The sequence below is a fragment of the Antechinus flavipes genome, chromosome 2 (genome assembly GCF_016432865.1).
Source record: "Antechinus flavipes isolate AdamAnt ecotype Samford, QLD, Australia chromosome 2, AdamAnt_v2, whole genome shotgun sequence".
Lineage (NCBI taxonomy): Eukaryota > Metazoa > Chordata > Mammalia > Dasyuromorphia > Dasyuridae > Antechinus > Antechinus flavipes.
Genome location: NC_067399.1, coordinates 238,735,881 through 238,807,969, shown reverse-complemented (window position 1 = coordinate 238,807,969; position 72,089 = coordinate 238,735,881).

The following is a 72,089-nucleotide window of genomic DNA, read 5'->3' as shown; positions in this document are numbered from 1 at the left end:
TAACCATAAAGTACTTTATACATATACGCTATTGTTATTATTTTGACATGTTGAATTTTATCTTTTACTCCCCAAACCCTAAGAAATTCCCATGATATTAACTCCTTATCATACTCAGAGATGTATTTTGAGATGAGCTTGAGAAATCTCACACAATAAAAAAGATTAGATTCTTTAAAAGTCAGAAAAGGATGACTACATATGGATTAAAATAGAACTCAAAGTCCTCCCCAAACAACTCTACCACCTTTGAACTGCTGTTTTCTCCCTGTCAGTCCTTGAAATGACCTTGGTTTAATTACCTGCATCTCAATGAGTGAATCTACATAGAAAGTGAAGGTTAATTAATGAAGGATCGTTTCTTTCTCTAAACCCATCAGACAGTAGTTGACAGCAAGTCTAGTCCATGCAGTATTATCCTATATCTCATTAGAAATGGTCAGATTGATGTGTTAGCTTTGGACCAAGGGGAAAAAAATAGTTTATTAATGACAAGCCTTTGTAGTTCCATGGCCACACTATTTCTCCCAAAGGGCAATAGTAACTTCAAATGTAACTACTGTAATGTCTAAGAATTATGGAGTGTCTGTACTACAAGGGACCTCAGAAATCATATATCCAACAGTCCCTCCCTTTTTTTATTAATATGTTAAATGACTTACCCAGGATCACACAGAGAGACAGAAGCAGATGCAGAACTCATTTCTTGACTCACTGTCCAGGAATCTTCCTATTAGTTCCTCTTTTACCAAATATTCTGTAGATTCTTGAGAGGTAATGTAGTCTGAACTGAAATTTTTCACCCCACTTTTAATTCTAAATCATTTAATCTTGTTCCCTAAAATTACATGAGGAATTAGAGTAGATAATTTGTTTTTCTAGGACTTTTGCCAGTGAATGAGAAGTGTTCTATAAGATAAATATAGGAAAGTATGACTGAATCACATGAGGGTTTTTTTTTTCCAGTTTGTTTTTGTTGTAGCTGCTGCTGCTTTTGGTGTTGCTGTTTTTTACAGATGGCTTTATTGCACCAGGGACCCATTTGGTAATTTGGTAGTAGATAAGTCCATTTTTCTACATTTCAGACCTGCAAACTGGCAAGAAATTGGGCAGCCTTTGATATTGATTCATTTATCCCCTATATCAGGTCTATTTAAAAATAAATCTAATTAAAGTTTGGACTATTGTGTACTAATGGTATTAGTTATTCCTACCAGAGATTCTTAAAATCATAGTTGCTTCACATTCTCAGTCTGCAACCTTCATTATAGTCTCAAGGATCTAGCCAGAGGGGTAGGAGCTTCCTTATGCTTATCGAGAATTAAATTATTGTGGAGAGTATAGTATGTGTCTATTAAAAAAAAAAAAGTGGTCTTCTTCTCTGTTCTCTTAATTGACATCCAAATAAAGAGAGGACAGAAACACTGATTGGGACCTGGCTAGACTAGTAATTCCTAAACTGTGGTCTATGCTCTGCACATGTGGAAGTTAAGTAAGAAACCATCAGAATTAATGATACCTCCCTCCCCTATATTATTCAGTAAGAAGCAGTATAACATAGTGCCAAAAGGTCCCATCTTTGAGTCAAAGAGATCTGGGTTCAAATTCTCTCTCTAATGAATGGTAGCTCTATAACCAATTACAAACCAGTTAACTAAGTGCACCAGGCAACTCTCTAAGAAGATAAATTAGAAATGAATTTCTGAATGGCATCATTGGAGGAAATTTCCACACTGAGAATTTTCTACAACAATGAAATCATGAGTCTGAATCTCCTCTCCTCCCAAATATGTATGCATATGTATGTATGCATATACATATGTTTATATACATATTTGCCTGTGTCTATGTGTGGAGATATATAAATATATGTATACATATATATATATATATACACACACATACATATGAATAGGTAGATAGATAGGTGCCTATGTTTCTTGTGTGTATATATATATATATATATGTTTAAATATTTATTAAAAGCAATATTTTTGGTATTAAATTAAAATAAATTAAATTAAATTAAATAGGTTAGATATCTCTCTCTCTCTCTCTCTCTCTCTCTCTCTCTCTCTCGTTCTCTTTTGTGTCCTCCCCAGCCCTCCTTTATCCCAGGAACCCCAGGAGTATAGATTTAAAGTTGGAAAGGACCTTAGAGATCATTAAGCTTAAAATTCTCATTTCACAGATAAGGAAACTGAAACTTCAATATATTAAGCAAAACATATTGCTTGCTTCCTCCAAATAGATTCCACAACTAATTTGAGGCAGAACTAAAGGTTCATCTGACTTTAAGTCAATCAATTTAACCACTATATCACATGTCTCTCTGTCCAGAATCCACTGAGCCTATTATTTCTGGTCTCTATTAAGTCAAGTCAGCAAGTATTTAAGGGGTATATATTTCAATGACTTATACATAATTATATGTGCTAATAATACATAGTTATATATGTATATAAAGTACATATAATATATTCCAAGCCCCCAACACATATCATTGGTAAATTTATCTGTGAAATGCTGGTCAGCAGGATTCTAAGTTTTGGTTTAAGGTTTTATACAATTTACTGGCATAGACTTATGATAGGATGTAGGATATGAAGGTCAATGATCTCTGGATAAAGACTGCAAGCTGACTACTCAGAGTATAGTGTTGATAAGTCCGTAGTCATGAGATTGATATAGGCCACTTCACTTAATCCATTCTATAATTGCAAATTGTATCCTTAATACAGCTATTTTGGGGGAAATAAGGCTGTTGGATATTGAAGCAGGGTGAGAAATGGCATGTGAGAAAAAAATTGGGGCAAGAGAGAAAAAAGAGGTAAGGAAAAAGTTCAGTTAATCAGTAAGTAATTACTTAATATTCCCTACATGTTAGAATTAGAAGAGGATCATGGATACCATGTATTCAAAGGACTTTCAAAGAAAATGTATCAAAAGCAATAGTCAAATAGTAGAACTGATGAATTGAAAGTCACATTTTTTGGTAGGAGAATTTAATCTCCAGGACAAAACTGAATCTGGACTTATGCAATGTGAATAAAGGAAAACTAGATGAAGAAGGAAGGGACCACAATATAAATGAATAAGGGATTGGGGGGAGGAGAACCATGAGGTGAGAAAAGACTAGAGAAAGAAGTTGGAAGATATCATAAAAAAGAAAATTTCTTACCACTAGAGAGTGGCATGTTTTTAAATGGAAAAATACACTTTTAAAATATTTACAAGAAGAAAGAAGCTAAGGTTGTTCATTTATTTTTTAATGTAATTCCTCAGTATGCTTGATTGGGAACTTTAATAAATTTGAAATTATATAACTCTGAACTTAAATTGCATTCAAATAGCTCAGAATGGTTTTATAACATAAAAAGTTAGTAACCTAAGGAAAAATATTATTTTTCACTAATTAAGGATAAAAATACCCCTAATAGATCAAGAGAAAGGATTTAAGAGCAAGCAATTTGTGGAATAAGTGAGGAGATCCTGAAAAAAAATTATGATAAGATGCTCATCTCAAACAACCTGGGAAAGTTTCATCAACATTACTTTCAAGCCATGTGGCAGATTTTTAACACTATAAGAAAAGCTATATATAGGTCAGCAGCTTTCCCAATGACTCAGAAAATCTACTGTGGGCTGACAATACGAGCTACCTACAGTAAAGGTGCCATGCTCACTCATGGGTATCTATGTGCCATTTAGAAAACCAGAGGGAATATAGTTGCAAAAAGGTCAAGACTAAGAGAAAGGAGATAAAATAATGTCTGCAGTGAAAGCAGAGTCATGCCTCTGTCCAACAGCTTTTAATATAGTGGCCATGCTTCTGTAAGCATCCCTCAGCTCCACCATGGGTGTTTGGATCCTCAAGTCACTGAGTCCAACACTGATTTTCATCTACATGAATGGATGAGACAAGAACACCAGCACGGGGGCATGCCATATTTCAAGTTATCTTACTTTTCCTCTTCTCAAGTACTGAGAAAAATAATGAGAGATATCAAGTTTTCTGTAACCATGAAACAGAACTCATTTACTTTTGTAATTTTCTATTAATCTGCTACTGGAATTCATTTTGCATTTAATTCCAGTCTCTAACCATTTAAGACTGTCTCTTTGGTCTTTACACATTTGTGGTCTCAGTCATGTCAAGCTTTTTCATCTCCTTTATGTTCATTTATTTTAACTTTTAGTGATCTTCTAGCCAATCCTTTATCCTTTTTATAACAGGAGCAAGAAATTTTCTAATCCCCCAGAGCTTTGTTAGTCAGCTGCTACAAGGTTCTTAACCTTAGCTAATTTATTCCTTCATTTTTGACTTTCAGATACAAAGCATGCTTTCATATTTTGTTTTTGAATATGAAAGCTACTTTTATTAAGTCGTTTTATTGCATTAATAGATTTTTATTTCACTTTTTACAGTTATATTTAAGATTCTGGCTAGTTACACTGTATATTGCTTTACCTAACAATTTATAATGCCATGTAATATAATTTATATTTTAAGATAATAAAAATGTACATAATGTAATAAAAAGAACAGTAATTTTATAGGACTTTACCTTGGATAATTTTAAATGAGTATCTCCATTTTGGATTTCAGGAGAGAAAATTTTATTGATGCTTCTTAGAACAGCTACTCCCTGAAATAAAAATAACATGTCTTTTTCAAAAAAAAAAATATATAAAGCCTCTTTAAAAATTGGATACATTTTGATTATTAACTTGTTTCTCTATTTTTCTTAGCTTTTGTTTCATGAAGACAAAAAAGAAATTACATTTTCTTCCTTGTGCTATTTTGTAAATGATCAATACCAAACAGGGAAATAAATTTTCATTCATAAGTAGATTGCAAGGATAATCATACTGGTATTCATTGAGATGTGTTATAATCAAAAAATGCTAATAATTTAATGCATTTAATTCATTCCATCTCAATCCCAGTGTTGACATACAGAAAGAGTAGAAAGCTGTCATATGGATAAGACTTGTTCTGAATAGCCCCAAAGGGCAGATAGGAGAAAAATGGATTTAGATTGTAAAAACAAACATAGATATAGAATAAGAAAAATCTTTCTAACACTTAGAGCTACTCTCAGCATTTTTTGTGGTAGCAATGAATTGGAAAATGAGGAGTTGCCCATCAGTTGGGGAATGGCTCAAAAAGTTGCAATACATGAAGATAATGGAGTATTATTGTTCTATAAAAAATGATGAACAAACTCTTTTAGAAAGGCCTGGAAAGATTACATGAACTGATGCTGAGGGAAACAAGCAGAACTAGGAATATGTTGTATACAATAACAGCAAGAATGTGTGATGATCAGCTATGAAAGATTTGGTTCTTCTCAATGGTTCAGTGATCCAAAACAATACCAATAGACTTTGGACAGAAAATGCAATCTGCATCCAGGAGAATTAGGACACTAAATGTAAATCAACACATCTATGTTCACTTATTTTTTTCTTGTGGTTTTAACCTTTTGTTCTGATTTTTCTCTCCCAATATGATTCATAAAGAAATGTGTATTTTTAAAATTAATGAAATTAATGTACACATATAATCAGAAAAAAAAACAAAAGAAAAAGGGAGAGAGACAGACAGAGAGAGGGAGAGAGAGGCAAAGAGATAGGGAGAGAGACAGGGAAAGATAGACACACACACATATAGGAACAGAGACAGAGAGAGATACAGAGGAGAGAGAGAGAGAGAGAGGGAAAGAGAGAGAGAGATTATGTGTTTTCAAGTTTCAGTTGGATTGGATGGCCACTTAAATCCCTTCCAACTTTGAAACTCATTGATTCCACAATTTCAAGATCAAATACAAAACCAAAAATTAATGTCTACCAACATTCTCAAGTAAAACCTATTGGTATTTAAAGCAGGACCAGTCCAATACTTGACTGGTAAATAGATCAAATTTGTCTAAAACACCCAGCACTTCTTCAGATAAATTTTCTTTTTCCTCTTCCATTCTTGTCTTCTGCATAAGGAAGACAGCTAAGTGGCAGAGTGGATAGACCAGATAGAATACCACACTTTAAGTCAGGAACACTTCTCTTTCTGAGTTCAAATCTGGCTTCAGACAATTCTTAGCTATGTGACTTTGGACAAGTCACTTCATCCTGTTTGTCTCAGTTTCCTCATCTGCAAAATGAGAGGGAGAAGGAGCTAGAAAACTACTCCAGTATCTTTGCCAAGAAAACCTCAAATTGGGTCGTGAAGAATTGGACGACAATTGAAAAATGACTGAACAACAACAATGAACTAGGAGCAAATTAAATACCTCTTACCTTCAGGAAACATACAACATGTACACAGAGAAGCAAATTCAAGATCTATATAAAGCTATAAAGTAATTTTAGAGAGAAAGAGAGAGGCAGAAGGAACATACTGAGACAGAAAGAGGCAAACAAATATGAAAGGAGAGGAAAATGAGACGGAGAAATGGAGACACAGAGAGAGATTCAGAGAAAGAGACAGAGACAGAGAAATAAAGAGAGACTAAAACAGAGAAACGGAAACAAAGACAGAAAGGCAGAGAAACAGACATGAGGATAAAGCAGAGACAAAGATAGATTGAGAGACAGAAATGGAAAGAGACAGAAAGAAATAAAGATAAGGAGAGAGGTAAAAAAAATAGAGAGACAGAGAGAAACTGACAGAGACAGAAAGAGAGATTAATAACTGAGGGGAAAGAAGGCTTCATGTAGGAGAAGGCACCTAAGTTGTGTTCTGAAGGAAGATAGCTATTCTACAAGGCAGAAGGGAGGAAAAAATACATTCCAGACATATGGTACCAACTGTCCAAGGACAAGGAGATGATAAAGGAATGTTAGGTGTGAGAAGCAGCTTGCAGATCCATTTGACTAGAATGGACAGTACATGAAGAAGAGAAATACAAATTAAGATTGGAAAAACAGATGCAACCAGACTGTGAAATGCTTTAAATTTCAGGCTGAACATTTTGTATTTTATGCTACAGGCAACAGGAGTCACTGAAGGTTTGTGAATAGGATATGACATGGTCAGAAGTGTGTTTCAGGAATATCAATTTGGCAGCTGTGGGAAAGATGGATTGAAGAAGGGGAAAACTGGAAGCAAGGAGACCAATTAGGAAGACAGTACAGCAGTCCAGGCAAGAGGTGATAAGTACATGAATAAAGGTAGAGACTGTGTGGGTAAAGAAAAGGGAACAGATACTAAAGAACTGACAGAATTTAGCAACTGATTGGACTGGAGGTAGGGAAGTGAGAGGTGGGAAGAATCAAGGATGTCACCAAGGTTATGATCTGGGTGATTGGCAGGAGGATAGTGCCCTCAAGTGAAATGGGGAAGTTGGGAGGAGGGAGGAGTTTGGAGCAAAATGAAATATGATCAGTTTTGGATATGTTGGATTTGAGGTGCCTATAAGATATTCAGATGAAGATATTAAGGACTAGAGTTTAGGGGAGAGATTAGGACTGAATGTGTAGATATGGAGATCATCAACATGGAAAAGGGATGGGATTATTGTTGTTCTTAATAATTGATATTATTAATGATAATAACATTAATAACAATAGTGTTAATGAATTACAATATAATGAAATATAACATAATTAATATATTATCACATAATATGATATACTATTCTATTAAAATAATTATAATTAATATTATTTTTATTATAATTAATAATAATAGCTAATATTTATATAGCACTTACTATGTGCCAGGCACTGTACAAAGTGTTTTACAATTATTATCTCATTTGATCCTCATTTGACAACAATCCTGCAAAGGGAATCATACATAGTTAATGAGAGTGATGGATGAAACAGAAAAATCCAAAGAGAGCAGTTCACATGAGCCCAATTGAATCTGTGACTCAAATAATCTTCACTGGTAAAGACTGATTAAATAATGTCCCATGCCTAAGTGAAGAGGTAGAATTGGAAAGAGCTTGGAAGAAGAGCTTCTGTCTTCTGGCTTTGAAAAGGAAAACATGGTTTTGACTCTCTGGTTCTTGAAAAAAGAGAAAGACCTTGGAAAGAGTCAACATATAGAGATGATAGCACCAGCACCTTGATCGTATAAGATGCTTGAGAGTTTCTAGGAGGAAGTGATGGCTAACAGTGTCAAAAGTCATAAAGAAGTCAAGTAGAAAAAAATCAAAGGGGAGGCGGGGAAAAGATCATTGTATTTAGCAGTTAAGAGATTGTTGGTAGTTGCTTAGAGGGAACCGCTTCAATGAAGCGGTAGGGTAAGAAGCTAAATTACAAGACAAGGAGGTAATATGGTATAATTAAAAGGATACTGAATTTAAGTCCAGAAAACTTGTGTTCAAATCCCAATTCTTCCACTTTATTACTTGTTTATTCTTAATTTTCTAAAAGGTTAATGATATCAGTCATTACCTTGATTTGGCACATTAATTGGATGTAAGTGAAACAGAATTACACAAAGTCATCAACTTCACTCACTCTCTCCCTTCTAGAGTTAACAAATTCTAGTAGCAAGACAAAAGTCAAGGTGACTGGAGATGGCCCAGTAATTGCTCAAGGTCATAGTAATACAAAGTAGTGCTAATCTTCCTAATCATTCCTACAATTTAATTACTTTTTCTGGGTCTCAGTTTCTCCTTCTACAAAATTTATGCTCCATGATTATGGGACAAAGAAAAGAAGACTCCATGCTATTCCCATGCAAGCTACAGGTGTCAGAATTCCTTTCTGTGCCAAATATGATAGCTCATGCCTTTTAACTGACCAAAGCTATCCTTATGTGATATATACTGGATGTTAGAAGCATTTAAAAAAGAAAATAAAAACACATGGAGCTCCAAATTCAGTAATATAAAACTGATTTTTTAAAGGGTCATTCTCAGCAATAGAACAAACTCAATATTAAAGGACCATCAGATACAGAAATCTCAAAAGCAGAAAACAAGTAGGTCCAGAAAACAAGGCCAAAACTAAAAGGTGAGTATCCCAGAACAAATCACACTTCATGCCTTCTTCCCACACTTTCAACAATAAAATCCAATTGTCTGCACTTTCCATTAACTTCAAAAATAGATCTACCAGTGTCTCCTTTCCAAGTGTCAATTATAGCCCTTCTGCACCTTTGTTAACTATTTATTTGTTAATTTGTTAATTTGTTAATTATTTATTTGTAACTATTAGTCACTAATCTTAATAATTAAATAATCTTTTGGTAATTTTTCTGAGTTATTTGGCAAAAAAGGAAAAAAAAATTATCACTTAGTAGTCAATTGGTGATGAATCTATTCAAATTTAGCTAGCCTACCAATGAATCAACAAGTTGATGCTGGTAACGTAAGCATTAACTAAGTAATATACTAAGTATTAACTAAGCACATACTTTGTGCTACAGTGCTTATTCAAATCAAGATATCCCCCTCCTGATGTCATTGGTCTTCTTTGAGAATAAAGGACCACCACTAACAGTAAGGACAAAGCAATATAAATATAAAGAATAAAACTATTCTCACTCTCAGGGAGCTTCCATTATAACAGGGAGGTACACATAAATAGTGTATTATTAAAGCTTAAAATTGCAGTAAGGCTTTTGGGACATCCTGTCTAAGAATACAGAATAAAAACAATAGAATAAAATTACATAGAATAAAACAAATAAAAATGATATAGAATAAAAACAAATAAATGCAATGCAAGGTAGTCTGGGAAGGAGAGGTAATTGGGGACCTTAGGAAAACTTTTTATAACAATAAAGATTCTTGAGCTGTGTCTGGAAGGAAAAGAAGGGTTCTTTAGGAAGTGAAGATAAGGAGGAAATATATTCTAGGAAAGAAAGACAACCACAGTGAGAAAGGCTCTGGATGAAAGATTTAGTGCCATGTGTGAGTAATAGACAGAAGGCCAATTTGGGTAGAGTATGGGAAGGAAAATAATGAGGCTGGAAGGAAAAGTTGGGGCCAGCTTGCCAACGGCTTTAAAAACTAAACAAAGGTGTTTATATTTTTGTCCGGTTCTAAGCATTTTTTGTCTCATGAGCCCTCTTTATCAGTCTTCTAAAATCTATGGACTTCTCAAAAGAAACGCTTTAAATGCATTAAATTAACAAAATCAATACAACAAAGCTAATAATGAAATAAAATACAACAAATTAATCATCTTATCTTCTTTAAAACATTCTTCTTTAATTCTTCTTTAAAACAAGTTCACAGATTCCAGGTTAAGAATTTTTATGACTTTAGATATAATAAGAGGCTATCAAGAATTAATGAGTAGGTTCTGCTCCTCAGAATGTAGACATAGGTTTATTGTGAGGTTCATACCCCAAATACCTCTGTGAGTAAGGGCTGGCAGAGCCTGGGCTCCAATGGATCAGCTTTGGAGAACCTGTAGTCATCTCCATTCCATACATATCATAACATCCAAGTGATGTGAGGATAAGATAAAGAAAGGATACAAAGGGCAATGAAAGCTACGTTGGGCTTGGAGCAACCAGTCACAGGCTCAAATTCTGGTTTTTCTGATGCCTTACTAGGTAGATGATAGTACCTTGTGACTATTTCTCTATGACTAATTTCTCAGTGATGAAATAATGATGAATAATATGGGAGAAAAAATTTGAACACAATATTTTGCAAAGGCATATGTTGAAAATTATCACTACATATATTTGGAAAAATAAAACACTATTAATTAATTAATTAATGTTAAAAGAATAATAGTTCTTCCTGATCATAAGCTTTATCAAGGTGAATTATCAATATAATCACCATCACCTCTCACCATTATCATCATCAATAGTAGCTCAGAATCAGAAAAGAAATCAAAAACCATATTGGCCTGAGGGGGACATGTGAGAGAAGGAAAAGTGGTTCTACCACTTTTGCCTTGATGATTAGAGAGGGGAAGAGGGGGGAAAAAAAGGAAGTTTTCTTCAACTGATCAGAAATATAATATTCAAGAAGCAGTTATTATCTGCCCATTGTGTACTTAACACAGTCCTGAGGACAAAGGATAAAGTTAAATACAAATAAATCAGTACCTGACCTCTCCAGGTTTAATTTTTATTTCAAATCGCACAGAAATGGGCTGGCATTTGTGATGAGTTTTTTTTCCTCAACAGCTCCCTCAAGATTTTTTTTTCACATAGTAGCACCTTTTTTCTTCTAAACTTGGCTAGAACATGAGATATGACCCACAATAATAATTACTACAGAAAAGAATGTCACAATTTACAGGTGAGCTGAGATTCAAGACAAAATAAAAAGATGTAGTTACCAACACACAAATATATCATATATTAAATCTGTTTCTTATGACTGCAAAATTATCTGGCAGACCCTCAGTCATAGGATCATGGATGGAAAAGCTAGAAAAGACTTCAGAGCTATTTACACATAAGGAAACTGAGATCCAGGGAAGTGAAGAATATGTAGAGAATTACAAAAGGGGGATTATATTGAACTAGTAGGATTTGAACCCAGGTTCTTTGACATCAGAGCCAGTACTCATTTGAATACTAATTAGCTACCTTCTTGCTCCTTTTCCCTTCCATATCCAGAAAAAAAAATGGTAACCAGCAAGAGGACAGACAGGGCAGTAGCAGATTTCAAGGAGTTCACTTGAAAGGTGCTTGGATATCTATCCAGTACTTGCTATGATTTGAGTAGTTTTTAAAAGTTTGTTTTTTATAGTTACCTTAGCAAAATTATATTTTTATTTTGTAGTGCTAAGTGTGTTCATATTTTCAGTTTTACTACATAATATAGATCTTCTTTTCCACTCATCATATTTATTATGTGTGCAAATGACTGAGGAAAAGAGAGAGAAAAACTCAACTCCCCTCAGAATTTTGCTTCTGATCCATAGGGAGCTAACATTTATCATGATTAATTTTTTTAAAAGAAATGAACATTTCTTTGTCAGGTAGAAGCTTTTAGTCATCCTGACATGAGGCTTTCATATAGCAAAAATATTACTAATTCTATTTTGCCTCTAAAGTGCATTTGTTATCAATATGCACTTAAACGGGTGATCAAGAGTTGGTGGGAGAGACACCTGCTCTGCATTCTTATCTGTTTAATACCTTAGGGATACATCACTTAATAATTTAGTGCTAAACCATTTAGCATTTTAGCCCATCATCTCTTATATTACACATAGGATTTCAGTAATGTCTGATAAAATTATGTGTTAGCTGCCTTATGTGTGTGTAAAACTTAATAAGTCTTCTTTCCCCCCTCAAGTTTAATAACTGATTTCTTACATTTATGGATGTGAAATTTTATTGCTCATGGATATAGTTTGAACCTAAATCTTCATATCTTATAAATTGATTTTTAGTTTCCTTTTTGACCTTATGAATTTCAATCAGACATTGACCTCTTGTTACTCATGAATCTGACTGATTTAATGCCTTATAACAATAATACGGTAGAAAAGCATTATCATAAGAGCCCACAGGGTTTGCTGAAACCCATAACTAGATCTTGGAGGCCTTGAGCAATAATAATTCTTGACCCAAGACTATTTTCTAATGCCTTTATCCCTTACCATTCTAGAGTAGCCAATCCTTGTTTGAACACAGCCAAGAAAAGCAATGGGAGCAGAGTCTCTCATGGGGGAAGGGGCTCAAATTTTATATGGATATAATGGCATGTGGGTTAGTAATGCGAAGCACATAAAAGGCTAATTTTAATCTCAATTTCATCGTGTTTAGAAAAGGAAGGGAAATAACACAGAAAGGCTGTCTTTTGTGGGGAAAATAGGTATTTTAAGTATTTTAGCACCATAAAAAATGAAAAATTATTATTAATTGTCTTTACAGACTGTATTGTTACTCCTCAGTCTATTATTGTGACTATTCATTCTATAGTCTAAATGGAAGAGTTGAAGGATTGCTCCTTTGTTTGCTGGCCTGTGCTAATTTAATTTAATTGGTTTACTGAATAACTGGGTGTTGATGTTCATTATTCCTTATTAAGGAAGACTCTTAAAGAGAAAACAAAAGCAGTTCTCTTTTTTTCCCCCTTTTTTATGAATGCAGGGGCGGACTCTGAATTGAAAAGTGATCAACATCTCTCTAAACATAAACAATTTAATTTGGGGGCTGCTCAAGTGTTTCCCCCAGTGATTGAGCCTCCCTTAAAATCAAAAGATCTAATAATAATAATTCACATTTACATTGTACTTAAAGGGATACAAAAGACTCTTTTTGCAATATCCACTCTAACCCAACAATCATTTATTTAGCATCTATTCTGAGCAACACAGGGCAGCTAGGTGGCATAGTGAAAAGATCACTGGATTTAGAATTGGGAAGACTCATCTTCACAGGTTCAAGTATGGCCCCAGACACTGTGTGACCCTGGGTAAGTCACTTAACTCTGCTTGCCTCAGTCACTAATCTACAAAATGGGCTAGAAAAGGAAATGGCAAACTACTCCAATACCTTTGTCAAGAAAATTGCAAATGAAACATTTGTGGCAGCCTTTTTTGTATTAACAAGAAACTGGAAACTAAGTGGATGCCATCAGTTGGGGAATGGCTAAATAAAATGTGGTATATGAATATTATGGAATATTATTGTTCTGTAAGAAATAACCAACAGGATGATTTCAGAGAGGCCTGGAGAGAGTTACATGAACTGATGCTAAGTGAAATGAACAGAACCAGGAGATCATTATACACAGCAACAAGACTATATGATGATCAGTTCTGATGGACATGGCTCTTTTCAATAATGAGGTGATTCAGGTCAGTTTTTGTGATGAAGAGCGCCATCTGCACCTAGAGGGAGGAACGTGGGAATTGAGTGTGGATCACAACATAGTATTTTCACTCTTTTTCTTGTTGCTTGCATTTTATTTTCTTTCTCATTTTTTTCCCTTTTTGATCTGATTTTTCTTGTGTAACATGATATTTGTGAAAATATGTATAGAAGAATTGCAAATGCTTAACATATATTGGACTACTTTCTGTCAAGGAGAGGAGGTAAGAGAAAGGAAGAAAAAAATTTGGAATACAAGATTTTGCAAAGGTGAATGTTGAAAATTATCCATGCATATGTTTTTAAAATAGAAATCTTTAATAAAAAAAGAAAGAAAATTTCAAATAAAGTCACAAAGAGAAAGACAAAAAAAAAGGACAATAAAAAGGAACTATAAAGATAAAACAAATTAGCAAATAAAAACCAGCTCCTGCCCTTAAAGAGTTTACAATCCAACTTCCTTGGAAGGTAGATTGCACAAATATTTTTGCCCTTCCATTTTAAAAATGAGAACACTAAGACTCAGAAGAGTTCCATGACTTCTAAAAGGTGAAACAATTACTATTGGTGTTGAAGCTGGAATTCAAGCCTTAGATTCAAGGTCATCTGATTCCAGGTAAAATTTTCTATTTAGTTCAGATCTTTTCAGAAGGAATGCCTGAAAGCTTTTTATTTGTTTTACCAATGAGATAGTTCATATTTTCTTCTATTTCTTCCATTTTTAAAATTTTGTTTTATCATTTTTATCATTTCTTGTTGTCTCATGGAATACTTAGCTTCTATTTGCCCAATTCTAACTTTTAAGGAATTATTTTTTTCAGTGAGTTTTTACACCTCTTTTTTTCCATTTGGTCAATTCTGATTTTTTAGGTATTGTTCTCTTCAGCATTTTTTATGCCTCTATAATAAAGCTGCTCATTCTCTTTTCATAATTTTCTCATTTCCTTTCCCAGATTTCCTTTTGCTCTCCTAATTTATTTGTTTTTTTTTTAATCCTTTTTAGCTCTTCTAATAAATCCCATTGGACTTGTATCCAAATGACATTTTTTCCTTTGAGTCTTTCATTGTAGCTATTTTTTTCATTTCATCTTCTAAGTTTTTATCTTGATCTTCCTCTTCACTATAGTAGTTTTATAATCAGATTCTTTGTTGTTGCTTGCTTATTTCTCCCAACTATTTCTTGACTTTTAACCTTATGCAGAGGACTGTGCCAAGCTTCTTTGTGCTATAGGACTTCCAAAGGAGGAAAGAATCTATTCTAGCTGTGGACATAAAGAAGATATAAAAGTAGATAAAATATATAAGTTGGGTCTTGAAAGATGGACTTTATCTGAGAGACATTTAGAAGTAGAACATTCTTGGCATAAGGCAACACATAAACAGAGGAACAATGAAAAAAACAGATCATTTAAGGGAGTAGGTATGGACGTGATAGAATGTGTTACAACTATGTACCAGGTACCATGTTAAGCACTTTACAATTATCATCTCACTGATCTTCACAATAATCCTGAAAGGTACTATTATTATAGCACCTAGAAGGTGCTGCTATTATCACATTTTATATATAAGAAAACTGAGGCAAACAAAGATTCAAGGTGACTTTCCCAGGGTCACAGAGCTAGAGTGTTGAAGGCTAGGTTTGAACTCAAGTTTTCCTGACCTTAAGCTTGGTGTGCTATCCATTGCATCACCTAGCAGCTAGAAAGTACTTCATAAATTGTAAAACACTATTCAAATGTTAACAAATTACTATTATTGCCATAATATAAAACAAAAACAAAATTAATATATTATGTAGTGTATTTAATATATAATTATCACAGAGCAAAATTAATATATATAAAACAGAGCAAAATTAATATATATATAAAACTATAATAATATAGTGAAGTTTCACAATTAAAATTCTCCCATAGAACCAGTGTTCTAGAGGAAACCATTTGACAGGTTCTATGATGCAAGCTTAGGCTATAATGCCAATACACAATTGACATAATGCTCTGATTCAGAAGATGAAGTACCTTCTGTGAAAAACAGAGAAAAAGCTGGTAAGAAGGAAAAGTCCCCTCAACTGGATATCTTTAGATAATTAATAAAGAAGTAATGGAAAAGTTTCCTTAAAGGAATGAGTGAGAGAGACAAAGTATAATCACCATAAAAACAAAAGTAATTATTATTTTGTTTAAAAAATTTTGTATTTGAATGGTTTTTAATTGGTTATTTTAGTGTTCATGTTATTGATTTATATGAATGTTACTGTTGGCTGAGATAGCTTATGGTCAATAATAAAACTTTCTTTAAAATATCAATGATAAAACAAGTGGTATCAAGAAATTGGTACCTTTAGTGAGATGGGAATGCACCCATATATCTCTTTTATAGAAAGTCTTAGGCTGCAGAAAAGTCAAGCAGGTCCATTTTGAATGGTCCACTTCCTCTTTAAGTCCTCTTTGTGATGTTTTTGGCAGCCTCCAGGCTCCTTCTCAGAAGGCAGCCAGTGCTCTCAGATCACCCATGTCTTCCTAGAAAAAAGGAAAACTATCTGACTAAATTAAGACATGCTATGGTATTGATGATATTTTAACTCTCCCAGGGGCTCCTTCATTTTTTAAGTACCTGGAGAAGACAATGCTTAACACAAAGGAGTAATAATAATAATAGCTCATATTTATGGAGGCATTGTCTCCAGGAAGCCCCTATTAAAATGTGCATATGCCACCTGAAAATGAAACACATTTACCCCTAACCATCATTAACATAGCAGCATGGATTAGTTTATCTTCACAGTTTACAAAGTGCTTTTCTTACCACCCTGAGTTACAAATATTAATTTCCCCATTTTATAGATTTTATAGGCTAATGGAAGACTATTTTAGGGTGGTGAAAGCAATGAAGGAAATAAGAAAAGAAATTGATAGGTGATGAAGTGAATAGAGCACAAGGCCTGGAAACAAAGATCTGAGTTCAAATGTGGGTCCAGACACTTAGTTGTGTGAACCTGGATAAGTCACTAAACCCCTGAATATTTTAGTTTTCTTCACTACAGAATGAGATTTATAATAATACCTACCTTATAAGGGTGTTGTAAAGACCAAATGAAATATTTGTAAAATGCTTAGTAGAATGTGTAGCACATTGCAATGCTTATTAAATGCTTGCTCCATCCCTCTTCCCTGGTAGAAAAAAAAGACTATTTAGGGAAAAAGCATTTTTTCCTATACCCTTCTAAACATATTTTACTGGTAATTGCCTTCAGACATGATAAACACGGGTAGGGAAACATCCTAAGTAATATTTCTAAACTACAGCCCACACTCCTTCATGTAAACATACTAGTGGGCCAATGACATCACATATGATGTTTGCATATGGCTCCATATAATTTTTCTGTGTAATTTCAAACTCATAAACTAATTAAATTTGCTGTGAATTTACTACTGGTGAATAAAAAAAATTCATCCATTTATGTCTCAATGAGGCATGTTATCAGTTAAAGTTACATTTTTACATACTGTATATAAAAATGGTTTAAAGATATTAAAAATTAAAATTTAGTGAAAACAGAACCTCATAGATGGCAGCAGCTTGGGTGAGTATTAGGGAAGGAATTCCCAGATTATGAGTCAACAGACCCAGAACAACAGAAAAGATTCTGGATCAAATAAAAGACCTGGTTCAACAATGCAGACAAAATTAGAAGGGAAGCAGAAAAGTGAGGGAAAAATTTTACATTCAAGGGTTCTGATAAAGGCCTCATTTCTAAAATATAGAGAGAAATTATTCTAATTTATAAGAATGTAAGCCATTCTTCAATTCATAAATGATCAAAAGATATGAATCGACAATTTTCAGATGAAGAAATTGAAACCATTTCTAGTCATATTGAAAAAAATCCTCTAAATCCCTATTGACCAAAGAAATGCAAATTAAAACAACTCTGAGGTACCATTACACACCTCTCAGATTGGCTAGAATGACAGGAAAAGATAATGATGTATGTTGGAAAAGATGTGGGGAAATTGGGACACTACTATATTGTTGGTGGAATTGTGAATTGATCTAACCATTCTGGAGAGCAATTTAGAACTATGCCCAAAGGGCTATCAAACTGTGCATACTCTTTTATCCAGCAGTATCTCTACTGGGCCTTTATCCCAAATATATCATAAAAAAGAGAAAAGGATCTACATGTACAAAAATGTTTCTAGCAGCTCTTTTTGTAATGGTAAGAAACTAGAAACTGAGCGGCTGACCATCAACTGGGGAATGATTGAATAAGTTATGGTATATGAATGTCATGGAATATTATTGTTCTATAAGAAATGATCAGCAGGATGATTTCAGAGAGGCCTGGAGAGACTTACATGAACTGATGCTGGTGAAGTGAGCAGAACCAGGAGATCATTGTACATAGCAACAACAAGATTATGGGATGATGAACTCTGATGGACATGGCTCTTTTCAACAATGAGGTGATTCAGGACAATTTGAATAGACATGATAGAGCCATCTGTATCCAGAGAAAGGATCGTGGGGACTGAATAGGGATAACAACATGGGGTTTTTACCTTTTTTGTTGCTGTTTACTTACTTTTTGTGCTCTTTCTCATTTTTTTCTTTTGATCTAATTTTTCTTGTGCAGCATGATAAATATGGAAATATGTGTTTAAGAATTGCATATGTTAAATATATATTGGATTATTTGCTCTCTAGCTAGGGGAGGAGTAGGGAGAAGGAAGGGAGAAAAATTTGGAACACAAGTCTTTACAAGGATGAATGTTGAAAACTATCTGCATGTATTTTAAAAATAAAAAGCTATTATTTTAAAAAATTAATAAATAAAAAGGGAAAAATGACCCAGTTTAAGCAGGAAACTAAGAAAACAGAGTTAAAGAATAATAAATGACAAAGACACAACGAGGGAGAACAAACCCAGTTTTAGACCTTCAAGACTCTAAAAGTAATATGTATTATACAGGTCTGAGAGATAAGAGTCAAAGTCATAGCAATGCCAAGTTCCTTTTTGGATGGTCTAAACTATAAGACACCATAGTCCAAAATGATTGTAAAGGTCCTGGGGGAGAAGAAAAATAAAAGTAGTATTGTTCTCCAAGAATCTGAATGATTTTCTTTCTTTCTTTTTTTTTTTTTTTTTTTGGAAGCCCCAGAAAAATACTTCAACTCAAAAATAGAAGACAGAAGAAAGGGAAGTTTGCTTAACTATTTGTGAATGTTCATATGAAATATCTACATTTTCTATTGGCTAAATAAAAATTGTCCAATTTTTGATGTTTTAAAAGCTTCCTAATTCCATCTCTCAGAATCCTTGCCTTTTTTTAAAGCTCAGTTTATGAACTACTAACCTTAAATCAGACAGAGAAGCCTTATTTTTTCAATTGTTTTCTTACTTCTGTTTTTCTTCTACTATACTCATTTGTGTAAATTATCTATCCCTGCCCCTAGAAAACAATAAGCTCTCTGAAATCAGACTGATTTGTTTTTTGTCTTTTCAGATTTAGTAGTTCCTTATTAGGGATCAAAGAATTAAATTTAACCTTCAGAAATGGTAGAATTCTATTAGTATTCTAAATGACAGAATGCATCTATTCTGGATCCTCATCCACCAAAATTAACATTTAAAAGGTATATTATCTATATGTGGTACATTATAAGAGAAAAGACCCTAGATGAGCAATATGAAAATCTAAAAACTCTACTGTTCACTAACCATGATAATATAAGGAAGTCATTTAACTTGAGAGCCACCATGATAACGCATAAACACATTTGGAGTCAACAAATCAAATTTATGTCCTTTCTCTGCCACTTATTAGCTATTTAATATTGGGCAAATTGTTCAACCTTTCTGGACCTCAGTTTCCTCAACTGTAACATGAGAAAGTTGGACTAGATGATCTCTGAGATCATCTCCAATTCTAAATCTATAAAACTTTATTTCTATAACCCTCTATTATTCAATAGACTGTTTCATCATCTGTAAAATGGAAAAAAATAATATATCCTTTCTACCTCTCTACATTGGTCTTAATATAAAGTGAGTTAAAGACATAAATACTTAGATTGTTCAATGGATACATGATCTTATCAATTTGGAAGAGGCAACATCTTCTTGTTCTGTGTTATTCTTTGGTATCTAATTCCATATTTGTTCCTTGAAAGATTAACCCATTATGCAAGAAAAGAATTTTCCCCTACATCTTTTAATATTTCACAGTATCTGAATACTTGGCCTATTTGTTATTTATAGTCTTACTACATAAATAGTATGTCTCCTTTTATCATCATACATTTCTTTGAATATATATTTTAAGGAAAAAGTTCTTAAATACAAGCTACTTCTTAAACATTAAGCAATGTTATCAACATGCTATATATTTACCATGAGTATCTTCATAGCCTTTTGGGTCAACCAAAATCTTGACTTTTTAGAATTCATAGGATTTTGGAATTTCACGATCCACTAAAATTATATTGTTGTCTAAAATATGGGATTTTGTGTCAGGAAACAACTTGGAATAATCATAAGTGATATGCAATTGCCCAAATAACATTTAGCCTGCTCTTGTGCTTCTGTTCAATTCAAGGGCCAGATCACTATCCCTATGTAGTGCCTGCACAAAAGATAAGTATTAATGTATTAATTCAAATGTCTGTTCAATCACTGTTTCATAATTTTTTATCCATTTGTGTTTTTTTCCCTGTGCAGACTGCTAATCCACTCTTTTGAGTGGCTATGAATCTCACTGAATAGTATATTATAGTTTGATAAGTTCAGCAAAATGCAATATACAAACAAAAATGTCTGGAAAATCTGACCATCTATGTGAGTGATAGATTATTAGAATATAAACACCATGAAGGCAAGGTTTGTTTAGTTTTTTAACTCATGAATTTTCCTAACAAAGTTTCTTTGCCCCAAATCCCAGGATAGAATAGATCAAGGTTCCTTCTCCTCCCTCCCTCAATATAGATTTTTTTAGCTTTTCTAAAAGGAGACAAAGCTTTCCCCAGGACCTGAGTAGCCCAGGCTTCCCTGGTCACATAAAGGCAGAAAAAAAATCACAGACACAGACATTTGGTGCCCTTCTGACCTGGAAGATTTCTGAATAAACTTGAAGATTCATAATTCTCTTCAGGAAAAGAAAGGTCCCTGAAGGTAAAGAAATACTCTGGGAAGAAGCCAACTTGTAGAAGAGCTGGTTTTTCAGTAATGATCCCTACCCTCCAAATTACAACTAAAGTCTTTGGCGATGCCCTCAATAGAAAGAAAGGTTTAAAATATGGGTGGATTTGAGGAGAAAATAATGAGTTATGTTTTGAAAATGATCAGTTTGAGGTGCCTATAGTAATGTATATAGTTCAAAATAACAATAAGTAGTTGTTGACCTTTTACTAAAGTATATGAGAAAATTTATGGCTAGATATCTAGATGTAAGTCATCTACATAGAAATGATCATTAAATACATGGGAGCTGATGAGGACACCAAGTGAGAGAGTGGATAGAGAAAACAAAAGAGAGTCCAGGACACAGCTTTAAGGTGAGTTAGGAACCATAGAATAGATGAAATAAGTAGACAGGTAGAAATAGAAGCAAATCAGAAGTGTCACCAGAATCCTTAGAAAAGAGAATATCTAACATAAGGGAATAATCAACAGCATCAAATAGTGCAGAACTCAAGAGGGATACAAACAAGTGTCCTGGAGTCAGCTCTAAAGGGCTCTCTAAATTGTTAAATTTTTAATGTGAACTTTTACACCTTAAAAATCAGTATCTACTAGAAATTAGGGCTTAAGTTATTTTTATTTATAGTTGATTTCTACACTTAAGAAACTGAGGGAGAAAATATTAGTAATGCAGATTAAATGTAAAAGAGTTTTGACTCTTCTGGAAATATTTTACATGATTACACATGTATAACCTATATTGAATTGCTTGCATTCTCAGGATGGGGGGGGGGGAATGGGAAGGGAGAACAGAAAAGAATCTGGAATTCAAAATTTTTTAAATGAATGTTAAATTTTTTGCATGTAGCTGGGGGAGGGAATGAAATATTAAATTAATTTAAAAGAAATTTTTAAGCATATTGGAATAAATATAGATCTTAATAATTAGGAAAATGTTAATTACTCATGGATAAGCCAAGCCAATATAATAAAAATTATAATTCTTTCTAAATTAACTTATTTATTCAGTGGCATAGCAATCAAACCAGCAAAGAATTATTTTATATAGCAAGAAAAAATAATAACCCAATGCATTTGGAAGTAAAGGTCAAGAATATCAAGAGAATCAATGAAAAAAATGTGTAGAAAGGTAAATTAACAGTATCTACACTGCTACATACTATATTACAAAGCAGTAATCATCAGAACAATTTGGCACTGAAAAAAAATAAAGCACTAGATCAGGAAAATAAGCTAAATACCCAATACACAGTAAATAAGTGACCATGGCAATCTATTGTTTGAGAAAACCAAAGATTCAAGTCTTAGGAGCAAAAACCTACCATTTGACAGAAATTCTTGAGAATTGATCCAAAGTACAAACATCCAGAAAATGGGGGTTAAAGAAACAAGTATCTCTTTAAGAAAAAAAGGTAACCTCTTCCCTCAGAGATTGAGGCAAAAGAGCAGGCAATGAGTGAAAATATAAAACAAAAATTCTAAAACTGTGGATTGCAACTGCACGTGGGGAATTGGGAAAATCTTGCAACAATAAAAAGATTTCTGAATGCAATAACCAAAAATTAATTCAAAATCAAACACATAATGAATCCAAGGTATTTCTGGTAGCCCTCATCTGCATTGCATTACATGACTTCCCTGCAGCATTAGTTTTATTTTTTTAATATTTTATTTAATAATAACTTTATATTGACAGAATCCATGCCAGAGTAATTTTTTTTTTACAACATTATCCCTTGCACTCGCTTCTGTTCCGATTTTTCCCCTCCTTCCCTCCACGCCCTCCCCTAGATGGCAATCAGTCCTATATATGTTAGATATGTTGCCGTATATCCTAGATACAATATATGTTTGCAGAACCGAACAGTTCTCTTGTTGCACAGGGAGAATTGGATTCAGAAGGTAAAAATAACCCGGGAAGAAAAACAAAAATGCAAATAGTTCACATTCGTTTCCCAGTGTTCTTTCTTTGGGTGTAGCTGCTTCTGTCCATCCTTGATCCATTGAAACTGAGTTAGGTCTCTTTGTCAAAGAAATCCACTTCCATCAGAATATATCCTCATATAATATCATTGTCGAAGTGTATAATGATCTTCTGGTTCTGCTCATTTCACTTAGCATCAGTTCATGTAAGTCTCTCCAAGCCTCTCTGTATTCATCCGCAGCATTAGTTTTAAACACACAAATGCACACTTTGCATTGAAAATACACTAATGCTATCAGAAGATTCAAGATGGGGTCATGTAAAAATTTCTTGGGCAAAAAGGGGACATGAGTTGAAAAAGTTTAAAAGGCCCTGATATAGAAGAGTTTCAATCTATAAAGGAGGGAGGAAAGATGAAGCTCATGACAAATGCTTTCATTTTTTTTTTTTTTTACCAAAGGAGGGAATGGTTTTTGTTGAGGAGGAGCCAGTGGAGAATGGTGCAAAAGTATTAAGAGAGAAGAGATTTTGATTAGTCAATGTATAGAGTGTGATACAAAGTCAACCAGAGAAAGACAAATGCATTATGATGCAATGTTAAGGACTGGTTGAGACTAAATAACCTTAATTTATAGTAGACTCAGGAGGAAATTTTTGTTTGTTTGTTTTGTTTTTTGTTTTTACTTCACCCAGCAGCATTCAACAACCTGGAAGTAGAAGTGGAGAGAATGATCAATGGTGAATGATTCACAGATGAGATTTGGGAAGGAATTTGCATCATTGTAAATTGCAGGGAAATTACATCATTCAGCTGGTTAGCTATAAAGACAAGACTAAAGATAGGAAAGTTAGGCCAGAGAGGGATAACAAATTGGAATGACATATAGGAATTGAGGATTTGGAAGTTATAATGAAAATAAACCATAGATTTGGAAGGAGCAATTCTAATGGTAAGATGGAAGAATGTGAGAATATATTCAGTTAACCTAATTTCAGAACTTAAAACCAATAATATGCAGTTCTTTGTGGTCTAAGAGGTTATCAATCTTTTGTAGATGAAATACAATAGAGATATATATTATGAGTTCTTGCTTGAATCTAACGTAAGACCTCTGAGCAGTATTCATGCCTTTGTCTTCTTTCATTTCTTAATCTTAATATTTTTCACCATCTTATATTGTGGCCACCTTTGCATTGATATTATGAGACATTAAGATATATCAACTAGGTATAGAATGTAACTTCCTTGAGAACATTAGTTATTTCTGTGCACAATGTCTGGCTCATAGTAGATGCTTAATAACTGCTTTTTGTCTGATAAGTTTTCCATTCTCTTCATGGTGATATTTTTGCTCATACTCATAAGTCATTTAAGATGACATGACCAAGAATGAAAGGTACAAATGTGCTTTAAAAATTAGAAATAGGCCATTAAAAAAAATACAGTATTATTTATCTATCAAAATAAGCCTTTTTATGATAAGCATTTTTAGATTATAGACCATGGAAATATTATCACATTGTACCGGGACTTCAGCAATGCAAATGCCAAAAGCATCTTATAAATGCAGATAAGATGGAGAAATGTGACTTAGAAGACAATAATACAGTTGGATTTATTCTGATTTGGCTAAACTATGGACAAAATATTAACTCAGGATCAATATCAACATGGAAAGATATTTCTATTAACTATGTTAGGACAAAGTAGTGAGCTCTCCATCTATGAAGATTTTCAAGCAGATATCAATTGTTGTTGTATCACCATAATCAGGAAGATAAGATAATTGATCTGCTAAATAGAAGGCAGTAACTAATAACCCTGCCACCAATAACTTTGGTAATGGAAGCTGTCTCTGAATCACTCTGAGTTTGTTGTTCATCCCTCATTTTCAGAGATGACCAATGACATCACAGGGTGATGGCTTGACTTTCAAGTGAATTGGATTCAAGTGAGGGAGACTTGTACAAAGTTGTCAGCCTCACTTTTTCTATCAGGGTCCATAAAGTCTAGGGGCAAGACAAAAAGTCAGGGGTGATTAATGAAGGATGTAGTGGATAACCTTGGCATTTTCAATGTCTGACCAAGCTCTAAATATTCCGCAGCACCTGCTTCAGCCACCTTCATGATTGTTGAAACAAACTGTTCTCATCCACTCATTCCACAAGTCTTCACATGCTTGAGGAAGATATCTCCCTAACTTAATAATGGGTTCCTTCCAGCCAACTTAAGAAAGCAAAACTAGCCCAAGATTATAGAGTAATGACTAAAGTGATCTTTCCATAACAGAGCTGCCTCTTTTGTCAATGGGAAGTGACAATTTTGGTGAATCTAGTTATTGGGGGAGTGAGAGAAGGATCGTGGGGTGGGGGTGGTAGTTCCCTGAAAGCCTATTTGTATTTCCTAATGTTATATATTTCTCTTGATAAGTCTTACACAGAAGGCTCCATTACAATCTTCTGGATTCTTAAGGTACATCATACATACAACAAAGCATTCAGATAAGGATGAAAATATGCCATGTAATTGGCCAGCAATGGTGATGAACTTAATGATATTTTCTGAGCATTTCCCTTTTCTGTCTAACAAATATGATCAGAAAGGATCCTGGTAGTATTCTAGATAAAGGAGTCATGCTTCAAGTAGGATTTGGCTAGGTAGTTGAAAAGAGCTCCTTCAGTTCTGAGATTCTGTAACTTTATGGTTTATATTTGAGGCTTCCCCATGTTTCTCTGAAGAGAATATTTTAAACAGTCCAATAAAAAGTAAACTTGAGGGGAAGAAAATGTTTGAGTCAACTCAAGTATGTTTCCATTTGCATTGCTATGGCCTCTTTAGCTAAAAATGTGTGATTTTTTTTTTCTTATAGCTCAGGCATTTTAAATCCTAAAAGACACATTTGAAAGTGTTCCTCCATAGCACTTTCTCAGTCTGATTTTGACATCAAGAAGCCTGACAGATAGGCTCTAACCTTTTAAAACAGTACTGTAAAAGGTTGTTTTGTTATAATTTTACTTAAAAAAAAAATCTCTTCATTTATCTACAGTAGTCTCACCAAGACCCAAAGTCAAGTTTTTAAAAGTGTAAATCTTCTAGTAGAAAAAGGCAAATTACTGATGTTTCTGAGGCCTTCTCTGGCCAGACAACCAGAATTTTGAATGTTTATCTAAGACTCATGTGAATGCCTCCATTATTCCATCACCCAAGAACAAGAATTCAGTGAAATATGTTTGTTGTATTCCTTTGTCAGATTCAAATCCATACTAAAACCATAAAATTTCAAGGTATATGAGTGCTTTGAGGGAAAAAAAAAACATGAAGTTAATCAAACCCTCTCTCCCTCAACTGTATTTTGGTTTGGTTTACTTTCATTCTATTCCCACTTTATTAGATTAGGTTTACTTGGTGAGCTTCTATAGCATAAGCATCTCAGTGTTGCTATTTTCCACCACTAGAATCAACTGACTATATTTGCTAGAGAAGACTGAAAAGGACCTAGGAATTGGGGGGGGGGGGGTGAAGGATCCCACAGTATCTAGAATCTCTTCTGACTGCTTGTCTTTCTAGTTAAGCTGTATTCTTTAGAATAGCAGAGGAGTAGCTGCCAATATAAATTTAGTCTTTTCTATTTTTCTGTGATATTCTGTCAAAGTAAATAAGGCTTCTTTGCATTCGAACTCAAAAATTTAATTGGAGGAAAATGATGAGTCACTCGAGGTAAGATAAACCAGAGATTGTGTAAGCTAATATACCAAATAAAATGACAATTAGGAAAACTCTAAATATATACTCAAATTCACAAATGTGTATGCATGCACGCGTACACACACACACACACACACACACACACACACACACACATACACAGTCAAAAATACTCATATGCATGTGCTATGGAAAAGTCATCCAGTTCCCCAAAATATGAATATATTTTGCTTAGAAATACCTGCTTTGAAAGATTTTTCATGATAAAGACTATTCTGATAAGCATTGTTTTTCAATTACACATTTAAATGTAATCAAGAAAAAAAGCTTTTGTGTCTGGCTTAGCTTCCTATACCCCCCAACATCTTAAACTTGCATAAATCTTCAAGAATCACTTCTCCCAGACTAAGAAGATCATGGAAAGACATGACTGAGTTACAAGTATTAGAAGAAAACTCAAAAGGGAAAAAAAAAAGTTACTTCCTTAAAAAAAAAAAGTTATTTGATTTTTTAAAAAATTCTTTTTTTCACTTCCTTTTACTTAGTAACATCAAGGCCGTATCACTAGTTGCCCACAATGGAAACATTTGACTTTTTTTAAAATGTGGCTCAGCTTTAAATATGACCATAAAGGTTTAATCCCTACAATGATCAACTGGGATTTCATGTGACTTTGACCCCCATAATAACCACGGGTGACTTAATGTGGTTTAATCACCATAAAGTGATTTAATTATGATAGGGTACAGAGTTTTGGGAAAATATAGCAGTAATACTGAGGTTCCCCTACCTTAGAGTGCTATTTTTCTAACAATCTGTCAATAATTCTAAAGTCTCCTGGGCCTTAGGAATACTATAGTATAGTCCTACAAACATTGCTGACTGTCAGATAATCTGTTGATCAGTGATAATCAAGTTTCTGAGACAACAGTGAAGAGACCACCCCTCAAACTTATCTGTAAATCATAAAATTAGCAAATAAGTAACATAAAGCTCTGGTCTCTCTAATTTTATCTTCTTATTCCTGATTTTTTTTTTTGCTAAGTCCTTTCAGAACTTAGCCCACTTCAGTTGGTATTAAAAGTATGTCTTTCCCCTTCCCTTTCCCTCAAGCTACATGGTATTCTCCCAACTCCACTATGCTTTCCAACCCCACTTCATACACTTACAATTGACTAACTCTTTTCAGGTGTTAAATCCCTTTCAGGATTTAGCCTGCCAATTAAGGGCATGCCCCAACCTCATGGAATACTCTCTTTCTACTGGATAATTGTAATTTCCACTGAGGAACTAGTCTTTCATATGCTTTCCCACTTTATTTCACATTTACCCTTCCTAGTATCTATTATATTTCTCCATTTTGTCTGTAACCTATTCTTCTAAATAAATCCAACTTTTGTCAAAGAGAATGGACATTAGTAAATTCTTCACATGACTGAACCCCAATTTTTTGTGCCTGCCACCATTTGGTGACAAACCCCACATCATAGATCACATCAATTAATTTTAACTTAAAGCACTTTATAAACAGAAAAAAAATCATCCTCATTTCCAAAAATATCTTAAACTGAGGTAAACTGGATTAATGTGGTTGCCTCAAACATCTGAATCATCACTAATCAGCTTTCTAGAAGCTTAAGAACCAAAATTTTATAAACAGATTGGAAAATAGATGAAGAAACCATGTGGCTCTTTCCATGTGGTATTCTTAAATCAGATTTGAAGGGAGGAGATTGTGACTTACTACCAATATCACCTTGACCAAGTCATTTAATCTCTGGGTCTCAGGTTCTTCCTATATAAAATGAGTAAAGTGGACCAGGTAACTAAGGTTCCTTTCAGTTCTGGAGTCAACACATCTGTTTTGGTACCCTTACAATGTTAAGGACCATGCCTAAGGGAAGGGGCAGGTCAATTCTCTGAGAGCCTCCACAGCTATGAATCATAAACTTGAAGGAGTTGCAAAGCAGTCTTCGCAGAGGTTCCTTATGGATAGGGAATGAAATAAATTGGAGGCAAGAGGGAAGAGGAGAGAGGTCAGGGAATAGCAACTGCCTTTCAGTCTCCTTGTATCATCATCATCATCATCCTCTCACATTAAGAGATCCATTCTACAGGTCTGCATTAGATCTCTAGCAGCCACTGGCAGACTCCTGTATCACAACATCACAACTCCCTTTAGATTCATTTTTTTTAGCTTTTTCACACATTTCCTAGTTTATTCCCATATCCTTTACAACTTTTCCTCCTACAAGTCCAGAACTAATGCTAGCCAATCCACTCTTATAGCATGTGCCTTAACTAGACTACTGTCCCAAACTAGCACACTAAGCTCTGAATATCTCCCTTGTCTATTTTCTGTGCCCAATCCTTACATAACCTTTTTCAACAATCATCTAATTCTAATAAGATCAACAAAACCACAATGGCATGTGTGCTGTATTTGAAGGCAGACAACCTGTGTTCAAATGCTGGATCTGTCACTTACTAGCCATACAGTCTTAGTAAGTCACTTAAACTCTCTGGGGCTCTGTTTTCTCATCTGAAAAATGGGAGAAACAATCTTGCATTGATATCTAAGGTCCTCTCCTGCTTTTTATATTTAACTTTATTGTGAATTTATCCTAGTAAAAGTTGTTACTATACTAGGTCTGTATCCCAAAGAGAACAAATAAAAGAAGAAAAGACTTACTTGTATGTAAATATGTATGAGTGTAGATATTTGGATGGATAGTTAGACATAGAAATATATACATATATATATATATATGTGTGTGTGTGTGTGTGTGTGTGTGTGTGCCAAAAAATTATAAATTGAGGGAATAAATATCAGTTTGTGGACAGATGAACAAATCATGGCATATGACTGTGATGGAGTATTATTGTGCCACAAGTATAGGAGACAGATTTCAGAAAAATCTGAAAAGGCTTACATAAACTGATGCTGACTGAAGTGAGCAGGATCAAAAGAACATTGTACACAGTAACAGCAAAATTGTATGATGATCTTACTTAGCTCTTCACAGAAATACAGTGATCCAAGAAAATACCACTAGACCTAAAGTAGAAAATACCATCCACATCCAGAGAAATAACTATGGAAACTGAATGTGGATCAAAGCATGCTATTTTCTTCTTTTTTTGGGGGGGGTTGTTTTTCGTTTCTCATGGTTTTTCCCTTTTGTTCTGATTATTCTTTCACAATATAACTATTATAGAAATATGTTCAAAATTATTATGCATGTATAATTTATATCATATTGCTTGCTATCTTGGGGAGAGGGAAAGAAGGGGAGAAAATGAAAATTTTGAAAATCAAAATTTTACAAAAATGAATATTGAAAACTATCTTTATATGTAATTGGAAAAAATAAAATTCTATTAAATGGGGAGGAACATTTCAGGGAGAGCTAGCTAAATATATTTTAAAATTGAATTATTTTTAAAAGCAATAAAAAGGTATATCTCAATAATTCTAAAAAATGAATGATGAGCAGAAATGTTTCATAAAATCTGAATAAATATATAAACTAATGCAAAGTGAATTGAGCCAAACCAAGAGAAACACATATACAATGTTCTAAGGATAATCAACTGTAAAAAGGCTTAGTTGCTTTGATAAAGATAACGATCCAAGAGAATTCCAAAGAATCCTTGATGAAAAATGTTGTCTAAAGCCAGAGAGTATAGATTGAAACATACTCTCTTTATTTTTCTTGAGTTTTGTCTATATTTTCTTTTGCAGTATGACTAATATGAAATGTGTTTTGCATTACTTCATATGTATACTCAATATCATATTTCTTGCCTTTCCAAGGAGTAGAAGATAGGTGGGAGATGGAGAGACTTTGGCACTAAAAATTTTTTTTAAATGAATGGCAAAAACATTTACATGTAATTGAAAAAATTACATGTAAATAAATAAAAATTTTTTTTAAAAAAGCTGTCAGTATGTTTGAAGTAATGTATATAATACAGTATGGAATATTTATATAACATGTATCCCTCCCCTACAAATTATAGGGATATTTGAACTAAAGAATATTGAAAACGTGATGCCTTTTCCCAAAGTGAATAGTGTAATTTCAGGCACAACAGCAGATGTTAGCTTAGGAAGGAGATAATTTAGTGCACAAGAACTTTTCATTCTTTAATCTTTCAAATTATCCCAGATAAATATTTCTCAGTTTGATCAAATCATGGGTACAGCTTTACTAATATTATTTTTTGTATTGAACTTATGATTTCATTGTTATATGGAATTTCTAGTGATGAAACTGCTTCAACCAGTTTAGGTCTGCATCCTGCATCCCCTGCAGCCATGGGAGAGAGCACAAGGAGACAAGACAGCATGGCTGGGGGTCCTCACTATGGCTTAGGAGTAGAGAACCCAAGATTGAGCCCTGGGACAGACTTCAGAAGATAACAGTAAGAAGGACTTGAAATATCATTCTCTATATCTTAGGAATAGAATTTGATTGTACTAGTAGCTACTAAAAACAAAATAAAAGAAAAAGAGTAAGCAAAGAAAGAACCCAATCATAGATGGCTACTATGGAAATAGAGAAGATCATATTTATAGAACAATTATGAAGCTACAAAAGCCACTCCCTCTTCAATGAAAATTGTCAAGTGGTCCCAAGCACAAAAAGAGGTCTTGAAAGAACTTAAAAGGGATTTGCAAATCAAATTGCTGTGGTGCAGCATCTAGGGAAGATATAGCAATGACCCTAAGACCACTTGACCTTGACATCAATATAGTTGGAAATAATATATTACTTCCTCTATGCGATCCCACCCAGTTTACTTTATATGACCAGGATGCTACGGCCACAAATATTTCTGGCTGTAAGATAACAGCCTGTTGGTCAGTGATAACACAGTTTCTGAAACTGATGAACAACAATAATGAGGTGCTTAATGTTGATGCAGTGCAAAAAAAAAAACAAAACTGGGTGCCAACTACTTGCCCTAGAGACATTTCAGACCTAAAAGCACATCTCCAGAAGGTAAGTGCATTTTTGAAGTGTAAAATGGATAATTTTTATCATTTTTAAATTAAAATTTTCTTTATGAATAAAACCTATGCAGCCAAGAATTGAAAGAATACAGAAAACTGGGAGGGAAAAACTTTCATAGACAATCTCTCAGATAGGATGTAATTTTGCTGGAATATTGCTGTAGTGTAGGAAATGATGAGCTAGCTGATTTAGAAACACATGGAAAGACTTGGACTTATAAAGGAAGATGATATTCTCCTTCAGAAAAACCAAAGACAAGTGAAAATAAGCATAATACAGTCTTATGTGTATGAGTATATAAGTGTATATATATTACATATAACATATATATAATATATATACACTCATAAATATGTATACACATAAGACTGTACTATGCTTATTTCCATTTGTCATTGGCATATGTGTATTTGTATGTATATGTATATATCCATGCTTAATTGTATCCTTCTTTTGAGTGGGGGAATGGGGAGGAAGGGGGAAAAGTTAAAAGTGAACAACAGAGAACAAAAGAAAAATCTACAAAGAAGCAAAGTTAGGCAGCTTTGAAAACAATGTGTAGTATTTATTATATAAATTTCCTTGAAATAAATATTAATTTTTTATATTTAACCCTCTCTTATGTTGTTCTGTATACATGGTAATGTTTTTATTTTTCTTTTCTCATCTTGCATTTAAATTTAAAATAATTTTTAATTTAAAAAAAAAAGAAAATGACAGATGCCACCCAAAAAAACCTTTTAATTTCTTTGTAAAACAGGCCCAGATGAGATGAATAATTATTGATTTTAAAACTTCACAGTTGTACATGATCACGCCTTAGCAGCTGCCTTTTAGATAAGAATCTGATTCCATCTTTCTTAACTGAAGTATCACAATCCTATTACAAATAGATGGGAACGTTAACAACCCTTCCAAACATAATATAATTTTGTGGAAAATTGTTGGCATCCTATACAAAGTATTTACATTTTATGTCACAAAGAAATTCATAAACACTATGAGAAAACAATATACCAGCTGAGAAGCAAAAAAAAAGTTGCATTGAAAAGTTTCTGAGAGTATAAAGAGCAAACCATAATTAATTCAGTAATGTGTGAACAAGATAACTCAAAAGTGTCTTGTAGTTATAATCTATGCTGATTAACACAAAGCTTTCAACTCAATTCCACACTAATGGCTAATTCATGTACTGTAAATATATAAAATAAACCCCCAAATATTGAAAACATTAGAGCCACTAATGTCTACAAAACAAAGCAACCCTTATTTAAAACATATTAATATAATAATTTCAAAGACAATTGATATTTTACATAGTAATTTTCAGGGAGTCAGTCTAAGGCTTTTATAGTTGACTCTAAACCCATTATCACCTTCCTGAATAAAAGTGAGTATGGTTTCCAAGTCAAAGAGTCATAACAAATCACTACATTAATCATTTGTTATGCATGGATAGTGTAAAGTTGTATGTCTCCACCTAAAAATACATTAATGGCTTCTCTATGTAATGGAAACTTTCTCCAGAGATATCAAAATATCATTTGAATTCAATAAATATAAAACTCTCAATATCCAAAAAAAAAATTATCTTGCATCATGAAGCCAGTGTGGGAAAGTGATATCTGTAAATATTTGAGTCTTTCAAATAAGACATCCCAAGCATAAAATTATCAAGAATAATACAACTATGTCAAGAAACTCATTGGCATCCTAAAGTCAAAGCTTAGTTGATCAAACAATAATCATTTATTAAATTCCTTCTCTGTGCCAGACATTAGGCTAAGCTCTGAGAATAGAAAATAAGACAAAAAAATTGTCACTTCCTCAAGAGCTCATATTCTAAATGGAGGAAGAGGCAGGGCAGGAATATAAAATTAATGAGATAAATAAAAGATATTTATAGAGCTAAGGGAAGGTTATCTCACAGTGGAAGGCACTCAGGGGAAGAGCATCTTCAGAACAATTAATCTTTTTCCAATACCAGTATTTGGAGTAGCAAAATAGAAAACAATAGAAATCATTCAAATAAAATTCATACAATATTAATGAACTCAGGTCCATAACTACAAGGCAGCTATAAAAAGATAAGCATAATTTGTCAAAAACAAGAAGATAGGTATACGTTCTTAAACTATATAATAAATGCCTAGGCAGTTGATGGTACAGTATACAGATCTTTGAGTATTGAGTCAGGAAGCTCTGAGTTCAAAGCCAAACTCAAACTTGCAAAGTGTGCAAGTCACTCAACCTCTCTCTGCTTCAGTTTCTCATCTATAAAACTGGGGAAATAATAGCACCCACTTTTTGGGGTTGTTGTGGATAAAATGGAGCAATATTTATAATAAGCAATACAAATCTTAAAGCACTTTGTAAATGTTAAGCTATAATTATTAAGCAAGTTAAGTAGTTATTTTAAACAAGTTTAATATTTAGAGAAATATTTCCTGAACATAAACCATTTCACAGAGCAATAATAGCAAAGACTGATAACAGTTGATCAAAAATAATTTATTAAGCACCCAGTACTGTGCTAAGTGCAGGAAATACAATGGCAGATAAAACTATAGCCCCTTTTCTCATAGAGTTCACAGTCTTATGGGGAAAATAATATGCAAATAACTATATAAACACTAGATATATAGAGAACAAATTGGAGGGGAAGGCACTAGTATTAAGGGGCATCAAGATGAGATTCCTGTAGAAGATGAGATTTTAGCTACATATGGAAAAAACAAAGGAAATCAGGAGATGGAGAGAGGGAGGAGAAAGTTCCAAACAATCAGTGAAAATGTTCAGTCAGAGGCAGACTTGTCTCCTGCAAGGAACGTCAAGGATGCCAGTGTCACTAGATCAGAGTACTACAAGGGTGTGGGGAAGAAATCAGTTATTAGAAGAAGGCCAGAGGAGGAGGGGGTCGGGTTATAAAGGGCTTGAAAAACATTTTATGTGGTCCTGGTGATGATAAGGAACCACTGACTGGGTGTTGGGGGAAAGCATTGTAGGAAGATCTATTTGACAGCTGAGTGGAAGTGGACTGGAGTGGGGAGACACTTGAGGCAGGGACCCGGAGCAACAGATTATTACAATAATCCGGGTATGAGAATGAATGAGAGCCTGAACCCAGTTGGTGGCAAAATCAGAGAGAAAGGAGTACATAGAGATGTTATAAAAATAGCTTGGAAGGACTTGGATATGGGCAGAAAGGAGTTGAAAAGAGAGTGAAAAAATGAGAATAACTTCTAATTAACAGATCTATGTGACTAAGAAGATGGTTAAAGCCTTCCATGGTAATAAATATTTTTATATGGATTCACCTTACGTAAATAATATTGATGCACCCTTAGGAATCAAGGTGCTTTCCTTGAAATACCTTGAGAGCTACCCTGAGAGGTAGATAGTGCGAGAATTATTATGCCCATTTTACAAATGAGAATATAGAAACTTTGAGAGGATGATTTGCCAATGACCACACAGTTAGTGTTCAGATGTATTCCCAGATTTTAAGTCTGATATTCTTTTCAGTAGACCACAAACCTTCGCTTTTTGCTATAAACACAAACAGAATCTGCTCTATAACAGCTGCCAACCTTTATACCACGCCCCATTTTCTATCTCCATTTTGAGACCAAAAATACAAAATCTTTGCCTCTTATTTCTGTTTACTTCCTTCCTTTTTTTCTTCCAATTTCTTTCCACAAGACAAAATAGTGAAAGAGTGAAGTACAAAGCAATATTTCTAGTAAAGAATCTTTCTTTTCATATATTTTTGTATCTTTCCCATCGGACGCACGCAGGAAGTCAGAGTCGGCCTAATATTTTTGTATTAACAAGACTCATAGTAGTAATATCCCTGTGCAGCCCTAACGGCCACATCAAAATAAATCACCATCTTATCAACATGTCCAAACCTTACAGGTTCTATCTCCCTGTACCAAACTCCTCATTGTATTGTATATAGAAAAGTTTCAACTGAAGAAATTTAATGGTTTTAGGAAGAAAGAAATATTTAGTTGACTTCCCAGACATTTACATTAGTTATTCCAGCTTGTATCTCCAGCCTTACCATATGTATTAAACATGTAAGCCTTTAGATGTGTAAATATGAACTATAAAATTGTTCTTTTTTAGCATGGTCAATGAATAAATAGTATGTTCTAGTTAATCAGAAACCCTGATACACAGAGTTACCATACATACCACATATGGATTACTATTTTTAATATTAAATGGATCACAACCCCTCCACACTTGTATAATGTTGCTCATGTTGTTCCATCAGCCCTCCCAGAAATATTTAATCTAGCACACTAGGAATAAGGAAAGCTCAATCAGTGAGATCTGGGACTGTCCATCTTTTATTCCTTGCTCTAACTATATAACTTCCATTTCTATTTATATGGGCCTTCGATGTCATTATGATTGTTAGCTATACCCTGTACAAAAGTTCACAATTTTAGTGGCAATATTTGCCCACAGATGCAAAATGAAGAAACAAATAAGCAAAAATGTATTGAGTGTCTATGTCCCTTAATTATACTTCTTAATTATATTAAAATTCTCATAGCTCCATATCCTACCCCAACTTCTCTGCTGATCTTTAATCTTCCATCTCCATCTGCCTTTCAGACATCTTGAACAGAATGCTCAATAGATGTCTTAAACTCAGTATGTCCAAAAGAGAATTCATCACCTTTCTCCCTAATCCCACACTCCCAGCCCTATTTCTGAGCTTTCAGAACTGTAGAGGGTAACATCATCTTTCCAGTCCCTTACATTCTCAACCCAGAGTCATTCTGGACTCCTCATTATCTCTCCCATAATGAAGCTGTTGCCAAGGCCTTTCTATTTTACTTTAGCAACATCTCTCCATTCCACCTTTTCTCACCACTGATACTGCCATGACAAACTCTCATCACTTCAGTCCTGGATTATTGCAGTAATCAGCTGGTGAGTCCATGTACCTCAAGTCTTTCCCTCCTTCAGCAGCTAAAGTGATTTTCCTAAAACACAAATCCTATCATGTTACCCCCTACTCAATAAATTCCTCTCTACTATCTCCAGGAATCAATGCAAAGCTGTCTACTGGCATTCAAAGTCCCTCATAAGCTAGCCCCTTCCAACCTTTCCAGTCATCGTACACCTTATTCCTTGACATATATTATTTGATCCAATGACACTGGCCTCCTAGCTTCTCCATGAACAAGACACTGCCTGTCTTAGCTCCAGTCATTTTCTCTGGCTATTCCCCATGCTTGGAACATTCTCTTTCCTCAGCTCCACCTACTGACTTATCTGGCTTTATGAAGTCACAACTACAATCCATCTTTTACTAGAAACCTTCATCAACCCCCCTCAATTCTAATGTCATCCCTCTGTTAATTATTTCCCATTTACTCAATATATAACTTGCTTTGTATATATTTGTTTGCATGTTCTCTCCCCTATTTGACTGTTAAGTTCCTTGGAGGAAAAGACTGTCTTTTGCCTCTTTTTGTATCTCCAGGGCTTAACATCATGTCTGGCACATAGTAGGCACTTAATAAATGTTAACAGATCGATTGATTGTAATGTGCCTTCCCTCTGTTCATTCTTTCCTATTTAAGCTACATATAGTTTGTTTGTACAATCATTTTCATGTTGTATCCCCATTAGACTGTTTATTTGGGAACATTTGAATCCTTAGCCCCTAACCCAGTTCTAGGCCCATATTAGTTCTTTTTTAAAAAATTGTTAATTAAATGACTATTAAACATTGTAGCAAATACTGGGGATATAAAGATTGAAACAAAAATCTCTGTCCTCAAGAAGCTTTCATTCAATCAATAAAATGACCTGTAGCTATATCAAATAAAAATAAAATATTTCAAGCCAAGATGAGTAGGGGAGTGATATTAGTAGCAGAAAGCATCAATAAAAATCTCTTGCAGGAGCTGGCAATTAGAACAATTGGTGAAGGAATCTAGCAATTCTGTAAGTTGGAGGTAAAGTTAGAGTGCATCTCGTTTTTAAACAGGCTCAGAAATTAGAGATGGAATGCTGTGTTTGAGAAAGAACAAGTTAGTCATCTGACTGCATTATAGTGTGAATGGAGAGTAATGTATGATATGCCAGAAAGACAGACTGGAAACCAATTGTGAAGGACTTTAAATACTAAAGAAATGAATTTTCATCTGATCCTAGAGGCAATAGGGAGCCATTGCAACTTCTTCAGCAAGAGCTAACATACCTAAACTTTAGCAATATCACCTTGATAGCTCTTTGAAGAATAGACTGGTGGGAAGAGATTTGTAGTATTAGAAAGCTATTGCAACAAACTTATTTAGCTAGTCTATTACATTTACCTGGTCCTAGACCAAAGCATGCTTTCTGTTCTACATCCTAGCTAATCAGGCTATCTTATCATCTAAATCCCTGCCTATCTATAAACCACCACTACCACTATTACTACCCCACATGCCATTCTTTTTTTTTTTTTCTGGCCATTATAATGAAAGCACTTAGTATCATTCTTCTAGAAAGGATGTGTCAATAAATTGCTCAATGTATCAATTAACCATCTCCCCAGATATTATTTTCTTTGGCTGTCATTTCCCTATATATGTTGTGTCTCCCTATTAAATTACAGTGAAACCCCTCAAGGGCAGGTACTGCCTCATTTATTGTATCTCTTACACTTAATACAGTATCTAGTATACAGCAAATATTTAATAAATGGTTTTGCATTCATTCATTCATCATGCAGGCAAGATGATGAGGGCATAAAACAGGGAATTCATTGTATGAGGGGGAAAAGTGACACATACAAGTGATGTGATAGAGAGAGAATGAATAAGACTTGGAAATTGACTGGAATTGTGGGAAGAGAATGAATAGTGGAGAACTGGGAATTTCTCATAGGTTGCAACCCTGGATGACCAAGCTAGCGCTGTGCTTAACAGAAAAAGGGAAGTTAGTAAGAGAGATGGGTCTGGGGAGTGGTTTGAGACTTGCTGAATTTGAGGTACCCACCAGATATCAACCTGAAAATGACCAGTAGGTAGTTGATGATGTACAGCTTAAGTTCACAAAAGAGACTGGGGCTTGATGTGTTGACATGGAAGTCATCTACATAGTGATGATACCTGGACTCTTTAGAACTGATGTGATGACTAAGAGAGAGGAAAGGAAGAGAAAGGAAGTGTGTCTAGGACAGAAAACCTTTAAGTACACTCATAATTAGGGGAAAGTATATAGGTGATGAGTTAGCAAAGGAAACCTAGAAAGAGAAGCCAGATAGAAAGAGAACAGAGGGAGAGCAGTGTCAGGAAAATAAAGAGAAGGTAGATAATCTAGAAGGCTGGAGTGTCAAGACTGTCAAGTATAACAGAAAAACCAATAATCACATTAAAGCTTTCTGAAAAATTTAAAATCCACAAGCTTACTAATTTTTATTATTAGTTATATACAAGTTAATTGTTATAAGTGTTTTAATAACTATAAGTTACTTAATTAGTAATACTAAAGTGAATACAATGCCTAAAGATTTACAAAAAATAGTATATACATAGCTTCATTAAATCCTCACAACAAATGTGTGAGGTGGGTACTATTATTATATCCATTTTACAGATAAGAAGGTCAAGAGTAAAAGAGGTTAATTGGCTTTTCCAGGATTACATAGTAATCTGAAGAGCAATTTGGAACTATGCCTAAAGGACTAACAAATTGTGCATGCTTTTTGACCCAGCAGTGTCCCTACTGGACTTGGATCTCAAAGAGATCATAAAAGAGGGAAAAGAACCTATATGTGCAAAAATGTTTGTGGCAGCCCTTTTTGTAGTGGAAAGAAACTGGAAACTGAGTGGGTGCCCATCAGTTGGGGAAAGACTGAATAAGTTATGTTATATGAATATTATGGAATATTATTTTTCTATAAGAAACGATCAGCAGGATGATTTCAAAGAAGCCTGGGAAGATTTACATGAACTGATGCTAAGTGAAATGAGTAGAACCAAGAGAACATTGTACACAGCAACAGCAGAATGATCGATTCCGATGGACATGGCACTTTTCAACAGTGAGTGATTCAGGCCAGTCCCAATGGTCTTGTGATAAAGAGAGCCATCTGCACCCAGAGAGAGGACTATGGGAATTGAGTGTGAATCACAACATAATATTTTCATTTTTTTGTTGTTTGCATTTTTTTTATTTTTTTCCTTTTGATCTGATTTTTGGGGGCAACGTGATAATTGTGGAAATATTTATAGAAGAATTGCACATGTGTAACATATATTAGATTACCTGTCATCTAAGGGAGAAGGTACAGGGAAAAGGGGAAATTTTTGGAATACAAGATTTTGCAAGGGTAAATATGGAAAATTATCTATGCATATGTTTTAAAAATAAAAAGCTTTTATAAAAAAACAGAATTACACAGCTAGTAGGTGGCTGAAGAATTCAAACACAAGTATTCCTGACTGTGATTTTAACACTCTATTTATAAAACCAACTATCTGGTACATCAAACCCACATGCTTCATTTTTCAGATGTGATAACTGAGGCACAGAGAGGTCAAATTACTTATCCCAGATTACACAACCAGTAAATGTCTGAGGAAGAATTTATACTCAGGGTTTTTTGTTTTTGTTTTTTTACTCCAAGTCTAATGTTGTAGTCAATATACCACCTAATTGTCTTGAGATCAAAAAAGATGAGAACAACAGCAACAAAAAGACATTTTACTTGATAAATAATTAAAAGACTATCTCTCATTTAGAGAAAACAGTCTTAGTCAAATATCACCAAAATGTACCAATCACCAAATATGTACCACATATTCTAAAAGTCTTCATGCAGTGCCAAATTCACTGATAATTTTGGGACATCCTGTAGTAAACACCAACCATACAGAAAAATTGGCAATAAGTCCTATGGAAACAATAACATGCAAAGAGAAATAATATAAAACATCCTCCAATGTATCTGGGATAAGATTAATGTTTGTATACTTTACAAGGATAGAGTTCAGAGATCATGCACACCATCTCATCTTATGCTATTCTCACACATGTTCTTTCATAGATGTATGAAGAGTCTTCCCAGGATTCTGAAAACCTTCCTTTAGTTCTTGAAAACAGTCCGTGGGTACCCGTATATCTGGATTGTCTCTATTTTCACTCTCATCACTTGACCAGATGATCTTCTCTTACAAGTCATATAGTTTCTAATTAATAACTTTCCCTCCATTTCTCATATCCAAATGCACTTTGATAAAATGCAGCAGCAGCTTATGAATCTCTCCATTTTCTTTCCCCCCCTCCCTTCTTTCCCTCAATTGTAATAGTTCTTTTGCATCTCTTCTTGTGAACTAATTGTCCCATTATATCTCCCCATTCTTCTTTTTCCAGTACAGATCTTTTTCTTAATGTCATTTTCTTTAATGTCATCATATCAGAGTCCATTTACAATCACACTCTCTGTCCATGTGATGCCCCTGTCTGCCCTAGTGTCAGATACATTTCTCAAGAGTTACATATATTGTTTTCCCATCTAGGGATATAAACAGTTTAACCTATAAATAATATATATTTTCTCCTGTTTCTCTTTCCATGCTTCTCCTGAGTCCTGTGTTTATAGATTAAATTTTCTGTTTAGTTCTAGTTGTTTCAATAGAAATGATTGAAAGTCTCTTCATTGAAACTCCATTGTCTCCACTGAAAGATGATGCTGAATCTCACTAGATAGTTAATTCTTGGTTGTAATCCTGGCTCCTTTGCTTCTGGAATATGGTGTTTCAGGTCCTCCAATCCTTGATAGTAGATGCCACATACTGGGCAATTTGTCTGGCAGTTGCAATATTTTTTTTTCCTTGAGGTTGTAATTCTGGAATTTCACAACAATGTTCCTTGAGGTTTTCCTTGTGGGATCTCTTTCCAAAGATTGATAGACTCTTCCAATGAATATTTCTCCTTTTGTTTCCATAATATCAGAACAATTTTTCTTAATGATGTCTTGAAGAATGCTATCCAGGCTCTATTTTTGGTAATGGCCTTCAAGTAGGCCAATAATTTTTAAATTGTCTCTTCTGGATCTATTTTCCAGGTCAGTTATTTTTCCAATGAAGTATTTCACATTTTCTTCCATTTTTTCATTCTTTTTAGTTTGTTCAAGTGATTCTTGCTGTCTCACAGAATCATTAGCTTCCATTTGCCCTGTTCTAGTTTTTAATATGTGATTTTCTTCAGTTGACTTTTATATCTCTTTTTCCATTTGGATAGATAATTCTTTTTTTTTAACAAGTTGTTTTCTTCAGAAAATTTTTTCCTTTCTTTTTTAAACTGTTGACTCTCTCATGCATATGTCATTTTCTTTCTCAGTTTTTCTTCTACCTCTCTTATTTGCCTTTTAAAATCTTTTATGAGCACTTTCAAGAAGCCTTTTTGAGCTTGAGACCAATTCATATCACTCTTTGAGATTTCTTCTTTGCACATTTTGCCCTCATTTGAATTTGTGTTTTCGTTTGCCCTATCACTGTAGTAGCTTTCTGGGGTTAAGGTTCTTTTCTGTTTCTTGTTCATTTTATTTCCTTTTTCTGGTATTTCTTTTTTTTTTCTTTTTTTTTTTTTTTTTTACTTTTTTATGGTTAAGTTCTCCTTCTGGGATAAAGAGAGCATTGTCCCAAGCTTCCTGTGCAGCTCTTGGTTTTGATCATAAGAACCCATTATGTTTGCAAGGGGTAGCTTGGCTACTCTTTCAAGCAAAAACTTGGTTTCCCAGAGTTTACCTTCTGAGCTAGGACTGAAAACTGCCCCACTGATCTCCTCCTCTACTGAGCCAGGACTGAGAGTCTCAGTTATTGATTTGCTATGATTTAGACTTTCTCACTGGCTTTCCCAGAGTCTGTCTCACCTGTGCTGAATACCCTTCTCACCCCAGTGAGACTGACCTTTCTTGACGTTTTTCAGTCTATCTTAAGCTGAAGAATGGTTTCATTTCATCAGACTGTTCAGAGGCTTAGTTTTATGTGGTTTTCAAGGGAAACTGAGAGCTCGAGCAGCTTCCTGACTTTAATCTGCTATCTTGGCTCCACTCCCCAGAAGTCTCCATTTTCTTTTAGATTGCCCATGAGAGACAGAGACAAAAATAGCAAAATCAGCTTTTTTGCTGAGATATCTCTATACATCTCTTTGTAACAATTTTTTAAAATAGCTATCAATATGTATGATGAATGGGGAAAGCCAGTAAAAATTCACAGTGAGTCATTTCTTTTAGCTCAAGGAAGCTTAGGAAGACAGAGAAGTCTATGGATAATGGGGTGGAGCTGGCCAGGAGCTAGCAAAGCATCAACTATGGCCTGTGAATCAGCAATAGTGGGAACACCACACATCCTTAGAATATTAAGGGACCAAATTACTTGTCAGAAGGAGATCCCAGGAGATTCCTATGCTAGCACTAGGTGCAGGATTGGGTACTATCTGGTAACTCTGTTTAATTCATAGTCATAAGAGGGAGGACCTCCAGCATAAAGACCACAGTATAGTCTAAAAGGTAAGTGACCACATCTCTCTCCAAAACTCACATTTATTTTTTTAAATAACTTTTTATTGACAGAACCCATGCCAGGGTAATTTTTTACATTATCCTTTGCACTCACTTCTGCTCCGATTTTTCCCCTCCCTCCCTCCACCCCTTCCCCCAGATGGCAAGCAGTCCTTTACATGTTAAATAGGTTACAGTATATCCTAGATACAATATATGTGTGCAGAACCGAACAGTTCTCTTGTTGCACAGGGAGAATTGGATTCAGAAGGTATAAATAACCCGGGAAGAAAAACAAAAATGCAAACAGTTTATATTCATTTCCCAGTGTTCTTTCTTTGGGTATAGCTGCTTCTGTCCATCCTTGATCAATTGAAACTGAGTTAGATCTTCTTTTTGTCAAAGAGATCCACTTCCATCAGAATACATCCTCATACAGTATCGTTGTTGAGGTATATAATGACCTCCTGGTTCTGCTCATTTCACTTAGCATCAGTTCATGTAAGTCTCTCCAAGCCTCTCTGTATTCATCCTGCTGGTCATTCCTTACAGACCAATAATATTCCATAACATTCATATACCACAATTTACCCAGCCATTCTCCAATTGATGGGCATCCATTCATTTTCCAGTTTCTAGCCACTACAAACAGGGCTGCCACAAACATTTTGGCACATACAGGTCCCTTTCCCTTCTTTAGTATCTCTTTGGGGTATAAGCCCAGTATAAACACTGCTGGATCAAAGGGTATGCACAGTTTGATAATTTTTTGAGCATAGTTCCAAATTGCTCTCCAGAATGGCTGGATGTTTTCACAATCCCACCAACAATGTATCAGTGTCCCTGCAAAACTCACAATTTTAGAAGCACTAAACATTTACAAGACCCCAGACCAAACTATGAAAGCAACAGAAAGATAAAAAAGACACTCAGACCAGCCATTCTCTTCAGTTCCAGAGGTAAGCAGAACCAAATTCTAACACAAAGTCCAAAGTCAAGAAAAAGACTAAAAAATGAACATACAACAACAAAAAAGAACTTGGCTATAAAAAGCTACTATGATGACAGGGAAATTCAAAACACAAACTCAGAAGAAGATAATGACTTGAAAACATGTATAAGCAAAATGCCCAAGGAGGCAAAAATATACAACCTGCAGCCTAAAGGTCAAACACAGTCACAGCCTGTTTTTCATACAGTCCTAGCTCAAAATGATTTTTACATTTTTAAATATGATAAAACTTTATTTTAAAATATTATTGGCTCCCTGACTGCACAAAAACAGGTAGTCACTCCCCAGGTTATAGTTTATGAATCCCTCTGACCTCAAATATATTGAATAAAATTTTATCTTTTCTTTGATTATGCTAAAGTCCCTGTAAGATTTAAGATCTTAGAGTATTGAAGGACTACCACTACAAATTTCAATGATTAGTGGACACTGAATTGTTACAGACAGTTTTGGCTGATAGACTGTCACAAAAGAGTTTCTATTTATTTATAAATACTCACACACATATATATGTGTTGTGTGTACTATATATGTCTATATGTTGAAAGAGAAAGAAAGAAAAAATATGATTCTGTAGATACAATGAAATTTAATTATCTTTATATAGTTTCCCAGCCATAAAGGAATGTAACTACAAGGTAAAATATTCTACAAGTAGTTTAAAAGTCTGCTGGAAGATATCAGGCAGGCAGTTCTCATCATTACCATCCTAAGACCCTATGAAAGGAGGAAACCAGTGCACATAACCATATGCTATTTATCTCAAGATTATGTTGGAGAGTAAGGAAGAATCTATAAGTATTTATCCAGAGCCTCCATAGAGAAATGAGTCTCACCAGATGCTCCAATGAGGAGTTAGGCAAAGGAAAAGCTCCAGCAATCCTATTATATTATTTATATACTGTTTTATAGTATAACATAAAATCATATATACAAATATAAAATAGTCATTGAGGCTAATGTTCCACCAATAAGCAAATTAGAATATTGTAACTATGTTGTCACTTCTGTTCTTAACTTAATGGTTTATTTTATCTAATTGAAAAACTTCTTCATCAAAAGCTATTATCATTTCAAAATGGTATTTGCTGAGCCTAGAAAAGCAATAAATAAAGCTTCCATTTACCATTTCTCTTCCTAAGCTTATGGAGTTTAACACCCCTTTGATGTTACACTATTCCAGTCTTAAAAGTCAGAGGAAGCCTTAAAGATAGAAGTCTTCATTTTATAGTGGAGAATGCTGATGTCCAGAGAAAGGAAAGGGCTTATAGGATATGAAATAAGTTAGAGACAAAATAGAGATTATAACCCATGACTCCCATCTCCTCATCCACTGATTTTTCCAGTATGCCTCATGTATATTAAGAACCCCTAAAAGTCTGGTTAGATGAATAAAGCATTAGCTTAAAAATAGATATGTTATATATACATATGTTGTATTTAACATATACTTTAACATATTTAACATGTATGGGACTACCTGCCATCTAGGGGAGGGGGTGGAGGGAAGGAAGGGAAAAGTTGAAACAGAAGTTTTTGCAAGGATCAATGTTGAAAAATTACCCGTGCATATGTTTTATATATAAAAAGCTATGATAAAAAATTATTTAAAAAAAGAAAGAATAGACATATTATACCAGGCACAATCTATTAAATCCCAGGTGGGCATTAGTTGAGACATAGATACATGTAGTCATATTTGTGTCTATATGTGTCCTGACTTATGTGACATCTGAGGATACAGGGAAAAAAATGGACTGTCTAGTAATATTTGTTCTTGTACTAAAGGTCAGAGCATATAATTGCAGGAATACTGGGAATACAAGTTGTGATTTAAAACAGGTCAGGCTTGGAAGAGATAAATGTGATAAGCTTCTGAAGAGTTCATGATATGAATGCAGAAATATACCAACACACTAGAGCAAAGTTTGACAGGTGAAACATCACAAGCTCATACACAAAAGTCATTGTATTTACAATCTTTCACCTCTTTTTTAGAATAGGAAATAGAGGAAACATCACAATCAAAATATGTTCCTTCCATATCTCTCAATACCCACACCCACACTGATACCCACTGGGTCATTTCAGCCCCTGAAAAGAGCATTTTGTTTTCAATAAACTTGGGTTGCTTGTTTCCAATAAGAAAGTATCTGGCAAATGTTGGAAGATTATGCGATCTGGGTTGAAAGGTCCTCCTTCCAGTCACATAGTTGCATCCCTGATTCTCAGCTATTTCATTTCCCCACTGAACACTGCCCACCTCTCTCCCCCAAGTTTGTTTCTCTGGTCCCCTGGGATCCATGCCAAAAACAGGAGGTGACCCACTTTCTCTATCTTTTATTACATTTTAAAGCCTATGCCATTTCAAACCCATTTGTTTTCATATCACATCTTTCATCCAAATGATCTCAAAATTTTTTGCTGAGAGAGAAAAAATAAAGAGATAAGACTTTACACATTTTAACTTTCTTGGCCATGGGGGATCAATAGCTAGGCATATTTGAAAGCATTTATGTCAGTTATTGAGGAAGCTTAATGGAAAGGCAAGCTGTCCTGTAAGGAGTGATACTTTAGCATGGTTCTGCCCAAAGTGTGACAGATTGAAAAAGTGAGATGGTTGTGAGGTTGATTCCACTGAACTTTGGTTAAGCAAACCATTAATTACCTGCCTCTTAACTTTCATGGGATTTTCTTGCTTCTTCAAAGTCTTTACATGGGATCATACACTGCATTTCCCCCCTCCTATTTTGTACACAAATTTATGAGAAATTAAATCTTTCACCCTAGCTTCTTTTGAGTCCATCTCTTCCTCATATTAAACCCATCAATTACCATATTTTTTTCTTTCTTATAGGGTCAGTTAATAAGAATCCGTAAGTAAATGTTTTAATTAAGTACCTATTACGTGCCAGGCACTATGCTTAGGACATAATCTTTCCCATTCCACTAGAGAGATAGACAGACAGACAGATAATAGGTAGATAGATAAAAGGATGGAGGGATGGAGACAAAGAAAGATAAACAGATAGCTGGAAAGAGAGATGGATAGATAGATGCTTCTCATCATCCTTGTTATGTCTTTGACTTACCATTTCCCTATATTTTTTCCTCTTTTCTCTTCCCCGTATCTCTCCCCAAATTTCTCTACCCCAAAAATCTATACTCACTGTCTCTACTTGTGAACACGAAACCACTATTCATCCTTTGAGAGAAGTCAGGAGCCAACAATCTTCCATTATGTGAGGATGTTAAAAGAAACAAAACTATCTAATTAGAAGAAAAGATGAGAAGCACATTGTTAAATGGTTGTCAGTGGTAAAGAGATTAGAAGTTAGTTCTAGAGGTCAAAACTAGGAGTAATGGGATACTGTAGGGATACAAATTTAGATTTGATTTAAGGAAAATCTTCCTAGCAATTACAGCTATCCAGAATTAGAATGGGCTCCCTCCATGATAACAAGTTCCTTCTCATCCAAGGCCTCCAAGAAAAGGCAGTATGATGCTATGGTGGACCATAATAAAGGGCATTCTTTCCCAGAAAAGTATAAGTTGTAAAAGATGGCCTCTGAGGTCTCATCCATCTCTTGGATTCTATTATCCTGAGTGAAGAATGTATTTATTACAGATTAGTAGATAGAAAGAAAAATGGCTAAGTGGACTACAGCCAGATTATGAAAGCCATTAAAATCTAAGAAGAGAAATTTAGAGTTGATATTATAAAGCAGAGACCCAGAGGTGCTATGTGTCATGGGGGGATAGTACACTGGCCTTAGACTTAGGAAAACATAAATTCAAATCTGATCTCATATGCTTATTAAGTATGTGACTTTGAACAAGTCATTTAACTTCTGCCTGCCTCTGTTTCCTCATCTATAAAGATAGGGTGGGGAATAGAGGTAATGGAAGAGTGTAATAATAGAATTTGCCTCCCAAAGTTGTGAGAATAAAATGAGACAAAATTTGTAAAGCACTATGCAAACCTTAAAATGCTATTCAACTGCAAGCTATGATTATTATTATAAGTGATAGGAAGATGCATTCACTTCTTGAGGAAGGATATGCTATGATCAAAGTTGAACTTTAGAAAGATTATTTTGGTAGCAGTTCATAGAATGGCTTGAGACCAGAAGTTTGAAAGGCAAGTCTCAGTGCATTTGAAATACTTAAAACAGTGAGAGATATGTTTGTTCAGTTTTCCTAGGGCTAAACCTCCATACCCTATGTGACTCCTTTTTATTCGAGTCTCAACTTGCTTGGTCTACCTGAATTCAACTATTTTCTATTTGAACTAGATCTCTAATCTCTTCTAAAAAGTCATTGTGTGGATAAGGTGTTTCATTAGGGTTTTTTAAGTGAAGCACTTTTCTTGTGATCCAGTATCTATTATAAATAATAAATTAAGGCTTTAGTATTTAGGGGATAAAAGCTTTGGCTTAAACTCAGATTCCAATCATTAACTGGTGATAAGAGAATAAAGTTCCATATATTACATGAAAGATAAAAACAGTGTTTGAGCTTGTAAATACATTAGTGAAAAAATTCCCTATACTAGTTTGGTTAGAGAGTTAGGGAGAGAGGAAAGGGGAGGAGAGAAGACCTATGATTTCATTTGTAAATATTAAATCAATGATCTCCAAGAAGATACTGGTCCCCTGAAGGGGATGTGGCAAGACCCCATGGGATATATGTTCAATATAGCAATTGGGCAGTAGAAAAATGGGTCACATTCCACTGTCCCCCAATTGTGAAGTTTATCTTGAACACAACCCTACCTCCCACTTTATCTTTTATCACCAAATATTCCTTACCCTTCCTCTTCCATCCCCAATCATTTTGCTGTTTAGGTTCCCAACATCCTCACTTGTCATAAAAACATCTGCCTTTGGGGAATTGTCACCCAAAATCTATATACCAGCACTTGCTCAAGAAAAATTCCTGCCCCACTCACTACAAAACATTCCCCTTTCCCTTAGAATCATGTTATTCCCCTATTCAGTGCTCTCTAGTGGATTTAGGATAAAATGTTATTTCATCTTTATCTCAACCTTTAAATTTTTTATTTTTGTGTAAGTACATTAATTTAATTTATGAATAAAATAAATATACACATACTGGGGATGCATGGTCAAAATTATTTTACTGATCAAAAAAGACTAGAAATCACTGCTCTAGGTAAGGAAAATCCCTCTATTAATTGATATTACAATCTTCATTATCTAAGGTATTGAGATACTAAGTAAATACCCCATCTCCCACAACCAATCTGTGCAGACAGAGGATTTGAACCTAGGTTTTCTTCCAGTTTTTCAGCCATTCCCCTTTTCATACCTATAATATAACCCTACAGTTCCTTTTCCTAGTAATTCCAAATATTATCTATTTAGAAAAAAACAAGCAGGGCAGATTTCATTCATTCACTCATTATTTATTTATTGAATAATATTGGTATAGTGAATAGAGCACTGGACTTGGAATCAGGAAGACTAATTTTCACGAGTTCAAATCTGGTTCTATCTGACACTAGATATGTGAACTCGGGCAAGTGATTCAACCATATTTGCCTCAGTTCTTCATCTGTAAAATGAGCTGGAGGAGGAAATGACAAACTATTCAAAATCTTTGAGGTCACAAAGAGTCAGGAACAACTGGCACAATTGAACAATGGGCAATTGATTATTAAATTACTAATATTTATTATTAATGCCTCCTATATGCAAGCACAGAAACTAGTATTTTAAAATGGTTTTAAGAATTTAAAATCTTGGTAAAAATAGGAAAAAAAATAGGCATTTATATAGCATCTCCTATGTTAAGCACTGTGTTAAGTACTTATTACAAATGTTACCTCATTTGATTCTCACAACTCTGTGAGAGAGGTTCTATTATGATCCCATCTTACAGTTGAGGAAACTGAGAAAAACAAATGTTTTTCATTTAGGGTCATATAGCTGAGAAGTGTCTGGATTCAAATTTGAATTCAGATCTCCTACACCAAGTCCAGGACTCTACAAGTCCAGTGCTTTATCAACTGTGCCAGATGGTTGATAGGGAGAAATAAAATATAGACACAAATAAATACAATATAGTAATATATTAATTATACTTGTTCTTTGGAACAGAAATCCTTAAACATTAAAAAGTGCTTCAGAATCAACACATACAGGAGATTTCTGTGATTTGCCATCTGATCAATCAACATGGCTGAACTAATGGATCTCATTAATCAGCAAGTGAAGTTAAGTTTGCTGGGGCTTCATTTTTATATGTGTTTGGGGTTTTTTTCCCTTGGAAGGTTTTTAAATGCACATTATCTTTATGGAGAAAAATAAAAAATATGAAAATGTATCCAAACAGCCTAATTCTTTAGTAGAGATTTGACTTATATATATAGTAGGAACTTAACAAATATTTGAATTAAATTGAATAATTAGAAAGGCTAGCATTTATCAAGGTGGGCAAAGTTTTTTCAGAGATATGACTCATACCCTGGTTAAGAGACATCTGTATTTGATCCACAATCATGGTTTGCAAAAGGACATTCATAAGTTTTGCTTTTATCAACAATGTTGGGCAATCATTCTCATAAAATGAATGTGCACTCCTTTTGCCATCTGAACACTGCTATCCTTATTACTTCAAAAAATATACAATTCTTTCTGAAATTCTGACCTTTTGTAATCTCAATTGGATCTTCACAGATACCACTGACAAGAAAGTTTATTATTCCTTTTTCTTTCCAGCTCACATCAAATAAGCAATATTTATTGAACAGCATTTTCTAGTGTTGTCCCTCAGTGCATCAGAGAAACACCTGGATCACACATAGTCTTATATTTGTCCTGTTTTGTTATGAAAGCCACAAATGATCAAATCAAAACTGATAACTTATTGTGATTAGGTGAAACCACAGATGAAAATAAATTATTTCCCAAAAAAATCAATTTAAGAAAATAAGTGCAATAAAAGAATATTGATGGCTTCACTCATTAAAAAAATTAGTTTTAAGTTCCATTTGGAATTAATAACAAGGTCAATAACAAGGATTAAGACTGGATTTGTCTCAATAAAACTGTTTAGGACTGTTAATCTCAATATTCAAATTTAAGAGTACTTTGGGGATGGCAGCAAGTCTGACAATAAAAGTACTCTGGGAGAGCCAAAATGGAAGATTAGAGGCAATCCAGCTGAGCTCTCAACATCTTCTTCCAAACAATTTTAATACAATGCCTCAAATCGAATTTTGGAGTTAGAGCCAACAAAAGAAAAGGTAAGACATTTTTTCCAGCCTAAGTAAAGTTAGGAGGTCAATAGGAAAGGTTTATAATACTGAGGTGAAAGCCTTTTCAGAGTCTATACATGGGACTAGAGCAGTGGCCATGGCAGCTTCAGCCTGGATACTTGAAGGAGACTTAATAGAAAAAGATTACACTGAATCCTTTACTGGCCCTGGGTACTGCTGGCACTGATTGGCAACTCTATTGCTCATACACAATTGAGTCACAGTTTCAAGGCAGAGAAGAATGCTGGGGTAGTTCTCAAGGCAGCAGGGACCCTGGTCCAATGCAAAAAATTCCAAGGCAAAGACGGCATTAGTATTTTTGGCTATAGGAGAGTAAGAAGAGCCCTTTAAAGACTAGAAAGGGCAGACCAGGAGAGAACTGTCTCTACTTCTCCCAGGATCACATCCCATGGAAGGCTCTTGCTGTACTGGAAAAATGAGCAAACAACAAAAAAATAATAATTTTGACCATAAAAAATACTGGATCCAAACCCAACATGAATTCCTCAAAGAATTAAGGAGATGAGTGATACAAGGAAAATTGGGAAATAAATGAGAATGATGTAAGAAAATTATGAAAAGCAGAACAGTTTGATTTTTTAAGGCAGAAAAAAATGCAAAAGAAAATAATACCTTAAAAAACAGAATTTGCCAAATGGAAGAAGAAGTACAAAATCTCCCTGAAGAAAATAATTCCTTAAAAATTAGAATTGGGTAAGTGGAAACAGTCCAAAATGAAAAGAAAAAAAATAGAAGAAAATGTACAAAAGTAATTGACTTAGAAAATAGATCAAAAAAGAGATAATTTAAGAATTATTGGACCACCTGAAAGCCATGATCAAAGATAGAACCTAGGAATCATTTTCCAAGAAATTATCAAGGAAAATTGCTCTGATATCTTAGATCCAGAAAGTAAAACATTAAATACTTTGATCATCACCTAAAAAAGATCCCAGAAGGAAAACTTCCAAGAATATTATAGCCAAATTCTAGAGCTCCCAGGTCAAAGAGAAAATATTTCAAAAAGCTGGAAAGAAACAATTTAAATACCGTGTGGTCACAGTCAGAATCATACATATATTAAAGAAGAAGTTGTAGAATATGATATTCCAAAGCCAAAGAAGTAAAGATTACAATCAAGAATAACCTACCCAGCAAAACTGAATACAATCCTTGAGAGGTGAGAGGAGTGTATGTTTAATGAAATAAAGGATTTCCAAGCATTCCTGATTAAAAAGACCAGAATTGAAAAGAAAGTTTGACAATCAAACACAAGACTCAAGGGAAACATGAAAAGGCAAATATGAAAGAATAATCATAAGGGTCTCAATAAAGTTAAATTGTTTATGTTTCTATGTGGGAAAATGAAATGTGTAACTCCTAATAACTTTATTGTTATTAAAGCAATTAAGAAGAATTTACATAGGCAGAGGGCATGAAGATAAATTGATTATGTTGGAATGACCTCTTCCCATAAATGAAGAGGTAAGGTTGCACTGGGAGAAAGGAAAAGGCAGAGGTGGAATGGGAAAAATTTGCTCACATAAAAGAGGCATACGAGGAAGAGCTTGTACACTAGAGGGGAAAATGGGGGAGGCTAATTCTTGAACCTCATTCTTACCATAATTAATTCAGAGGGAAGAATACACACACACACACACACACACACACACACACACACACAAACAAACACACATACACACACACACACACACACACACACACACACACACACACTCTGTTGTATCTAGAAATCTAAGTTATCCAAAAGGAAATAGGAGGGGGAGGGTGTAGGAAAGAGAGAGAAAGAAAGTAAAAGACAGGACAGATTAAGTGACATAATGGTTAAAAGAAAGACAGACTGAAAACAGACTCTTAAGGAGGAGAGAGAGTGACAGACAGATAAAGACAGAGACAGAGGCAGAGACAGAGACAGGAAGAGACAAAGAGACAGAAAAAGAGAGAGACAGAGACACAGAGACAGAGAGAGAAAGAGGCAGCGAAACAGAGACAGAGAGAGAGAAGAAAACAAGAAAGAACAAGAAGAAAATGAAATAGAGGGAAATGCAGTAATAATCATAACTGAATATGAATGGAACAAGATCACCCATAAAACAAAAGTGAATAGCAGAATGGATTAGAAACCAGAATCCAACATCATATTGTTTACAAGAGACATTTAAAACAGAAAGATACATAAAGAATTAAAATAAAGTCCTGGAGTAGAATCTAATATGCTTCAGCTGAAGTAAAAAAAGCAGGGGCAGCAATCATGATCTCAGACAAAGCAAAAGCAAACATAGGGCACATTAAAAGGGATAATCCTGCAAACTACATTTTCCTAAAAGGTACCATAGACGATGAAGTAATATCAAAAATTTTATACCAAGTTTCTCAGAGACCTAATTTCTCAAATATATACTGAGTTTAGAATTGAGTCAAATGCATAAAAATAAGAATTATTCCCCAATTAATAAAGGATATGGACAAGGTCAGAGGATATAAATAAACAGTTTTCAGGAGAAGAAACAAGGCATTTGAAGAAGTATTCTAAATCACTGATTAGAGAAAGACAAATTAAAACAACTCCAAGATACCACCTCACATCTTTCAGAAATGACAATTGCTGGGAAATATGAAGGGAAAATAGATAGACTGATGAATCTGGTAGAATAGTGAATTGGTCCAAACCATTCTGGAGAACAATTTGGAATTATGCCCATAGTTATATCTATATATGCCCATAGCTGTAAAACTGTGCATTTTCTTTGGCCAAGCAATACCATTACTAGATTTGCACCCAAAGAGATAAAAGAAAAAGGGAAAGGACCAATATGGACAAAAATGTTCATATCCTTTTTTTGTGGTGGCAAAGGATTGGAAATCAGTAGGGTACTCATCAACTTGGGAATGACTAAACAAGTTGTAGCACATGATTGTATTAGAGTACTATTGTGCTATACAAAATGGTAATTTCAGAAAAAAAAAAAACATGATAAGACCTATATGAACCAATGTAAAGTGAAGTGAGAAGAACTGGAGATCACTGAACACAGTAACAGCAATGTTGTAATGATCATCAACTGTGAAAGATTTGGCTATTCTGATCAATACACTAATCTAAAACAATTTCAAAGGACTCGTGATTTAAAAAAAAAAAGCTATTTATCTCTAGAGAGAGAACAGGTAAACTCTAGGTACAAATTGAAGTATAATTTTCTCCCTCTCTTGCTTTTTAAAAAATATATGGCTAACATAGAAATGTTTTAAATGATTTCACATGTATAATTGATAAATATTGCTTGCCTTCTCAGTAGGTGGAGGAGAACATGGGAGGGAAGGAGAGAATAAAGAACTCAAATTAAAAAAAAAATACTAAAATAAATAATAAAAAAAATTTAGGATTTTTTAAAAGGTACTTTGGTTCTGAATCAGTCAAAATGGGAATTTCTATAAGTAATAAAAGTTCATATTTCTGTGACACAACAATGCTTTAAAAGGGCCTTCCTACAATAATGCTGAGAAGTATACAAATATTACTAATCCCATTGTACAGATAAAGAAATTAAATTTCAGAAGTGACAAAGAACAAGGTCAGAAATATAGAAAAGATTCTTGTTAATGTAAGGGTTGAAGAAGATGGACCTCTGATACCTAATTCAGATCTTAGATTCTGGGACTGTATGATTTGTCCTGAATCCCAAAGCTACTAAATGTTGTAGCTAAAATCTAAATAGATCCCCCTTACAATTCTAACACTTCTCTTTCCACTACAATACTGCCTCTTACTTTTTAAAGCAATTTTCCTGCTAAAAGAAATGTAATTTACCCTAAACATATGAATTAATTTTTTAAAGGTAAAACATTTCCAAAATGAATCAGCATTATCTATGTAACACTAAAAGAAAGCGGAGCTGTTATTGAATGCAAATCTCTTGGCAAGTAGAAAATCCAGATGTTTAGAAAACATCCAGATTGATATAATAGAGATGGAAATATGATCATCCAGATGCTTGATTTATCCAACTAGGTAAATATTTATTGAGGACCTATTAGAGGCATAATTTCTGTTGCCCCACCAGTGTTTTCACAGTATTGTCTCCATGTACTAGGTTGGTCATGATCCCCATGCACCAATATCCTTACCTTTGCCATATAACAAATTTTTCTGTATGTGTCTGGCCATTGTTCCTAGGGGATTAACTGAATTCTTAGATAAGACTTCATCTTGCATCTAATTTTCACAGGAATACTTAGGCAGAGTACTGTTTCCCTGTGCATACCATGGTACTGAATATCATAATCTAGGTGTGTTTGGTATGCAAGTGGAATTGTTAATTCTTTGTAGATATCTTAGAAGTATTTTGAAATATGAGATCTTTCTACTTCAGTTGTCAAAAAGAGAAATATTCAGGAAAATGACCCAAAAAGATGCTGATGGTATTGAGATATAGCACTCTCAAATAAACAATGAAAATGAACATAGTGCCTCTGAAAAATTTGGGGGAAATAGATGACCTCCCAACCCACATAGGAATGTAAACAATCTTAATAATAATAATAATAATATAGCCAAGGACAATGTGAAGAAATAATAGCACTTAAGAAAATGAAGTCAGGAAAAGCAACTAGAAATTGCAAGGTACTTTCAAGAATTCCACATTGTGCTTGCTACCACAAAAATCCATCACTTTAGCATCTATGTTCTCCCAGTGACGCTATGTTACCATGTATAATGGAAAATGACCATCTTGGGAAAATTAAAATTATCAATAAGCTAAAAAAACAATGGAAAGAGATGGGATGGATTGTAGTAGATGGCCTATGTTAACTTGAATGCAGGAAGTGGTACATGATGGAGGGGAAAACAAAGGATGGGCCCATTATGGAGTAAGACAAAGTACATACCCAAGATTATCCCAAGGGCAAGAGGAAGTTCTGCCATGTATACAACCCCGAAAGGAGAAAGCCTGGATAATTCCTATATGGAGATCACAGAATCCCAAAAAATAAAGTTGAGCTTTGGGATAATCCAAGCAAATACTCTCTTCTTCCTCCAGGGACTATAAAATTCTCTGGGATCTGATAGTTTCTCCTTGGAGATATGAGTGAGAGACTACACTGAGCTTACCACATACCCTTGGGGGAGTCATAAAAAGCATATGATGATGGTGTCTAAGAGAAAAGGACTAACATAGTTTGCCTCCATCAGTGGGAAGACACTTGTCACATGCTTCTCATGGTACCCTCTGTCGGTCATGGAGCAAAGGCCAGTTTGGAAGGCAGCAAACTACTCTTCTCTCCCTGCAAGTGGGATTGAACATCCTCCTGGTAGACACACAAAGGAAGCTTACTAGGAGAAAGTAAGAGAGAAGGGAACTAAAAAGTGTGTGTGGAGGGGGGGAGAGAATAGGAGAGTGAAATATGAGCAGAAAGAAAGAGGCAACGTGGGGAAAATTGATCAGATCCTTCCCAGACAGTCTTGGCAGGAAAACAACGATGTCCTTACCTCAGTGACTTTAGCTATGAGAAATACCAGTCACCCATGCATTCAGATATATGGGGTACTGCATATTGCTATACCTTATGTGAAGCCCTATATTGCAGAATCTCAGGACTATTTCATGTTGTCCCCATATTCCTGGCATCTAATTCTATAGTCCTCAATAAGTGCTTCATGAATACTCTTTAATTGATTGAAACTTTTTCTGAGTGCCTTTTTGGTGAGCCCTGATCCACAAGGATTAATAACATCTCAAGATCCTAAAGTGCTTTAAGATTTATATATAATTCCTCAGTTCTGAGAGAGAAAAAAATGAGTATCCTTCTTTACAGAGGAAGAAACCAATTCTCAGAAAGTAAAATAACTGACCTGGGATCACACAGTTAAAATAAATACTAAAGACTCAAACTGAGATCTCCGAATTCCAAGTTCTGAACTCTTTCTACTCTATAGGCAGATCAAAACCTTGGGTAACAAATATCCAAAATATATGCAGGCCTCTAATGATCAATAGAGAAAGGGGGTGAGGGGAGGAAGGGAAAGGCAGAACAGCATAGTGGATAGAAAGCTGATCTTGAATTTCTAAGATGAGGATTCAAGTCTCACCTCTACTATATCTATATATCTATATCTATCTCTATATATTGTGCCTATAGGGAGAGACAGACAGACAAAGGAGAGGGACAAAGCGGGGGCGGGGGGGAGTGCAGCAAAATGGAAAGGGAGCTGTTGCATGACCTGGAAAAATCCACTCAATGTCTAGGTGCTCAAGGCAATTCTCTCATACCATAAGTTATAAAGGAAGTTTCAACCTACATTGGAAGGGGAAGTTTTCTAATCCAGAAATTCCACTAAAATCATCAATTCACATCTTCGGCCTCTCCCTTTTCCTATTCTTCCTGTCCCCTATCCCTCTCCCACTTCTTCTCCTTTCTGTCTTTAAAAAGCTATTTAGAGAGCTATTTAGACATAGACAGTCCTTATCTCAGTGACTTTAGCTATAAGGAATACCAGTCACCCATGCATTCAGATATACAGGATACTTCATATCTCTGTACCTTAGGTAAAGCCCAGAATATAACATATCCCTTTATTGCAGAATCTCAGGACTTTTCACATTGTCCCCATATTCCTGGCATCTCTATAGTAAATGCTTAATAAATACTCTTTAATTGATTGAAACTTTTTTCTAAGTGCCTTTTTGGTGAGCCAAAAGAATGAATATTATACAGCTATATGGACTATTATACAGAGTCCCCATCTTCAACAGTCAGTACATCATGGGGTTGTATGTACTGCTTTTTCCCCTTTACAGGGAGTGAGAGTAATGATGAAGAGAACTGGCTTCTTGATATCTGCTAATGGACTTTAAAGCCAGGTGTGGAATATGAGAGCTAAATTGCTTTATGGGAGTACTTACTCACATGCAGGAAAATCAAACACTATTACATATATAGGACTATCGTCTTTCTTTCATTCTCTTCCTCCTTCCCTCTTTCTCTTTCTCCTTCCCTCCTTCTCCTCTATAGATACATACACACAAACACACATATATGTATACGTACATACACACATGCATGTGCACATAGATATTAATGTGTTTACTTAAATATGTACATGTATACAAATATATACATAGAAGGTATCCCAAGAGTCTTAGCACAGGTTTAAGCTTTAATGGGCAGTTTTAGCTTAACAATAATAGCAAACATTTCTGTAGTACTTACTATGTGCCGGACACTTTACAATTATCATGTGATTTGATCCTTATTACAATCTTGGAAGATGGATGATATTATCTCTATTTTATAGATGAAGAAATTGAGGCAAATAGAGAAGTAGTTTGCCCAAGGTTACCCAGCTGCTAAGTGTCTGAGGCCGGAGTCTGCCTGACTCCAGCTTCGGTGCTCTAGCTACTACATCTAGCTGCACTTGACTTTGTGAGGCAGGCAGGTAGGTAGATAGATGCAAACCTAAATCCCTCTATCAATTCTGACTGGGTAACCAGCTTTATGTGCTTAAAAAGTTTCTAGAATACCAAATGGTTAAGTGGCTCTTCCAGAGTTATCCAGACAATAGATAGCAGACCAATGCCTGGAACTCAGATTCTCTGTACTCTAAAATCACTGTGAGTCTCACAGGAATCTTGTCCCTGAAAAGATAGACCACACCAACACAGCATTGTACTAAGTACTTACTAGGTGCTCAATAAATAGGATCCTAATTATAGGGCAAAGTCTGGCGTATTCAGAACAATATTTTTTTAAAGGACATTGGAATGGGAAAATATTTTCTATAACCTAGTACATAATCCTTTTAGGATTCCTGCCCCCAAATCTGAGAACCAACCTAATGGACCAGGAACCAAAAAGTCCTCTTCAAATTATTCCAAATCCCTGAAATTTCTTAGAATTAAGCTGCCAAAATAAGTGGTCTGTGCACCCAAGCTCAGAGTTTATAAAAAAGAAAACCAGTTAAAACCTCACTTAATAATAGTAGCTCTAAGGGACAGCTAGAGGATGTAGTGGATGGAGCACCAACCCCAAAGGCAAGAATTCACATCTGGCCTCAGACAACTTACTAGCTATGTGATCCTGGCAAGTCACTTACCCCCAATTACCTCTCACACACAAAAATGAATAATAACAATAATAATAGCCCTCATTTACCTAACCCTTAAGCTATGTAAAGTGCTGTAAAGCATTTTATATAAATTTTCTCATTTAATCCTCAAATAGCCCTGTGAAGTACATGGTCATGATTAGGTCTGTTTAAAGGTGACAAAACCTCATCAACTGAGAGAGGTAATGACTTGGCCAGAGTCACACAGGTTACAAGAGTAAATGGTTGAGATGAGGTTTGAATTCCAGCCTTCCTAACTACGGGTGCAGGGCTTCTTTCTCTTACACTAAGCTGTCTGTCTACATTTTCCCATCTCATAGTGTCTACCAAAAAATCAGTACTCCAGAGAACTAGCCCCAAATTCCAAAATAAAAACACCATTTTGTTTCAATCTCCTACTGACAAAGATTCTGAGGTCAAAGGAAATGCGAACTTTCTTAAACTCGCTTTCTGTTTTATATTTAAGAAATCCCACCAAAAAGAAAATGATGACCTGTCACATTACATTATATCAAAACATGATGTAACATCATAATTTTTTTTAAAAAGCATTTGTTTTAATTTATGATGCTGCATTATGCCACAGAAAGCTTTTGTTTTTCCCCTGAGTACCAATAAATTTTGACAGCGACTGTTTATCCAGAAACTTTGGCAGACTAGAACAGAGCAAGCATTAGCAGAAAACACACACACAAAAAAAAAAAATTACAAAAACAACAACAGGTAATTATAACTACTTATAAGCAATTCATGAATTACCTATTGGACTTTCTTTTGGATTATGTTTCCCATAGGTCACAACTCTACAGACTAACTCATTTTCCTTCTGAACTAAGACTCAATCTCTAATCAATCCTATGAAACAATTCTTTAATTTCCCAATATTGCTGCAATACAAATTTGGGATCTGCTGTGTGTGTGTGTGTGTGTGTGTGTGTGTGTGTGTGTTCAGCAAAGGTCTTTCTCTTATGTCTCATTATGTTTTAAGATGATCCTTGGTTCTTAAAGGATATGTTTGTAGAACCTAATTTCTAACAGCTTGTCCCAAATTAGAAAGGTTTCAAGACAAGTCTCAGCAACACACAAGTTCATGACCAGAAGTCTGGCCACAAAGTAATGCCTTTTTTTACTAGTGTTTATTCACAAGCACTATCTATTAAAGTAAAAAGTGTTTGAAGTATGCATTGATGAAAAAAAGGAAAATAATGAATAAAGAGAACACATAAAGATTGACATGAACAGTTCAAATAAGAAGTGAAGCTTAGAAGTAAACAGAGTGAGGAAAAAATATGTGCAACGAATGATTATAACAATATAAATAGAGAAAAAATTGCAAAACAATAAAAAATAAACATTACAAAATACATCTGGAAGAACAAAAGGTCAAGAATATAAAGGGAAATAATGAAAAAAAATACAAAGGATAATGGCTTAGCAGTACCAAACCTAAACTTTATTATAAAGCAGCGATCATCAAAATCAAATGGTACTGACTAAGAAATAGAGTGGTGGGTCAATTGATTAGATATAGATGACACAATAATTAAGGACTACAGTAATCTAGTATTTGATAAACCCCCAAACTCCAACTTTTGGAATAAGAACTCACTATATGACAAAAATTGCTGGGGAAACTGGAAAATAATGTCAGAAACTTGGCATAAACTTACATCTCACACCCCATAACAAAATAAAGTCAAAATGGCTATATAATTTGGGCATAAAGGATGATACCATAAACAAATTAGGAGAGCAATTGATAATTTACTTATCAGATCTTGCAGAAGGGAGGAATTTATTACCGAAGAACTAGAGAACATTATGAAAGGCAAAATGGACAATTTTATTACATTAAATCAAAAAGGTTTTGCACAAACAAAAACATCAGAAATAAGATTAAAAGGGAAGTGCAAAGCTGAGGAAAATCTTTACAGTCAGTATTTCTGAAAAAGTATTTCTCATTTCCAAAATATATAAAGATCTGTGTCAAATAAGAACACAAATCATTCCCCAATTGATAAATAGTCAAAGGATCTGAACAGACAATTTTCAGATGAAAAAATTAAAGCCATTTGTAGTCATATGAAAAAAATGTTCTAAATCACTATTGATTAGAGAAATGCAAATTAAAACAATTCTGAGATACCACCTCACATCTCTTGGATTGGCCAATATGACAAGGAAAGATAATGAAGAATGTTGGAGGGAATGTGGGAAAAGTAGGACTACTAATGCATTGTTGGTGGAGTTGTGAAATGATCCAACCACTCTGGAGAACAATCTGGAACTACACCCAAAGGGCTATAAAACTGTGCATACCTTTTGACCCAGCAGTGACATTGCTGGGCTTGTATCCTAAGGAAATAATAAAGGAGGGAAAAGAACTCATGTGTGCAAAAAATGTTTGTAGCAGCTCTTTTTGTGATAGCAAAGAATTGAAAAATGAGTAGATGCCCATCAGTTGGGGAATGGCTGAACAAGTGGTATATGAAGATAATGGAATATTATTGTTCTATAAAAAATTATGAACAAGCTGATTTTAGAAAGGCCTGGAAAGATTTATACAAACTGATGCTGAGGGAAACAAGCAGAATCAGGAAGACATTGTACACAATAGCAACAAGAATGTGCGATGATCAACTATGAAAGACTCGGTCCTTCTCAATGATTCAGTGATCCAAAGCAATCCCAACAGACTTCGGACAAAAAATGCCATCTGCATCCAAAAAAGGATCTATGGAGATTGAATGTAAATCAACACAGGTTATTTTTTAATCTCCCATAGCTTTTCTCTTTTCCTCTGATCTTTCTCTCCCAACATCATTCATAAATCCATGTGTATTAAAAATAATTTAATTTTAAAAATCAATCATTAGTTAAAGCCCATGTTTTTTCTTTGATATTATTTGCTTAACCTTGATCCAAGTAGAGACATGCCCCCCTCACCACCCTTAGACTCTGCTTTCTGTCTTCAACTAGATTCAACTGCTATGCATTTTTCCTCATAAATTGTGACCCCTGCACTTATTAACAGCTATTATCTTCAATTTCTAGAAAAGAGCCTTTTGCCTGGATACTAATGAGTTAAATAGATTCAATGTAATACAATAAATATTCATGAAGCAGCCTGGCATATATACTTTATTGTTATTATTTAGTCAGTTGTATGTGACTTCATTTGGAGTTTTCTTGATTGGAGTCAAGATACTGGAGTAGTTTGCTATTTTCTTCCCCACTTCATTTTACAGATGGTGAAACTGAGGCAAACAGAGTTAAGTGAAATGCCCAGGATCACATAGCTGGTAAGTGTCTGAGGCCAGATTTGAATTCATATCCTCAGTCTCCAGAACCAGCACTCTCTACTAGTATGCTAAGTAAAAGCACCATAATATAATGTTTTTTAAGTATTAAAAAAAGAGCTAAGGACAAAAGACCTGAGTTCAAATGTCTTCTCTGAGGTGAACTTGGACAATTTAGTTAACCCTCCTTGCCCATGGTTTCTTCCTGTATAAAATAAAAGAATTTAACTAGAAGGCCTCTAAGGTCTCTTTGAGCTCGAGATCTAAAATCCAGAGTGCTAGATCTGGACTAGTGACTGCCTTCACTTGTTAATCAACTACTGATACCCAGCACATTCTGGCTCTCCCTCATAAGGGTCAGACCATGGTCCATAACGATTTGCTTCTGAATAAAACTCCCCTACTTTCAAATGACCTACAGCCTGGCTAAATGTTCCAGATGGGTACTTTCTGACAAAAAGCTCTAGAAGTGGAAAAGGTCATTCTGGCTTGTTAAACACCTGTTTCACAAAGTGTACAATGTCCATTCGTTGCATAGGCCACAAGGGTTGGACTAGGAACTCTGTCTTGCTCATGTTCAGGCTTCACATTTAAGAAATGGATAGGCTCTTTTCTTTAATGAATTTAATACTGGTTACATGTCACTTCTTCAATTATATCAAGGACAGCCCTTGACAAAATCATCCGTGAGATTGTACCCTCAGCCTCTCCTCCCGTGTCCCTCTGCCTCCTCTTGCCACTTCCTCCTCTTACCCCTCATTGACCCAGTGTTTTCATGCTCTGTCTGAACAGCCCCCTGCCAAAACCTGCTTTCAGAAGTTTCACTCACAGGAAACATCAGCAATGGACATAGCTTAAAATATTGTTATTCTCCCCAATGAGTTTTCATTTTAACAGACCTCAAAGTCTTAAGATTACTTAAGCTCAAATATTGGAATTCCAGATATCACCCCCAAAATGGAGAGGGTTCAGTGTGTTATAATGAAAAGAATGAATCCATGAATGAATGAAAAACACTTACCATGAAATCACACAAATTAAATTGATAACACAGATTGTCCTCCAGGAGTACATAATAAATCGATCAATTATCTGGGGAGCAAGATAGAATCCAGACAGATACCCAAACTCTGCCCATTGAATCAGATATTACAACCACCACAATTTCCAGCTCTTCGGTGGTGAATCTTCATTACTGCAACAAGAAAACAAAAGTGACAAATCACTTATTACCATGTGGATATATCTACCTCATGGTGTTGTTATGGAGAAATAATACTTACATTTAAGCTTTGAATTTTCATGTGCAAGTAACTCACTCTTTCAAATACAAGCAGCATATCTTAAAAAAAAAAAAGGAAAAGAAAGGAATAAAAAGCAAAAACACATAGGGAGAAAAACAACCACCACCAGTCCCTGTTCTCAAGGAGCTCATAGTTTAAGGAATAACACAGCACATTTAAGAAAATTCTATCTCAGTGCCAATGAAAAGATCCAGAAGTCTTAAGGGTGTATGTGGAGAGTCAGAAGACCTTACTTAAATCATGATCCTGAAACTTACTGCTCTAGGCAAAGTCACAACCTCCCTAAGGAATCAGTTTCCTCATTTATTATGAAGGAAGACTCCCTCTGCATTCAGATTTGTATAGAATGATTTTATACACACACACACACACACACACACACACACACACACACAAACACTTATTTATTTGTGTACTTGAGTCTAATAGTAGCCATCTCTAAGACAGGGGTAAAGTGAAGAAAGAATAAAAATTTTAAAAAGAAATTTATATAACTTCACTATATATTTAAAAGGAATAACAAGCTGTACGTAATGGATTTGCATTTCAAGTACAATCATCTTTTTTACTACACTACGATATGAAAATGCTTGTTTTGTTACATGAATTAAAAATAAAATAAATATTAAAAAAAAAAACTTGAAATGAAAGGCTGAATCTCAATGATATCAAAGATTCCCTTCACTTTTAAGTCCTATGAATCCGAGATTCACAAAATGAGGTAGGAATGAAATCTTTTTAAATCCCTGGGCCAACCTTCAAACCCTTCCACATATTCCACAGCCAAGTCTGTCTATATCAGCTTATCCACATATTATTTGACAAAAAAGGAAAAAGATCCTTATAAGTCCAATTACCTTCTTCAGAAAGAAAAACAAACTTGATTTTAAATTGAATACTGTTCCACCCTAAGTCAAACAGGGAAAAGAAAGGATTTTGTGTGTATGGCTCTTATCCCCTGACCTAGAGACTCATTTTAGAGGGAGGGAGGGAGTCTTTAAAATTATACCATGGAAACTTCAAATAGGTTTTTTTAAGTCGATGGGATACGTAGCTTGTACAGTAAAAAACTGATTTGATTGAATTTTCCCTTTTAAAAGATTTTTGTCAGTCACCTACAATTTTGCACCTGAATCTTGATTACATGCTATTATATGCAAGTGAAGAATCCCCAAAGAATCTCAATAAAGATCTGATGTGGCTCAAACTTGTTTGCTTGTTTATTTGTTTTAAATCCAGGCCACAATACAAATCCTGGAGCCACCAAAACCCTTTTTTTTTCCTTTTAAAAATTATTTTAATAACAAAGGACTAAGGAGAAGGTAAGTAAGTAGGTATAACAACAAAAGAAAATAAAAATTGTGCATGAAAGCTGTTCCTGCCTGGAAGTTCATTTTTGTTACCTATCATAGGCATTTTGGCATTTTAATTCATTTAACAGTTAAGAAAGAAGAGACTTGGAAAATTCTTTTAGTAATGAAGGTAATAGGAAAAACAGGTTTCCTGGCAGCAAAGCTTCATGAACAGTAAAAACACAGACTTCAAGTTTTGATCATCAAAATTTTACTGAAAATGTAAAATCATAGTTTTAGAAATGAAGAAAAATTAAAATAAATAAAAATAAATTAAATCAGCTCATAGACATTATCTAGGCATTCTATAGATGAGGAAACTGAGTCTCAGAGAAGGGAAGAATGACTAGCTAGCTCAAGATCACAGAGATATTTAGTGACAGATTTGGGGCTGATACCCAGGCTTTTTCCTGGATACCATAGAGATCTTAAGAATCTCCAGAGATACACAAGAAGTATTTAAAGTATTTAGGATCTCATTTGCAATACTACTAACAATAACTTCTTCCTAGACTAAATGCACAGAGCATTCCCCATTTCTGAAATGTTATCTCTCCTCACATCTACCTCTAAGAATCTTGAACCACCTTCAGAGTTCAACTTGACTGCCATCTACTGCATGAGGCCTTTTCTCATCACCCTGTAGCTTTTAATGTTCTCCCCAATACCCAAATTTATTTTATGCTGTGAGTCTTTGTTGCTTCCTTCCATTAGAAAGTCAGCTCCTTGAGGGTAGGGGACATTTCATTTTTGTCTCCTGCTCACAGCATAGTGCCTGCTGCAAAGTAGAAATTTAATAAAAGCTTCTTGAAATGAATTGTTAAATCATCTTGCTTATTCTGTGCACAATTGTTCTTTAAATATTCCTTAACACTTTTATTATTTCTTACTGTTCATTTACATCTAGAATACTAAAGGGGAATACACAGCCCTCTGGCAAATATGATTTCTGTGTGTTTCAGGAAACTGCTGAACTTTCATCCTCACTTCCAATGAAAAGCAGGAGTTCTTGAAATTTTTTGTATCTTGGACCCCTTAGGCAGTCAAGAGAAGCCTATGGACTCTTCCCAGAATAACTTTTTTTTGCTTATATTCTTAAATAAGAAAATGCTTAATTTTGGTTTATAGTAGCAAAAATAAAGATTTCATTTTCCGCCCCCATGCAAGTACATAGATTGAAATCTTCCCATGTCTCCAGTCTGATCTTGTATTCAAAATGTATTATCTTGACTGATCCCCTATGGTTAGATCAAATAATATTAACAAAGGCCTTTTGCTTTCACTTTTGCTTTTCCTTTCTTCTCTCCTATCCTTTCTTCCTCCCTCTCTTTCTTCCTTCCTTTCTCTTTCTTTTCTTCTACAATCTTTATTTAAGGTCCTATTCTGGTGCCTCTTCATGAGAAAAAAGCCTCTGCAAGGCTAGATCAACAAAATAATTCTTGACAAGCCCTCCCAACCAAAAAAAGGGTCCAGGAATAAGCTAATAACATATTGTTTATCTGTCTTCTGAGGACCAGTCTGGCTAAATTCAAATGAGGTGTTTAGACAGAAATATGGCTACCAATCAATCAAAAAGGATTTCTTAAGCATTTACCATATTACAAGGGCTTTCATGGATTCTTTTGGCCACTCCCAGCATATCACGAATCAGATCCATGACTTAAAGGGACTGAACTCCAAGATTCTGGACATCAGGGGTTACTTCCAGAAAGTGGCAATGAGCAAGTTGCCCATCAACCATCAATAAACTATCAGCTGCAAGACAGCTTCAATCTGTTACCTGAGGTCAGCCTGCAAAGATTTATCAAAAGATTTTACCTGAAGACCAATGACCAAAGGGTGGTATACTTGGCTCACTGCTCTGCTCAGTGGTTGCCTTGCACAAGCTAATCAACAACAATAATCAACAATAAACAACAATAATTAACAATAATTATCCAACCAGGATGCAGAGAAGAAAGAGGGTCAGGAAAAGGAGGAGAGCAAAAAAGAGAAGAAAGATGACAAAGAGAAAGATAAAGATAAGGGAAAAGGTGACAATAAGAAAGAAGAAAAAAAAGAAAAAGAATAAAACTTGGCAATTCATGCAGTGTAGAAGCTTGTGATCTTTATTGATGGAGGAAGCACCTTCTTTAAAAAGCCAATCATTTGGCTTACAGAATTTGCAAAAGCAAGCTTAGCTCCACTGGCAATCCTAAAAGTCAGAGCCTTCCAAAAGTTTCCAAGCAAAAATGATCAGGACTGTGAGATGTGGAACAGTGAAATATATTGGTATGTTTGTCTCAGAACAATAAAGTATCAAACCAGTCTTTTGCAAGTTTTTATTTGTCCTTCTGCATCTGCCCACTTTGGGAACATCAATGTTATGCACATGTAGAAGTATACGTAAGTGCACAAACACACACATACACACAGAGTTTTTAAAAATAAAGAAACTACATGTTCCCCTCCTGTTTTCTCTGCAAAATACCCAGTTTAGTGAGCAAATGTATTTCTTTAAACACTTGTGAGTATATGACTCAATATCATAACTACAGTAGAAACAGAAGGCTAATATTTCCAATAACATCAGTTTTTCAGTCTTGACTCCAACAAGCAGGTCATTTTTGGAATATTCTAGGATGAATTTTTTTGGTTCCAAAACTGTAAGTACTTTTAAAAATTGTTTTAAAAGAAAAACCACAGAACTACATATATATGCAACAGACATTTGCAAAAAGTCCCAATTTAAGGGCCCCTTATTTCCCCAAGGTAATGTTTCAATGCCAGTAAATCAGCATTTATTTCTGATGCTGAACTTGCAGTTTAAAAAAAAAATTCGCTTTCTGGAGGTTGTTCACCTGGGGATCTCACTGAGCTGTAACAAAGGACAGAGCCGGATAGGGAGGAATAAAGGAATTAAACTATCTATTTTGCCCGTTAGTACAACTCTGAGGAACCAAATTATGAAAATACAAGGGAATCTGGCTATATTTCTCAACTACACTGAGTCACTTCAGTGCTCAAGTCTGAGACTCTATGGACTTACAACGTGAAGAAGCTGGTAAAAAAAAAATCCTTAATATCACGGGATTTCTTGCTTTTAATCTTCATGGCTTATTTTTGTGGTTGGTCGGTTTTCCCAGTTCAGAGCATTTAAAACCAATATCAGTTCACCTTTAACTTGGCATATTTCATAACCTCCTTTCTAAAAACTATTTCCATATTCTCCTAGCTGAGAATAATTACTCTTTCTAGTTACCTGAGATGTCCATGCATATTTCTCCTTCCTGGCTATTCTATTTTGAATAGACATCACTAGCTTTCACCCAGCTGTCCAAGGCAACATCACAGACAGGTGAGCTGAAGGAACAGTACAATTTTTTTTTAAAATCCTGCCCCGACTATTCATACATGTACGTTATTAACCAGGCACATGCTCTACTAATAAATCAAGATTTTCCCCCAAAAGCACCTCAGTAGTTTAGAAAGCAGATTTACAAGAAAATATCAGATTGGAAGACATAACAAACAGCAACATCGTCTGGTTTATGAGCATTTCAGCTAGTCCATCCTCTGCCAGAGCATGTGCGCCTCTCTTGTAACCTTTACTGCTCTACAAAGATGATCTGTCATTTTGGAAAAATACTGAAGCAGCCTTGAATCCTTACTGCCCTCTAGAGAAATTCTGCTAGAAGAGCTCAGACTGACAAAGTCAGCAGAAAAACAATATTGCCAGACAAAACTGAACTCCTTGGTTGTAAAGCATACAATTTGTCTACTGAATTTTTTAAAGAGGAGGATACCATACCTCCCCTTTTATGATCTTGTACCTACAATTAGATAAATATAAAGGTGACAGTTACTACTGTATAGGCATCTACTCATAATTTTCTGATCACAGATACACAATAATGTTATAATTCTGTACCTCCGGGGGAACTAAATGCAGATATTGTAGAAATCAAAAGAAATCTTTTTTTTTAAATGAAAGGAGGACCTATAACAACATTTACGTATTCCCTAGACTTTACTCCTTGCCCACCAGTGGCCAGATATGACCAAATCACTCTATAATGCCTTTCAGCAAAGCAAAAATAACAGAACAATTCACTCATCCTCTAACTCGGCTTTTGGTTCTTGTATGTGAGAACACTTGAAAAGTGTTAAATGCATCTAAGGGGATAAAAAATGAAATTTTTTCCATTTACTAAAACCCTTTTCATGTTCTGCTTTCCACAAAAGGAGTGGTCCATTAAGCCAGGAATAAAAAGCTTTTTTGTTGTTATTGTTTTTCTTTTATCCCACTGAACATCTGAAGTTCTTCGTTACTTCCTGCGGTATGCTGGCATTGCTTTTCTGTAAGCCATTTCTTCAGAATACAAAAAGGATCGTCCATACTCTAATAAAAGACAGAACACTGGATCGAAATGAGAATTTGTTACCAGTGCCCTGCAAAGCCGACCCAGCTTCCCTTCTCTGAGCTCAGTTTATCATCAATGGAAGAGGATAAATACTAAAACTTTGAAATGTGCACAGTTGACAATGCCCCAGCATATTGTATCTATGTTTAACAAGGATCTTTAAATCACTATGATATGACAACAGTAAGCAACCCAAAAAAGAGCTTCTTCTATAGAGCCCTGAATTTTTATGCCAAAGGTGTTTGCCATTTAATCAAACAAATCCTGTTAGCTATGACAGGGTAAGACACGATTTTTACTCTTTGATTGAAAAAGTGTGTGCTGCCCTCTAATGGTTCACGTGTCCATGACCTGATGGGGAACCCTGGTGAGGGACCCCCCAGACAATAAATATTTAAAACCCTAATACAAACATAGTTCCTAGAGCTGGAAAGAAGTTGAAGAGCTGGTCCTATCTTCTTTTATTCAAAAACTGTAAGAAGGAACATGTAAATGCCCTTTGTTATTAACAATTGTGGGAAATATCAACAGGACATCTACATCCCAATACTAAAATATCTTTTTTTAAAAATACACACCTTTATCAAATTAATTATTTTATTTTTAAGTAAAAAGCAAATCCTCTTAGAATTCACAATAACATTAGGCCAGCCTTGCTGAGCACTTAAAATCATTTGAATTTAAATTCTCTAGGAAACCTTGAGTAGATTGAGGGGAGTAAAGTGGCTGGCAATTTAATTGATATCATGGATAGAACACTGGACTTGGAATCAAGAAGTCTCTTCTTCACATTCTACTCTAGGCATTTACTGACTGCATGATCCTGGGAATGCCACCTACCCTGTCTAGTAGCTTCCTCACAAATAAAACACGGGGGGGTTAGACTCAAGGACCTCCAAGGTCCCTTCCAGTTTAAAATCTATGATCCTATGAACAGTCAGCATAGGAAACCATGTACCTGAAGAGCAAAAAAGGAAGTTAGGGGTGACAATGGTGGTGGCAACATTATACATGTGTGTGTTATAAAATTTTGAATATTTTGAAATTTAGGGTAAAAATATAAAGAAAAATAAATTCAGTTTCAAAATCCCTTTGCTTCTTTCTTGCTTGTTAATATGATAATGCTACATAAATGATTATGAAGTTTGGAATAAGGATTTGCCCCTTAATTTATATATTAATTTAATTATCATTTTTGTTGACAATCTTTGTCTATAATAAAAATGTTACAATTAGCTTAATCTGATGTCTTGAAGATGGGGTATAAACCTTTATTATAATCAACATCACCCTCACTGGCCAATTTAAATACTCCAAAGATTTTTTTGCTAGTTCATACTTAGAGCAAAGAACAATGAAAGATAAAAGCCGTCACCCTCAGTCTTTGCAATGCTCTTGGAAACTGTGTCTAAATGGGAGTTTGTTGATCTGTGCAAATGTAAATGTCATTTCTAAATATAGCATTATGAAGCCAGAGAATCAGCATTTCTGTTGATGAAACACCTTTTCTGGAAGTACCATGTGCAAGGAAATGTATCTTTCTGACACACAGGAAAGTCTCAAGTATCACCCCCAAAACAACAAACTCAGAGGTGATTTTAGAAGACTGAGTCTTCACAAAGTCTTTATACTGTCTTTTGCAGTGGCTTCTATAACTGGTCATGACACCAAACTACAAGTCTCAGCAAATAACTTTCTAAGCTTCCACATCCTCATTTTTAAGTTGCTTTAACACGAAGAATGCTTATTTGTAGTGATCTAAAATTCACGCATGAAAGGTGCTATTCTTGGGACTATATAAAGCATACATCAGCTGCTTTGGATATCCTGACTTTGGTGCTATACCTTGTTATTATATGCACTTGTCAAAAAATATACACACTCAGGTGGGTGGGGATTCACTTGCTGTTTTTCGATGCCTATCTTTTCTTAGATCATTTCTATACCCTTTAATCTCTTTCATTTGTTCCAGGTCAAACCATATTGCAACAAATACCATTACTATAAAATTTTCTCTATCACGTGCAAAAAAAATTTTTTTAAGCCCCAACCAAAGGCTTACATCAAACAATATTTTGATAATACATTTTGACTGTCCCACGAGGTTAGTTGTCATGGAATCTGACCTTTAGTCCCTTTTCTAGTGATTTTCAAGATGCCAGTGGGATAGCACT